At 36.2% G+C, this 71,647-nt stretch overlaps 5 protein-coding genes, 1 non-coding gene and 2 pseudogenes across 7 annotated transcripts; 4 read left to right on the top strand and 4 right to left on the bottom strand.

Annotated features, from left to right (window-relative positions):
• Positions 1-14,943: 14,943 nt before the first annotated feature.
• On the bottom strand, positions 14,944-17,216 carry LOC120158885 (protein SUPPRESSOR OF QUENCHING 1, chloroplastic-like). The gene is made up of 7 exons (XM_039169615.1): positions 16,806-17,216; positions 16,503-16,603; positions 16,318-16,374; positions 16,136-16,230; positions 15,916-16,015; positions 15,477-15,535; positions 14,944-15,232 (listed from the first exon to the last, which is right to left on the bottom strand). The coding sequence occupies exons 1-7, from the start codon at positions 17,149-17,151 to the stop codon at positions 15,100-15,102; spliced, it is 891 nt and encodes a 296-aa protein (XP_039025546.1). The 5' UTR covers positions 17,152-17,216; the 3' UTR covers positions 14,944-15,099.
• A 2,691-nt stretch (positions 17,217-19,907) lies between these two features.
• LOC120158929 (solute carrier family 40 member 3, chloroplastic-like) lies at positions 19,908-24,239 on the top strand. Its single transcript, XM_039169653.1, has 13 exons — positions 19,908-20,410; positions 20,576-20,798; positions 20,872-20,935; positions 21,321-21,445; positions 21,528-21,617; positions 21,705-21,881; positions 21,987-22,061; positions 22,273-22,374; positions 22,462-22,579; positions 22,707-22,853; positions 23,160-23,266; positions 23,342-23,455; positions 23,868-24,239. The coding sequence occupies exons 1-13, from the start codon at positions 20,247-20,249 to the stop codon at positions 24,147-24,149; spliced, it is 1,788 nt and encodes a 595-aa protein (XP_039025584.1). The 5' UTR covers positions 19,908-20,246; the 3' UTR covers positions 24,150-24,239.
• Positions 24,240-24,507: 268 nt separating this feature from the next.
• On the bottom strand, positions 24,508-27,329 carry LOC120158930 (annotated as a pseudogene).
• A 13,023-nt stretch (positions 27,330-40,352) lies between these two features.
• LOC120158928 lies at positions 40,353-49,933 on the top strand (annotated as a pseudogene).
• A 1,617-nt stretch (positions 49,934-51,550) lies between these two features.
• Positions 51,551-54,661, top strand: LOC120158887 (calreticulin-like). Its single transcript, XM_039169616.1, has 13 exons — positions 51,551-51,665; positions 52,567-52,674; positions 52,769-52,961; positions 53,042-53,297; positions 53,377-53,433; positions 53,521-53,568; positions 53,652-53,738; positions 53,810-53,867; positions 53,964-54,031; positions 54,123-54,218; positions 54,298-54,354; positions 54,439-54,543; positions 54,635-54,661. Exons 1-13 carry the CDS (start codon positions 51,566-51,568, stop codon positions 54,644-54,646), a joined length of 1,245 nt encoding a protein of 414 aa, XP_039025547.1. The 5' UTR covers positions 51,551-51,565; the 3' UTR covers positions 54,647-54,661.
• A 3,153-nt stretch (positions 54,662-57,814) lies between these two features.
• On the top strand, positions 57,815-57,887 carry TRNAA-AGC. Its single transcript has one exon. It is a non-coding gene; the product is annotated as a tRNA-Ala (tRNA).
• Positions 57,888-58,075: 188 nt separating this feature from the next.
• On the bottom strand, positions 58,076-58,879 carry LOC120158892 (heavy metal-associated isoprenylated plant protein 28-like). 2 transcript variants are annotated; one of them, XM_039169620.1, is made up of 3 exons: positions 58,850-58,879; positions 58,472-58,547; positions 58,076-58,346 (listed from the first exon to the last, which is right to left on the bottom strand). In XM_039169620.1, exons 1-3 carry the CDS (start codon positions 58,865-58,867, stop codon positions 58,120-58,122), a joined length of 321 nt encoding a protein of 106 aa, XP_039025551.1. In that variant the 5' UTR covers positions 58,868-58,879; the 3' UTR covers positions 58,076-58,119. The 2 variants fall into 2 exon arrangements, with proteins under 2 accessions (XP_039025551.1, XP_039025552.1); XM_039169621.1 differs by lacking the exon at positions 58,850-58,879 and adding an exon at positions 58,632-58,702.
• An 817-nt stretch (positions 58,880-59,696) lies between these two features.
• On the bottom strand, positions 59,697-62,459 carry LOC120158910. The gene is made up of 7 exons (XM_039169642.1): positions 62,357-62,459; positions 62,213-62,268; positions 61,871-62,146; positions 60,984-61,765; positions 60,555-60,834; positions 60,239-60,389; positions 59,697-60,091 (listed from the first exon to the last, which is right to left on the bottom strand). The coding sequence occupies exons 1-7, from the start codon at positions 62,457-62,459 to the stop codon at positions 59,697-59,699; spliced, it is 2,043 nt and encodes a 680-aa protein (XP_039025573.1).
• Between the last annotated feature and the right edge of the window lie 9,188 nt (positions 62,460-71,647).

The following is a 71,647-nucleotide window of genomic DNA, read 5'->3' as shown; positions in this document are numbered from 1 at the left end:
CTGCTTATGCTATGTCTTGCTACTTGATTCCGGATGGGGTTCTGGAGGACATAAAATCACAAGCTAGATCCTTTTGGTGGTCGGGTAAATAGAATTCTAGAGGATGGGCTATGGTGGCATGGGATAGAATTTGCAAGGCTAAGAAATTTGGAGGGATGGGGTTTAGGGATCTTCATATGTTTAATGTGGCGTTACTAGGGAACCAGATTTGGAGATTTATTCAAGATGAGAATTCGTTGGCTTTTAAGGTGATTAAAGCTAAATACTTCCCGAATTCCTCATTTTTTGAGGCAAGGCTGGGGAATAATTTTTCATATGCTTGGGCCAGTCTCATGAAGGCTAAAGATGAACTTAAGGATGGATTTTTTTTTGGAGAGTGGGTATTGATAGTGGAATCAGGATGTTTGAGGAGAATTGGGGTGATGGTTGCGCTATTGAATGGGGAGAAAGATATGTGGATAATGCTGCGCGTCCGGTTCGGGTTGCGGATTTCATGGTTCCCGGGTGTGCCAGGTGGGATGAGGATAAGGTGATTGGAGTGCTTCGGACGGCGGATGCAGAAAAAGTTCTCAAGACGCTTATTGCTCCTGTTAGAGGGGATCGTTTACTGTGGAATCATCATGGTTCAGGTTTCTATTCAGCTAAATCGGGTTACAATTGGTTGATGATTCGTAGTAGTCCGACCTTGGTGGTAGATGGCATTTGGAACAGAATTGCAAGAGCTCGGGTCCTCCCAAAGATTAGAATCTTTGGATGGCGTATTTGTCATGATGCCATCCCTGTGGGAGCTAAATTGGTTCAAGCGAATATTGGAAATGGGGTCTGCCCCGCTGTGTCTTTTGGAGCTGGAAACTATTTTGCATGCCATTAAAGATTGTCCCAAAGTTAGGTCGGTCCTGGTGGTATCGGGACTTTCTCAGGTGATTGTTGACTGGATCGGATCCTCTCCTCTTTCTTGGTTGATCTTTGCTCATTCCAAATTGATTAATGAAGGGTTTGATCTTTTTCTTGCTTTACTGTGGAATATTTGGAATCGAAGAAATGACATGGTGCATAATGGGGAAATGCAAACTGACAGGAATGTTGTTGTTAGTTCTTCGAATTTGATTGAGGAGTTCCGCAAAGTGAAGAAGGTGGATGCCATTGATAGGGATGAGGTTGGATTTAGTCGTTTTAGGGGTTGGATTAAGCCGGGGCAGGATGAAATTAAAGTTAATGTGGATGGGGCTTTTTGCAAGGAGAATAGGAAGGCGGCTATTGGGGTTGTGGCGAGGGATTCCCATGGAATGGTGATTGCGGGTCTTGCGAAGAAGATTAATCCTCCGAGTTCGGCCGAGTCAGCTGAAGTTGCTGCGTTTACTGAAGGTATTAAGTTGGCGATTGAGAATGGGTGGAATAGAGTTATTATTGAAGGTGATGCTATTTCGATTGTCAATAGATTGGCCAACAAGAGAACGGAGAAGATTCAGGATTTATCTACGATTGGATTGCTGCTCAATGAAGCTAGGCTTTTATTGACGAGGGCTCCCACTATTAAAGTTCATTATGTATGTAGGGAAGCTAACCGTGTTGCTCATACCCTCGCGCATTGGGCTTTATCGAACACCAATCCAATTTGATTCTTTTTTGATGAACCTGAATGTATTAAGCAAGATGTAATTGATGATGCTATTGGAATATAATGATATTTCACTTCAAAAAAAAAAAAATATTTATGGAAGACGAGCCAATTAGGCCACGTTGCTGTGTCATCCAGCAATTAATGATATATTTAATTAACGAATTAATTAATTAAGAACCCGTGATCTCATATTAAGACAACACGCAACACAAGGTTAAGTTTTGTCTTTTCGTTTGCTCACTTGATCCTTATCCCTGACAGAACATGGGTTCTGGGTTTATTAAATATCAGAAAATGTTTTATGATAATGCCACTAGTTAGGTTATATATAATATGGAACGCTGACAGCAAATCAATTCATACTAGAAAATACAGCTACAATAAAAGATGGGAATGATTTTTAATTAATCTAATTCGATTTAAGAAATATATTTTTTAATCTAATTTAATTTGAGTTTTGAGATTTTATCCGACTCGAAATTCAAGATAATTTTCGAAACAAAACTCTCATCTAATTTGATCTGTCACAAATAAAAAAAAGTTCAATATTTTCCATCTGTGTTCAAATTAATCCGACCTCATCCTTATAAAGCTTAACATGATTTAACTCGAAATTATTATTATTTTAAATATGATCTCATTAAATCAAACTAGATCATCAAGTCGAATCAAATTTTATTTATTGAAAGATTACTAATTTTAAAAATTTCAGCCCGTGAATTAAATTAATATAAAACAAGGACCGAGTCACAGGTGAAAGCAGCTTAAATTAGTCACAAGTATATGGTCAGAGCATTAATTTTATAATAATTTATGATAATTTATATGGTGACTGACATCCAATCCTCTTTGTTCATCAACAAACCAAAATGATATAATTCGTAACACCATCATTTGACCAATTTAATATAAGTTTGCACAACTATGTCTCTGCCTTGCTCCCCAATCTATCTTTATCTATTTGGGGGTAATTGTACAATTATTCCTGGATTATAGTCTAATCTTAAATTAGTTTATAAACTTCTAAACATTCTAGTTTGACTCTCACACTATACTAATCAAGTCGTCCCATCAACCTAATTTTATTTATTTCGGCGTCAAAAGTCGATGTAATTTTAAGGGGACTATAGTTAAAAACATATGATAAAATTCGAGTCTATCATGTTAAAAGACAAATAATATCGATAAAAAATTTTAAAAAATATTTTTTAACACATCATACTCAAATTGTCAATATAATAACTACACATATATTCACTATTTGCTCAATGAGTTTTACATATACTCTCCATCAAATTAAAGTCATCATTTCAAGGCCAAGTTGATGAAAAGATTATTTTAATGACTCGATAATAAAGTTTTAAAGTTTAAGGATCAATTTATATTTGAACCGCAGTTTGAGGACATATGATGAATTAACTTTTCTTTAACCACAACCAATGATCATACCAGCATTTATTTTTATATGTAACATGGAATCATAATAACGGCAGCTGGGCTGCTGCCACCTCAAAAGAGACCGTAGCATAAATTAAGACTGCTCAAATCAAAGTAGGGAGAGGATTTTGTTGTTGTCTTTTACAATGCTATTTATTACTAAATTCATGTATCAAGTAAAACTATATTGGTATGTGAATACAATGAAGAATTATATACATACATACATATTTATATAAGCATCTTAGGGGCAATTAACTGCAATCAAGTTTGGTATCTGCAGGCTTAAATTCTAGATCTTCCTCTCGGAAGTTTACCTTAAATAAGAGTGATTGGTACAAACACACTTCATCCTCTCTGCAATAATACACCTGCAAGGTCAAGGACCAAACAATTTGATTTTAGTGTAATCCACAAAATACTAATCTTACCAAGATGGTCCAGGGATCTTGGTGGGGGGCAGACATTGAATCACTAAACAACCATTTAGACATTGATAACACATGCACACAGCAGCATGTGTGCCGACACACTCCTAGAACGAAATAAAAGGAGTACCTTGCAATTAATCATCCCTGTAAAAGCTGAAGAAGTGGATCTTCTGAAATGAACTGTTTCAGTCCTGTGGATCCCTCTTTCCATCTGTAGACACTCATTTTCTTATTATTTTTTCCTCCAAAAAAATAGACATAAAAAGAAAATTAACTAGAGTTCATCTCCTAGGAGGACTCTTCCACCACCACATCCTTTAAACTAAAAACAACCTTATCCCATGAAATCCAATATCCACTACAACTCAACTTCCCCAAGAGTCCCATAAAATTTGAACTCTCACCATCATCTCTCATATATCCCTATTTAAACCCATCTTCACACCTTGTAAAGGGGAGGAAAATTCTTGGAGAAGAAAAACCTGCGAAAAGAGAAAAGGAAAAGCTCCATGAATCATGGGGAGTAGAATGCCAAAGCATCAAGCCGGCAAGTAAATCTTCAAATCTCGGGCGAACCAACATTCAACAGCAAATTTTTTTAACTGGAAGAAGGTAACAGAACCGAAACTGTTTTCATTGTATCAGCACAATTTTGGAGTTTGCATGGTTGATGGTGAAAGTGCTTGTAACGAGCGTGGCTTAATTTATTTCCTTGGGTAGGATGATCAAATTCTGTATTGGCTTTTTTTTATGCATTGGAATAATTAAATATGCATATCTTCATTAAACAACAAAAATCATAATTTATGGCTTTGCATTCCCTGGTTCATTGTTTAAAACGTGATTTCCATCTCTTCTTGGCTAGCATGATTGATCTCATTTTCTTGATTTTAGTTTTTATGGTATTAATTGGTAATTAAAACATTAGCCGAAGTTTAATTAGTTTAATTTTACCAATAATCGTAATTTGATTTAGTTAATTAATTGGTAACAAACGTGACTTCTTCTTTGTATAATACGCAGGCTTTAACTTCCATAATTAGTTTAATTAATTTTAATTTTCTTTGAATTCATGATTTGGTGCTTTTTGTATTCCCTGAATTACTTGCATGAAGAAAACGTGACCATTGATTGCCATTAAGCTCCATGTTTTGATGGAGGTTTTAATTATGGTATTAATTTGGTTAATTCAGACGTTAATTGTTTTAATGGGGGTAGACTAACGTGATTAGTTTCCATGTTTGCTAATAAGTTATTAATAATTAGATCAAAATTTTTGGAACATTTTGTTAATTGATTAATTGCTTTGTCAGTTTGGATAATTAGTTTTAAACTCATATTTATTAATTGGTTTTAATTGACTTTAATTTTGACACCTAGACACTCACATTAATTATTCTTATTTGTAGTTGGACTATAGGGAAATAATTTGATGATTCAATAATTATCTCTCTTTTGGCATTGATTAAGAATTTGAATAATAATTTTGATGCATGATGTTGAAATTGAGTATGTTTGAATCAAATATTTTTAACTTTTTTTCAGTAGTAATTCCAACCAATCAGAGGTAAGTAATTCGAATCGAATATTTTAAATTTAAATTTAAATTTTTAATTTTCGCAATCAAAGACAATCGGCAAATTAATTGGTACCGAAAGGGCGGTTCAAGGGTGCTAATCCTTCCTTGACCGTAACTGACTCCCGAACTCGACACGTTTCTGGTACAACGCATATCAGGTAAGATGGTGTCCGATCTACCTAAATATCATTTTAAAATGATCGGTGGCGACTCTAACCCAATTATTTCAAGTCGAAGCCCAATTCCGGGTCCAACCGAAAGACGGTTACGACAGCTTGGCGACTCTGCTGGGGACAGGTAAGTGAGTCAGGCCAGAATTAATTTTTGGTTGTCTTTTTATGCGAAAATTGTAAGTTTAAATTTTAATTTATTTATTCAGTTCCGATTATTTACCTTTGATTATTTTTCAAATAAATAGTTGTACTAACATTTTTTTCAATGATTTCAGATTTTTGAAAAGTTTCTATCTCAGGCTCTATACCCGAGCTTCGAACCCTTTTAAGTGGGGGCGAAAGCGACGCCTTCGTGTGAATTTATTCACCGTATGGGCCTAGCAAGTAACCTTCGAGATTCATATACCTTATGCCTTCGTGTGAATTCATTCTCTGTATGGGCATAAGTGAATGTTTCCTCTCGAGTTTAACTTAGTCCACACAAGCTTATAATGGGCTTAGGACTAAGGGTCTGGCAAGCCCAAGGGGGCACCGACAAGGGGAACTCGAGTACCTTTTTTAGAACCTAAACCGGGAGAGTACAGGGAATTAGAGCCCACCCCGAAACCTCATTCCAAACCCTAGGCTGTTTTATTTCCTGCTTTATTTTCTGTTCAAAGCATGCGAACTAGACAAACATGTGGTTAGGTTTTGTTTGAAATTAGCATGCGGGATAGAGATCATGTCCGGGTAGGAATAGTAAGCATGTGGGGTAGATATCATGTGGGGTAGCATTTTTCATTTTTATTATTGTTTTGATTTACCTCACTAACTCTTTTTATTTATTTTTTTTTTCATTTTGTTCTCATCATTCGCATCATTTAAAACGAGGTGTTGATCCACCAAAAATGTGTTTGTTAAACATAAATAATCTGCATTAACAGACAAAGGGGTTATAATACAAAGAGATAAAAAAAACTCAGAAGTCCAACCGTGGTCAAAGAATACTCAAAGGCAAAGTTGCAGGGGCAATACGAGGAAAAGGTCACTGACCCGGTCGCTCCTTTCGAAAACTACAAGAACAAGATGGTGAAACACTAGCTGAGCTGGATGCCATTACTGACGAATTCAAGAAGCAAGCTTCGGATAGTTTCTCTCGATGGAGGGCTCCAATGACACTTTCGTTAGAAACAAGCTCGGTAGAAAGTGAAAGTCGGAGATGCAGTCCTTCGAGATCTTTTTTGGGGCAAGCATCTCATTATTTGCACATTTTAGCCAAAGGAGCCGGAATGGTTCGACAGGATATTCAACTAGTGAAAAAGACGAATCAACTTGTCAGAAGCTGTACAGGATTTGTACCATCAAAAAGAGTTTTTTGTCTCTTCAGACGTAACAATTTTGTCACCAATTAGGGTTATTCAGAATAACAGGCACATTTTTTGGATCAATGCCTCGGACATTTCATGCATCATATATTTAGACATTTTGCATTTCTTATTTTCTTTGCATTTTGTTATTTTCTTTACATTCACATTAACTAACATAAACATGTCTCATCAAGGGGAACAAATACTGGATACACCGCCTCAAGCATTGGACACACCCCATCCATATAACACTCGTTTGAAGAAGAAGAGGATGGAAGCCAGAATTACATAAATCGAGGAGAATATGTTAAAACTACAGAAAGAGCTAGAAGACAAGATAAACCAGAACAGTCGAAATACTCTGGAAACAATCACAAAGAACCAAGAGTCCTTGGTGGATCAGATCGTTGCCAAGTTAGTTGGCCTGCAACAGACCAGTGCGCTCGGGGTAGGTTCATCGGAAGGGGTAACCATGCCACTTACCCCGCAAGTGGTTGTCTCACCCAGAATCTTACCAGGACTTGAAGATAATTCGGATAGTTATCGCATTCCGAAATTTGAAGAAGAGGTCAAAACAAAGAGGGTAGAAATTACCATTAACCCAGGAGGTAGAACGGGTGGAAAGCCTCCCCTGAAGAAGAAGGAAAGAGAGATCATCAACATTTCAAAGTCGTTTCCAGTCGTACCCTTTTGTAGGCAAAAACCGAAGAAGGAAAAAGAGCATTTTGATCCCATTCCCATGACATATAAGGAGCTCTACCAATAACTGTTTGACGCACATGTGGTGTCACCCTATCCCGAGACACCTCTAAAGCCCCCATACCCCAGGTGGTATGACAAAAATGCGCACTGTGAATATTATGGCAGTGTTCCGGGGCATGCTATCGAAAATTGCCTCCCCTTTAAGAGGGTTATCCAAAGGATACGCAACAGGGGTTGGATTCATTTTAATAATTCAGAATCACTCTACGTTACACAGAACCCCCAACCAAATCATGAAGAGAATAAGGAAAGTGCAGTCACCGAGGAAAAAGGTAAAAAGGCCAAAACCAGAGTTTCCGAAGTGAAGTTACCTCTTGCTTGGGTATGGAGGCAAATGATAAATGAGGGGTTTCTTGCACCACATCTTGGCACATCATATTCCAAAAGTGACAGTTATTGTTGTTATCACAATGAAGATGGACATGATGTACAAGAATGTACAGAATTTAGAGCCTTGATCCAACTAATGATGGACAAGAAAGAGCTGGAATTTTACGATGAAAGCAATGACACTCCTAAAGCAGAAAGAGTCATGGCAAGTGGGGCATCCTGATGAGGCCTCATTCAATTTTGAGACATGTTGTTTGAATTTGTTTTTGATTTTTTTTCCTCATGTTTGGGACTTGTTTTTGAACTTTCTTTGGACATTTGAATAAATTTATGCTACTTTAAAGATTGTAAGCAATGAATCACATTTGCAAACTCACAATTCTTTGAATATCATCTGAATTAAGAAACTCTGTAAATGGTTCAAAGTTACAGATATTTGACGAAGTAACATGATTTAAAAACAAGGACTTTGACCTTACCCAGAATATACTCTCAAACACCATACCCTACTCTTGCAATTAACCAATATAACATTTTCCTTTCATAAGGTGCGGACAACATGGGGCATCGTTTGCATATGACGATTACTATACTTTTTATTTAAGACGGTCAGTGATGATAATGATCTTCACAGATGGAATAGTAGAGCAGGTGAATCTATTTTAGGTCAGTTGCTTGGAAATTGAACTCTAAAAATGAAATTTTTTGACTTTCAACAAAACACCTAGACTATAACAGGTTCTTCTTTACAATCTTAAGAAATTAAATCCGTAAAACTGAGCTATTCCACTAAGGCAATTGGTTCTAGAGGAAACTCGAAATCCCTGGCTTTATGAATAGATTGCATTCAAACCATGACATTGCTCGGACACTTGGCAATTCGGTGTCTGCTCCACTGCTTTTGTCCGGTCGAAGACTTCGTGATGAGATGAACCCTTCAGTTAACTTGATAAAACTGATTATAATGTTAAGTTGTCCCTCTAAAGCAATTGGTTAAACGCCCCGGCTTTATGGATTCAGCTAGCCAGATAATGGCGAATTAAAACAAATTTATTTAAGCAAGAAATTTTCGGTAATGATGGACTAAGGGAGATAAGGAACACCTGTTATAGTCAAATTTCACACGAGCACTCAAGAATTTTATTTTTAGACGATATTTCTGCACTACCTTTGTTAGAAGAGCTTGCAAAACTTGAACAAATGGAAGATTTCAGAGAACCGAAATAAAAGGTCTAGTAATTGATCATGCTAGTTGCCTCATTTTGTCCGCATCCAATTGAAATGCCAAGCCAAAGAAAAGCATGTTACAATAACCGAAAAACGACCCTTTTATGGCCGAAACCTTAGGTCAACCTAAAGTCAACTCATCCTTTCGAACATTTGTCAAAGAGCTGAAAGCATTAAAAGAGCTATTGATTCCTTTGATATTCTTTGAACTCATGCTTATAATTTGATTCAATTGCGGACAATATTTTACAGAATTGTTATCATTTTCCTTCCTAAAACAAGAAAAAGGAGAAACATTTTCAAACAGAACAGTCTCAGATTTGAAAGGTCTATAAAGCTAAAGCCCGAGAAGCAAATGGGGCACGATCGATTCCATGAACCTAATTGGCAGGCAAAATACGGGACTCCAGTCCAAGAGATAAAACATAATTCATTCATGTTGCATGCATCTTAGACATACTTAGGTGCATCACATTCATCATTTTAGCATACATTTTTTTACAGCCATTTGAGTCAGGTTTTAATTCTATTTCAAGATATACTCGATTTGCAAGTGCTTTTAAGGAACGATGGTGGTTTCTTAACTCGGCAGTGAGAAGCTACACCTCAACCGACTTGACATATCTACAGATCTCAGAACCAATTTCAGATAGGTTCGAGAACCAATTCAGATCAAATTCAGTTCAACTCAACTCAACAATGAGCAACATATTTCCAGTTTATGTCTTCAAGCCAGATTTCAATTCCACAACGGAAGACATTCGGCTGTCAGAATTCATCAGTGGGCTTTCCCGTAAAAGGGGAGTCATCAAATGATCATCTTACTTGGTTCAGACTCGCTCAGAGGAACTGCCGGAAGAATCATGACCGGCTTCGACCCGTTAAGGGAAGCCATTTTTTTAAAAACAAATCATTTACAGCATAACTCAAGGCTAGAATGGTTATCTGTCACCAAAGACCTTCGAGTTCGACTACGCTCAGCTCCAAGGCATATCATTTGCAGCATAACTCAAGTCGAGGAGGGTTATCTGCCAACCAAAGACCTTCGAGTTCGACTACGCTCAGCTCCAAGGCACATCATTTGCAGCATAGCTTAAGTCGAGAAGGGCTATCTGCCAAAGACCTTCGAGTTTGATTACACTCAGCTTCGAGGGCACATCATTTACAGCATAACTCAAGGCTAGAAGGGTTATCTGTCACCAAAAGACCTTTGAGTTCGATTACACTCAGCTTCGAGGGCATATCATTTGCAGCATAACTCAAGTCGAGAAGGGTTATCTGCCAACCAAAGACCTTCGAGTTCGACTACGCTCAGCTCCAAGGCACATCATTTGCAGCATAGCTTAAGTCGAGAAGGGCTATCTGCCAAAGACCTTCGAGTTCGATTACACTCATCTTCGAGGGCACATCATTTACAGCATAACTCAAGGCTAGAAGGGTTATCTGTCACCAAAAGACCTTTGAGTTCGATTACACTCAGCTTCGAGGGCACATCATTTGCAGCATAACTTAAGTCGAGAAGGGTTATCTGCTAACCAAAGACCTTTGAGTTCGACTACGCTCAGCTCCAAGGCACATCATTTGTAGCATAGCTTAAGTCGAGAAGGGCTATCTGCCAAAGACCCCCGAGTTCGATTACACTCAGCTTCGAGGGCATATCATTTACAGCATAACTCAAGGCTAGAAGGGTTATCTGTGACCAAAAGACCTTCGAGTTCGACTACACTCAGCTTTAAGGCATATCATTTGTAGCACAACTTAAGTCTAGAAGGGTTGTCTGCCAACAAAAGACCTTTGAGTTCGACTACGCTCAGCTTAACGGCACATCATTTGCAACACAACTTAAGTCTAGAAGGGTTGTCTGCCAACAAAAGACCTTTGAGTTCGACTACGCTCAGCTCAACGGCACATCATTTGCAGCATAACTTAAGTTAAGAAGGGTTATCTGCCAACCAAAGACCTTCGAGTTCGACTACGTTCAGCTCCAAGGCACCTCATTTACAGCATAACTCAAGGCTAGAAGGGTTATCTGTGACCAAAAGACCTTCGAGTTTGACTACACTCAGCTCTAAGGCATATCATTTGCAGCACAACTTAAGTCTAGAAGGGTTGTATGCCAACAAAAGACCTTTGAGTTCGACTACGCTCAGCTCAACGACACATCATTTGCAGCACAACTTAAGTCTAGAAGGGTTGTCTGCCAACAAAAGACCTTTGAGTTTGACTACGCTCAGCTCAACGGCACATCATTTGCAGCATAACTGAAGTCGAGAAGGGTTGTCTGCCAACCAAAGACCTTCGAGTTCGACTACGCTCAGCTCCAAGGCACATCATTTGCAGCATAACTTAAGTCGAGAAGGGTTATCTGCCAACCAAAGACCTTCGAGTTCGACTACGCTCAGCTCCAAGGCATATCATTTGCAGCACAACTTAAGTCTAGAAGGGTTGTCTGTCAACAAAAGACCTTTGAGTTCGACTATGCTCAGCTCAACGACACATCATTTGCAGCATAGCTTAAGTCGAGAAGGGCTATCTGCCAAAGACCCCCGAGTTCAATTACACTCAGCTTCGAGGGCACATCATTTACAGCATAACTCAAGGATAGAAGTGTTATCTGTGACCAAAAGTCCTTTGAGTTCGACTACGCTCAGCTCAACGACACATCATTTCCAGTATAACTTAAGTCGAGAAGGGCTATCTGCCAAAGACCCCCGAGTTTGATTACACTCAGCTTCGAGGGCACATCATTTGCAGCATACCTGAAGTCGAGAAGGGTTGTCTGCCAACCAAAGACCTTCGAGTTTGACTACGCTCAGCTCCAAGGCATATCATTTGTAGCACAACTTAAGTCGAGAAGAGCTATCTACCAAAGACCCCCGAGTTCGATTACACTCAACTTCGAGGTCATATCATTTACAACATAGCTCAAGGCAAGAAGGGCTATTTGTCAATAAAATTGTCGAGTTCGGTTCCATTCAGCTCGATGACACCCCAACCACACTACTGTTCGGCTACAATCAAGGTTTTCAAGTCGAGAAGAAGACATGAGTTAACCGTGCCTTAGTGACAATAAATCGTTTTTCCGGCAGCATAGCTTAAGTCGTGAAAAGCTATCTATCAATGAAGACCTTTCGGGTTCGATTTCAGTCAGCTCAAGGGCCTATCAACCATATGGTGGAGTCAAAGAATGATTTTTCAGTTGAATTCTCAAACCAATGTCTTTCAATCAAGAAGAATACCAAAGCGGATTACAGTTTGGCAATAAGAAGTCACATTCTGATTCAAATTCTGAACTGCAGCTTCAATTTCGTTTCAATATGGACTCAAATTCGCAACGAAAGAGTCATTCACAACGAAAGAGTCATTCACAACTCAATTCGACAGAGAGTTATAGAAACATCAGAGTCAACTCCACCGAACGAAAATTCGTGTCATTTTATCTTTGTCCTATTTTTTCGTTCCACGAAAAAGGACAAAGAGGGGCAGCTGTAGACACTCATTTTCTTATTATTTTTTCCTCCAAAAAAATAGACATAAAAAGAAAATTAACTAGAGTTCATCTCCTAGGAGGACTCTTCCACCACCACATCCTTTAAACTAAAAACAACCTTATCCCATGGAATCCAATATCCCACTACAACTCAACTTCCCCAAGAGTCCCATAAAATTTGAACTTTCACCATCATCTCTCATATATCCCTATTTAAACCCATCTTCACACCTTGTAAAGGGGAGGAAAATTCTTGGAGAAGAAAAACCTGCGAAAAGAGAAAAGGAAAAGCTCCATGAATCATGGGGAGTAGAATGCCAAAGCATCAAGCCGGCAAGTAAATCTTCAAATCTCGGGCGAACCAACATTCAACAGCAAATTTTTTAACTGGAAGAAGGTAACAGAACCGAAACTGTTTTCATTGTATCAGCACAATTTTGGAGTTTGCATGGTTGATGGTTGAATGCTTTCAAATTCGGTGAAAGTGCTTGTAACGAGCGTGGCTTAATTTATTTCCTTGGGTAGGATGATCAAATTCTGTATTGGCTTTTTTTATGCATTGGAATAATTAAAATCTGCATTATCTTCATTAAACAAGACAAGAAAATCATAATTTATGGCTTTGCATTCCCTGGTTCATTTGTTTAAAACGTGATTTCCATCTCTTCTTGGCTAGCATGATTGATCTCATTTTCTTGATTTTAGTTTTTATGGTATTAATTGGTAATTAAAACATTAGCCGAAGTTTAATTAGTTTAATTTTACCAATAATCGTAATTTGATTTAGTTAATTAATTGGTAACAAACGTGACTTCTTCTTTGTATAATACGCAGGCTTTAACTTCCATAATTAGTTTAATTAATTTTAATTTTCTTTGAATTCATGATTTGGTGTTTTTTGTATTCCCTGAATTACTTGCATGAAGAAAACGTGACCATTGATTGCCATTAAGCTCCATGTTTTGATGGAGGTTTTAATTATGGTATTAATTTGGTTAATTCAGACGTTAATTGTTTTAATGGGGGTAGACTAACGTGATTAGTTTCCATGTTTGTTAATAAGTTATTAATAATTAGATCAAAATTTTTGGAACATTTTGTTAATTGATTAATTGCTTTGTCAGTTTGGATAATTAGTTTTAAACTCATATTATTTATTAATTGGTTTTAATTGACTTTAATTTTGACACCTAGACACTCACATTAATTATTCTTATTCGTAGTTGGACTATAGGGAAATAATTTGATGATTCAATAATTATCTCTCTTTTGGCATTGATTAAGAATTTGAATAATAATTTTGATGCATGATGTTGAAATTGAGTATGTTTGAATCAAATATTTTTAACTTTTTTTCAGTAGTAATTCCAACCAATCAGAGGTAAGTAATTCGAATCGAATATTTTAAATTTAAATTTAAATTTTTAATTTTCGCAATCAAAGACAATCGGCAAATTAATTGGTACCGAAAGGGCGGTTCAAGGGTGCTAATCCTTCCTTGACCGTAACCGACTCCCGAACTCGACACGTTTTTGGTACAACGCATATCAGGTAAGATGGTGTCCGATCTACCTAAATATCATTTTAAAATGATCGGTGGCGACTCTAACCCAATTATTTCAAGTCGAAGCCCAATTCCGGGTCCAACCGAAAGACGGTTACGACACCATCCAAGGGATCAATAGACGCAGCATTTCAGGGTTTTACGTCGACGGTGAATTTACTCTGTGCTTCCTGCAATTGGTATTAGGAATGAGAACATCAAGGAATATTCTTAGATGGCAATGCTACTGTTTTAACATGATAAAGTTTGGAGAAAATAAAGGTAAAGAAGGTGTTAGACCCTTCAGCGATTTATGTGTGCATCACTTTGGTGTAGCTATGGCAGAGAGACGGATGAAGAGACCTTGAAGAAACGATACTCTTCTAGTAATGATATGTTGAGATGTAAGCCCCCGCACTGGATGAACCGCCATTAACAACAATGGTCTGTGTGTCGGCCGATGATCGCCCCCTAAGGCATCTAAAAGATTTGAAATTTGGTGTAGGAAGATGAACTCCTTTTGAGTTCTAAAATAAAGGATTTCAGCACTGTTGTTTATATCAGCAATAAAAAAATTTCCTACAAATCAGTAGGAAATAAGAACTCTACACCGAATTCCAGGGTTAGTCATGCCATGGGATCTTCATACGAAGGAGAATGCATCATTTCATGCGATGTCCAGCTCAACCCTCAAACTATATACACATTACTGAAGCTACCTCTGAGAAGTTAAACATCTTTAGAATTCCATACGTTTGTATCGAATTTCATTTAAAAAATGATAACGTTAAAAAGATAAGTTACATACAAGGAAAAGAGCATTACCATTTTCTGCTTAAACGATCCCTGATGATTCAGAAAGCAGCAAAACCATAATAACAGCTCAAATGTTTTTATTAGTACCTTATATGCCAAAATCTACACGCCCCAATAATTTCATCAGACGTGAGCATTTTACGCGACATTTCATCAAATTCAAGATAAAAATTTAGTAATCCAGCTTCTTAGTGCACAAGGATGGACTTTATCAATAGAATTGAAAATTTCCCACTACATAGGATCCCATTACAAGAGTTTATCTTAAAAAATAGAACACTAAAAAGCATCACCGTTTTACAACGTTGATTGTATAAAATGACATTAGAAGCATATTCTCAGGACTACAGACTATAACCACCCGAGCCGCCACTGAGAATATCATCAAGCGAAATACTTCCTATATCATTTCTGATAAATGATGGACCGACAGCTTTTAGAGCCTCTTCTCTCAAAGTAGTAGTCACAGCTATGCATCTGCAGCCAGTGGAGAATGATTAGAATTTACTATGAACTTGCTTCATTTATGTATGATGAGAGAAGCAAATGGTTGAAAAACACAACCTGAAAGACTAATTTAGCATGTTAAGAAAAGGGAAAGTTGATGATTTTGATGATACATATTAATCCTGTATGCAAATCATTTCTTTCACCTAAGTTGAAAATGTTATTAAAAAAGGCATAAGTAAATTGAAACAAACATGCATGTATGATCATTTACCTCATATTTGCTGCATTAGCTGCCTGTATTCCAGCCACAGCATCTTCAATAACAATACACTGGCGAATGATAGATAGATGTCACATTCCTTGGCAGACAAACTAAAATGCCGATTTAAGAAACAAAGAGTTCTAACAACTGAAGCTCTGCAGTATTAATATAGCAAGTATATGAAATTGTCCAACCAAGTAATAAAGCTGTCAAAATTCTACAGTGGTACCGTCCATGAGAGAAATGGGAAGTATGATAAGAGCATGAAACATGGCAACATCGGAAAGGTTTTAATACATTTTGGCACATAAAGAAGAAAAATGCATTCTCTTTCACAGAAATACAAATAAAATTTGCAAAATGTAAAGAGCAGAATCACCATTCTTCTTTGGTAAATGAGTAGGAAGGAAGTTGTTTCAATTTGTAGAAGGGAGGGAATTCGGTATACCTCTTCAGGGGAAACATCTAATATCTTTGACGCAGCTAAGAAAATATCCGGAGCAGGTTTCAGATTCTCGAAAGCATCTGCTGACACAATAGCATCGAACCTGGTACAAAAAGGGTAGAGCCATGATAAGAAAAAACAAAAAGATTTACGCTGCAAAGCTAAAAATTGAAAAATATACAATCAATATATGCGTTGAAACAACTATATTAAGTTGGCTTACATTGAAATTGACAATCCGGCTGCAGCTAAGTTAGCATCAACCTTGACACGATCAGCACTGGATGCAACAGCGACTTTTAAACCTTTGTTTTTACACTGTCAAACAGAATACTCCATCATATGGCCATAAATCCGATGTGACATCATTATCTCATTCTCACATGTGATGATTGGATTAAATACCTGAGTAATGAGCTCAAGAGCACCTGGGAATCCTATTCCAGAATTTGGTTTTGCATACTAGGAGAAGGAAATAACATGTCGTGTGAAATTTTGTTCATCGAAAAACACAGAAAATCAGCATTTTATGATTTTCCATTCATAGCAAGAGACTATAAATCTCAATATAAAAACCAAGGGCTAATTACCTTATCCAGATATATCTCAAAGAATCTCTTTTTTGCTGCCTCAGTGTCAAATTCTTTAACACCTTTCACATTAGCAACGCCCCCTAAAAAGTTTGCTTCACCTAGCATATCAGTAAAGTAGAAAAATGCAAGTAAGATTGCAGATTAACATATTTACAAAGAACGTTTTGAAATACCTTTGCCTTTTTTTTAATAAGCACCACATAATTAATCACCTACCTTCCTCAAATTTTAAGTAAGACTATCCATAACAGGAGAAGCTTAAAGCAATAGCAAGGGATGATTTCAAGCTAAAATTTTTACCCATTCCAGTGAAAGGAGCAAAGTCCTCGGCAGTGCATTGGACACCTATTTCTGCAAAAACATCAACAGCTGCCTTCCTAGAAGGGTTCTCACTATTGCACAACACACCATCCATGTCAAAAAACACTGCCGACACCTTGCCCCATTCTTGTTTAGCAGTTTCTTTCACGTTCGCTTCCTCCACCTTTACACATGCCGTGACCACCATTTTCCTCGTGAAAACTCTGCACAAGGGTCTTGGTTGAAAGATGGAGCTTGCTCTTGAGCTGGGTTTTGGCGATGAAACGAAGAAGAGCTTTGTTGGGTGAGATAGAGCACTTGGAGTTGTTAGCAGTCTCATGGCCATAGGTCAACTCCCTTTTTTTTGTCAAAATTTTTTTTTCCTTTTTTTCGGTCCTTGTAGTGCGCTGAAAATGATATATGGGGTTTAAAAATACAAGTGGTGGAGAAAAAAGACACTGCCTTCTGCTGAATTTTCATTTTAGGCCCTGAATAACTGGTGCTTTATCCACAGGGAGGGAGGGAGGAGGGAGGAGCGATCACTCTTTTCATTTAGGGTAAATTACAAAATTTTATCACTCAATTTTACTCTTACTCTCATTCTTATTGTAGTTACTAAAAAAATTTATTTTAATCATTCAACTTTTGAATTACTTCTATTTTAATCGCTCGATTATGATAAAATAAGTGATGATACAACTTATTATATTATAAGAGGCATAGCAATTTGGGTATACGAGAATCATGAGAAGCATAGTGCGGGCGTAAAAATTATTAGATATATCTAAGTGAATTTTCATTTTTTTATGTGTAAATAAAGAATTGATAATTATTTAAAATTATTTTAAAATTAATAGATATGATTAACTGAGTTTATGAATGACGTGATGAGTCGAGATCATGAAATGATTTTTCATGCAGGAGGGAATATTGGAGCTAAACATCGTAGTGGCCTCACTTTCAAATTGAAATCTTGCCCACCGTTATCCTCCATCACATACAAATTGAATTGATTCTAGACTTTGTTCTCTCAACAAGTTGGAGAATCGTTAAGCTAATAAAGTTACCTAAATCTAAACGAAGGAAATCCCAACATTTTAAAAAGAACACGTCCAATTCAAAGTTCCATTTGCAGGATCTATAACACCATTGGAATTTGGAACCCTAACATCAATTTCAGAGGATGGACCAATCAAAACAACCTCCAGAAAACACGAGTTGATAATGACAAGGAAGAGTTAGAGAAGCAGAGGCGGAGTGTATGGAGAAAATAAAGAACAAGGTAGCCCTAATCCACCACAAAATCATCCTGAAGTTTTGTCAATTTGTTGGAAGATTCCAATAGTGAGAGGCGAAGGAAACAGTGAAAAACAACGTTCTTAGATTGTGTAGTGATTTCTGGTTAAACGGACAATAGCGTGAAGTTTAATGGGAAATTTTGAGACTCATTAACTGTCATCGATGATGATTAGCAGTTGTCGATTACAATGAACATAGACAAGAATATGGATAGATGAAGAGAAAATGAAAAGAAAAAAAGAAGAAGAAAATAGTGAAAATGATTTTTTTGTGTGGAAAATTTGAGTTTTATAAGGATCTAAAATAATATTATTTTAATACAAAATTGACTTATTTTAAAAATAATATCATTTTAGTGTTATTTATCATGTGATAACGTGAAGTGATTAAAATAAAATAACTTTTCTCAATGGTAAAAAAATATTATTATTTATAGAGTGATTGAATATTAGTATTTAAATTGTTTAAATATATTCTTAATTATTAATAATACGAAGATACTTTATCAATTGTTTGGGGACAATAATAGTATCTTTGATTAAGAGATAACTTGATGAAGTTCAATTCAAATAATTAAATCATCAATTTAATAATAATTGAATAAACAATGAAAAATTAATAAAATATATATTAAAAATTTAAACAATCCATTCAACCGTCATATTTCATGAAATAATTCAATAAATTGAGTAAATGGAAAAAAAATTCAAAGGTTTGCTTGGTCAATGTGAGAATTTAAATCTCATTTTCTAGTGTTTGGTTAGAGGAAAACTGGTTCGTTAACGTAAAACATTTTATTGGTCAATAAAATTTCCTTTATGTTTTATGGAAAATGACTTATGATCTGATTTTTCGTAAGACATTTTCCTAACTTTTCACTTCAAAGAATAAATACTCAAAATAATTTTATCTTATAAATTTAATACTAATAAAATATTTTAATATCATTTAATCAAAATATTAATTGTTAAAATATTTAAAATATATTTATTAATATTTCTAATAATATAATATTATATTATTTAATATCGTAATAAAACACTCAATTATATTATAATAATATAAGATATTATATTTTTATTTTAATAATATAATAAATTATTAATAATGAATAATATTATTTATGTATTTAATATTAATCTAATAATCTAATAATATTTTAATAAAGATATTTAAAATATATTATAATTAATATTTTTAAAATATAATACGATACTATCACTTTAATAAATAATTAATATAATTTATAATATTTTTATTTCAATATGTACTAATATTAATATGTTTATTAATAAAATTATAGAAATAACATTTTAATAATACCTAAATAAATTATTTTAATATTTTAAAAATAATAATATTAAGTTTTATGATAAATAATATTATTTATTGTACTTAATATTTATAATAAATAATTTTAAAAATTTATCAACTAGTAAAAAATATTTTACACACCATCTTCTCTTTCAATCAACATAAAATATTTTCTAAAAAATATTTTTTTGAAAATATAATTTATTTAAAAAAATATTTTCTAAAAAATATTTTGCAAAGGCGACGTAGCGTTGATATATTTACGCTGATTGTTATTAGGCAAAGGAAAAATGGAAACTTGGCAAAAAATCAATAAAGAATCTAGCTTTGTAATGGACCCACAATCACAAGCCTGGCGCCACCCAGCAAATCTAATGGCCACACAGCACAATGTTCCCCACCTTTCCCTTACGCCTCTCCGCTGACCGCCGGACTCTTCCACAGAAATTCGTACTCTCATAGGATAAGCCTCCACGTTGTTAACAACTCTGCTTTCCCAAACCCTTCATTGTGCTTCACCAATAACAAAGAACCCAAAGGCTATATACCATTATCAGATTGTTTTCGTTATCTAGAACCTGAACCAGTTCCATTTCACACAAGAAAGCTTCCTCTTTTTATGAATTGTTAAAAGTTCCAAACTTTTGTTTCTTTGCGACTCGTTTGAAGTTAAACCCAGATAGCATTTGCTATCTAACTGAACCCAAATTTGCTACTTAATGTGATTCTCGATTTGTTTCTTCAAAGCTGCATGAGTTTAGAACAAGTCAAAAGTGATTATCGGTGCTTCAAATTCTGGAGTGATAAGAAGTTAAATAAGCAACAGCCATGGCAATGGTGGCGGTCACAAACTCTCGGCTCTCTTTCAATTTGTTTAACTTCTCTGTTTCCAGAAGAGAAGCCTTTATATCGAAACAAGTTGCTTGTGGAATTCGCCATCGCTTCTTTTCTAGCCGATGGTTGAATCTCAGCTCCCCTTCCACTACTAATAGGTAACTGTTTAATTGGGTTCTCTAAATTTGTTTTGGCAATTGTAATTTTGATGCAATGTCTTATTGTTTTAAGGACATGTGGTTCAAGGTTGAATTAGTCTGCAATTTGTTCTAAAAGAACTGTTTAGTGAGGCAGCTAACATCTTTTTTTTTTGGGTGGTTTAGTCATAGTTTTGACAGCTTCAAATCGAGATGTTCAATAATAAATACTGATGTACACTTCAACCATGTGATTGCCGAGGATGAGGGTTTACATTCAAAAAGTAGTGATTGTTCTTGTACAATTACAACTCCAATAGTTCAGCTTAAATCTGATGTTCTTCAGACTGAATCTTTGAACATACTGACAGGGGATACTTATGTAGATAGTCTCTTGACAACAATCCCAGTATGTTCCTCTTCATATATCGGTTTCTTTTCAACTCGAGTTTAATATCCTCTAACATTTTCCTTTTGTTTAGGTATTATCAGAGGAGGAACAGAAAGCTCTTGATGGAACTCCAGCTCACCCAGAGGCATTATATGGTAGGACATTCTATTTTCATTTTATAGGAAAGTGGAATAGCTCTTATACTCCTAAAGACTTAAACGGATTCTGTTTTGTTCTTTAAGCCGTAAGAACTTAGCAGTGTGTTAAGAAGTTTAGTTGTTGTATCCCTCTGCACTCCTTGTGGTTTAGGGATTGGGTTTCTTTCGAGTTGTCATTTAGATCACAATTAACCTATTTTTTCCTTGATCGTATATCTTCAAGTTCTGAAAGTTGCTACACTGTGTCATTTCAACACATTATCTCAAATGAGCCAAATTTGTTTACATCAACTATAATGTCTTGTACTTTTGTATCTTGTTCTATCATTTTACTAAATTGCGGTATTATCGGCTGCTAACTTTAAAGACATTCATGTTTCAGCATTTTATGCAAGTTGCCTGGCTGGGAATGTAGTGGAACAGCTTTGGAATTTTGCTTGGCCTTCTGCTATTGCGCTGCTTCATCGGAGCCTTCTACCAGTGGCTGTCATGGGATTCTTCACTAAGGTATAGATTAGTCCAGCAACATAAATTCATTACATATAACAAGAAATAATGGAATACTTTCTCACGGAAGATTTGTTAATAGCTTGTTATCATCATTGGAGGCCCTTTGGTTGGCAAACTTATGGATCATTCTCCAAGAGTACCTTCATATATCCTTTTGAATGTTGTTCAGGTACTACAAATAACCTTTCCTTTTTTCTAGATTAATGCATACTTGACACTGTCCTAATTTATTTCTAAATTTTTTGGCATCTGCAAGGCTTCCACTCAGTTGTTGTCAGCGGCGATGATAATTCATGCTCATACAGTTTCTTGTACTCCTGCCTCTTCTATTCTTCTACGTCCTTGGTTTGCTGTGCTAGTGTTAGCAGGAGCTATTGAGAGGCTATCTGGAGTGGCACTGGGGGTTGCCATGGAGCGTGACTGGGTTGTGCTGGTAATACTATTCCGTGCATTTTGGTTGTTTTCTTCTCGGAAACCTTTTGTCACTCATCTCTAGGAAAGTGGACCGTGGATTAAACTAGAGTTCTTGTTTTTGCAGTTAGCTGGGATAAATAGACCGATTGCACTGGCTCAAGCAAATGCTGTTCTCAATCGAATTGACCTGCTCTGTGAGGTATTTGATAATCTTAAGATCTTTTATATTTTGTTAACATTGGACCATGGCGTAATCTTTTTTGGTTCAAGCCATTTCTTGGTTTGCTTGTAATCCATAGAGCGTGAATCCTAAATAAAAGCTGGAAATTTTATAAGCTTACAGTTACCTTAGCAATCGAGTTACATAAGAAATTTCTGAACGAGAGAGTCATTATCATCCGTAATTGCAGATAGCTGGCACTTCATTATTTGGAATTCTTCTCTCCAAATATGATCCAGTGAAGTGCTTAAAGTTTGCTGCTGGGCTGATGATGTGGTCATTGCCTGTTATGGTAATTGCTTATACTCTTGTTCTGATTATCTATATTATTTAGAGAAAGGATCTACTTCCTCTTCTAATTTTTAACAACATTCTTCAGATTGCTCTGACATGGTTAACGAACAAACTTTCTACTGGAGTCCTTGACCGTGCTAAGTGTTCACAATCCTGTTGCATGTCGTCTGACGAGGGGCCGCTTCCAGATTCTGATAACTTTGGTAAAACTTGTTCATCTGACTACTATTAAAATCCCAACTTTATTCTTGCTCTATTTAGCGGTTGCATCATTCTCAAAATTTGATTTATATTTGCTATATTAAGTGATTCTGTTTTGTGGATGACCAGTTAATACAGGTTTGGAAGCTATCAAGCATGGATGGAGAGAATACATACAACAGCCAGTCCTTCCGGCAAGCCTAGCTTTTGTGCTCCTCTACTTCAATGTTGTTCTTACTCCGGGAAGTTTAATGACGGCATTTTTAACTCAGCGTGGTATTTTTCTATCTATTTCCATGCAAATATACTGGTTGTTTATAGTTTGGACCCACTCTTGAGAACTTTGGAAAGATAACTAACGGGAAAAATTTACTACAGCGAATGGGTCTTAAAATTATAATTATTCAGAGGACATGCTAATGGAGTTTTTCTAAATTTGATCTTTGAAGTATTGCGTGCACTGTTATGCCTGAAGACGCTCCATATTGTGTGGTTGATTGTAAATTAAAGTCTTTTTTTCCTTCATTTGCTAGATTACTATTAATTTTTTACTCCAAAGTGCTATTTGAGTTTGATTAACAGGTCTAAATCCATCTATTATCGGGGGATTTAGTGGATTATGTGCTTTTATGGGTGTTGCAGCAACCTTCATATCTGCAACTTTGGTCAGGAGATTCGGCATTTTAAAGGTTGGCTCTTGGTTTGGTTTTGTCTGCTGGAATTTTCTATTTTGGGGCTGATTGACCATATTTCCATTCAAACAGGCCGGAGCAGTTGGATTGATTTTTCAGGCTTCACTTCTCACCATAGCTGTAGCTGTTTACCAGAGTGGATCTCTTGCCCACAGGAGTCCCCTTCTTGTTTTCTTGTGTTTGATTGTAAGAACATCTTTAGACTTTCTGCATGGACTACATCGACTTTAGCATAACTGAACTGCCTTGGGAAACTAGGAATCTAGAAAGAGCATAACCCGAACTGCCATGGTGAACTAGAAATCTAAAAAGCATGACTCTAAGAGTGTGTGTCACTGTCATCGTCATTGGAGGTCTAGCGGAAATTTAGATTCAGTGACAGCAGTATATATTAGTTCTCCACTAATAGCACCAGAAAGAGAGACTAATAGATTCCCCAAGGGTCTCTCACAAGTTATCGGTTACTCTATCGAAGGCCAGGAGATATGGCATCATTTTAGGAAATTTTTATAGCAATTTATAAAATCGTCATCTAAAACACAAATATCAGGCTTAACATATGCATGATACCTGAATCATCCTCACCTCATACGTGCAGGTATTATCGAGGTTAGGGCATATGTCGTATGATATTGTTGTGGCCCAGATACTGCAGACTGGAATCCCATCATCCAAAGCAAATCTTATTGGAACAACAGAGATTTCTGTTGCAAGTTTAGCCGAGTCACTGATGTTGGGGGTTGCGATAATCGCAAGTGATGTTTCACATTTTGGTTTTCTAGCAATGCTGTCGTTGTTATCAGTGGTTGGAGCTGCATGGGTATTCTGCAGATGGTTATTGAATCCTACAGAGGAACAAAGAAGACTTTTTCTCTTTTGATCCACAATTTTAGTTATAATGCTAGTGCATAGAGTTTCCATCGTGTGTGGGTATTTTCCTCGGGTTTACATATCTATTCAATTGTCTCCTCACTTCCCCCCTCCCCCTAAAGTTATCTACAGAACGATATATTTCAATCTAAAACATTGTCCATATCCAGTTTACAGACTGAGGTGCCTAATGAATATAGTTTGATCCAACATTGTTCTATGATTTATTATCAGAAGGTGAGCAGCAGTTTCTGATCTTTTAGGTTGATTGATTCAAATTTTGGTTCACGAACATACGACCCATTAGCCATTAATTCATCATTAATGGATAACACCACTAGGCAGTTAAGAAATAAAAACAGTAAAGTAAAAAAAAACATAGCTGTCACATTAATCAAATGATAATCAGCTTCAAATTCAAGTTCCAACCAGACAAACATGCAATAAATAATCTGTTTAGTGTTTCTCTAGATATGATTGCATAGAAGTTTCTGAGAGGGATAAAATGTTTGTTACAGCTACCAAGATCCTACAGCACCCTGCGCAGGGTTTGCGAAAGCATTGAATTCCCAGTAGGTCTTCAATGAATATGGCTGGGAAATTGTCGTACCTTCTTCAGTGATCTTAGCTATCTGCAATCAATGAAACATCAATATTAAAATTTGCCTCAGATTGTCATGTAGAGATCGATCGACAAATAGATTTGATTAAGAGCCAACCGTAGAAATACATCAACCTAAGTTGCATACATAAAAATCGAATATATCCATTGGATGGACCATTGACCAAACAAAAATCCGGAAGAACATGCACATTTTTCTAGAAATTGCTTCAAATAGCATGGATAAAAAATTATTTTATGAAAATGGAGTCAAAACGTTAAAAGAGAAGAGATCAAACCTGAAGCTTGTTAATGGCTGATCTATCACGGTAGAGCAGAACACGCATGCACTTCTCCAGTAGTCTAACACCATCTTCGAAGCTCAAGTTCTCATGCCACTCTTGACGAAGAATTGGTCATGCAAGGTGATTTCCAAATCCAGTTGCAACATGATTATCCTCAAAGTTTACACCAATCATACTGACCTGATGAATCATAGGTATAAAAATGGTCACTTACAATCTTAAAACTGCAAGTAGCTCATTTCTGAACACTAGGATAATAATACTTTGAACCTACAGTTCCAAGATACTTTTGTCCATTTTTAACTCCACCGAGTACAAGGGAGTTCCACAGTGGATTGAATTTGTTACGCCTGTTATACATGACTCGAGTCAAGTAATTGTGCACCTCTTTAGGCCCCAAAGAGTTGCCATCATCCCACATATTGTCATACAAGCTACAATAATCATAATCAAAATCAAAATGCAACAATTTTATGTCAGAATTTTCCCAATAAAACCCAGATGATAGTTCAGGGGAGAAATAAGATAACTCGTGAAAGAATAACCAAAACAAAAGTACTAATAATCTTATTGACTCGGTCAATTCTTACATAAGCTCATCAAGATAACGCAAAATCTCTTGGAAATCACTGATTTCTCCACTTGCACCCAGAAGAGAATGCTTGCCAATAGGCTTCATTCGCTCCACGCTCTTGTACCTCAATGTGGACCCATAAGAACCTGAAAATTAACAGGATTCAAACATAAAACAAGTGCATTCATAGGTGCAGTTAAATCAGGGACCAATCAGTTACTCAATAATTATCAAATGAGAGCATATTAGCTTTAGAGAAACACTAGGGTACTTGAAACAACAGACTTCCAGCAGAAAACAAGAGAACAAGAGGGAAGAGGAAGGAGAATGAAAACCAAAAGGTAGAAAGCATGCATGGAAAATGAACTATAAGCTATCCTTGCTAGTGCATAACTTGTTTTAGGAGAAACCACAATAAATAAGGAATAATTACTTTATTATGGAAGGGCATGACATTGAGAACTACAGAGAACTTTAAATAACTTCCAACTCCATTTCTCTCTACAATAATCTTGCAAAAAAGCAAAATGACTCAACAAGGTCTCTTTAACCCCCATGAGGAGAATTATGTTACTTATTTTGCACAACAGAGTTGACAGCAGACAAGAAATCTAAAATGAAGTCCTAATCATACGAATGACGCTACAATTAAACAAACAAAAGGATCCCACATACAGTACTGATCATTTAGAGCATAACGTCAAACAAGCAATGTATCAAATGCTGTGTATGTTAAATAATATGTCCATATTTTGAAAAGAAATGTTTTCCATCACAAATTACAACCAACGGGTTGAGATTTGAGAAAGAGTTAAAAGTACTACAGCTGTTAAGCTACTTATCAAATAATATATGCTACAATTCTTAAGCTATTTGGAAATAATCAAATACTCTAATCGAAACCATCTTTATTTTTTTAAGAAAAAAACATTACATTAAGCATCAAAGGGTTGAAAAGGATCATTTCATAATTCAATTTCTTATCCCAATCCAAAAAGTTAGGAAAGACTTCGGATCAAGGTTGCTTCTAGTTGATATCTTTTAAATCCTAAATCACCTCAAAAGGGGCCAAAACATCCCCCACCCCCCAACTCGGATGCCTTTTCCAAGAGCATTATCTACTTCAAATAACAAACCTAACTCGAACAGACAAAAATCCAGAAGAAAAACAAATTTCCCATTACAGTGTATGAGCTAACCTCCCATATCAGCAGCCATCAAAATTCCATCTTTATACTTTAAAGCCACAACTGATGTTCCAGTCACATATGGGTACCTATCAATTAAAGAAAACGAGGAGAATTTTCAAATACCTAACATCAAAAGGAAACCCTAGTTCAATTGAAATCAGATAAATAACATACATAGTCCTCTGAGAGTCAGATTCGGGGCCGAGCAAGCTATTTTCAGGTTGTTTTGAAGCCATGAACTGCATTAGGGGGCAAACATCAACAAAGAGGCGCAAAAAATGTACAAAAAAATCTGTGCTATTTTTTGAAGTGGGAAGAGCTAGAGTAAGAAAAAAATGGGTATTTAAATATAATTAACGGAATATCTTACATTCATTCTGATTCAAGGGTATAGATCGATCAATCGAAGAAGAAGAAGAAGAAGAAGAACGACGAAAGAGATGATCTGCTGCTATATAATGATTAAGTTTTCGTTTTCCCTTCTCTCAAGAAACTCGCTTTTACGAAAACAGGCCCCACTCCATTTGTTATCGGGTTAGAAGTTTGGGCCCCAGCCCTCCATAACTAGGACTAGCCCCTATTCACCCGAATTATATATTTTCTTATTAAAAAATAAAATATAACATTATATTAATACTTATATTTTTATAATTAGACATAAAATGTATATTTTAATTACTATTCATATATGCATTCATTCATTCTATCTACCTATCTATTCATCTATTTCGTTAGATTAATGAAAAATAAATGATTGATATTATTTTATTATTTTTTGTATAAACGTATTCTCATTTTTTTATTAATTTCAACCATCTATTTTAACTCATACAACGATCTTAAAAAATATAAAATTATGAAATTTTACAAAATGTTTATGGATTCAATCCATACCCTTCGTATATTACTAGTTAAATTTTAATTTGAAAAATAAAAATATTGTCAGATAAAATATTAAAATTATGACACTAAAAATATTTGTTTTATTTTATTTTGAAAATATAACAAATTGAAATTTCTATTAAATTATTATTATAGTATGTTTCAAGAGCATGCACTCAATTTGAACAAAATTAACTTAAAATGAAATATTGATTAAAGAAACAAAAAAAATTAAGAATCAAATAATAAAATAATCAAGTTACTTAGTTAAATATAAAAATGGCATTATTTTAATTTTAATTTTTTAATTATTCGAACTCCACAATTCAAACTCAAAATTTCAACTGAAAATTGAAGTAGACTAAAACAATTTAAAATATTTTTTTCAAATTTTACTCACCTAATGGAAAGCTACTATAGTTTCTTAATGATCTTATAGGGTTTGTGAAAGTGACGAATTCAGGAAACCCTTTTTAAATAAAAAAAAATATTTTTCTCAAATTTTGTTTATATAATAAAAAGCTTTCATAATGACATGTGGCAATGGCGAATGTATGAAACCCTATGAGGATAATTGTACATCTATTATTTTTAAAAATATTAAATGTATTTTAATTTCTGAAAGGGAAGAGAATTTTTTTTGTATATTCATTTAAAAATTAAGGTCAAGTACATAAATGATCTCTGACTATATGATAATACTTTATTAAGTTTATTGTCTATTAAAAATTATAAAATGTTCTTTCGATTATAGAGTGTTGCTTTGTTGGATCGCTAAAATATTAAAAGTTACAAAATGGTCATTAAATTATTCATCGTGTTCCAACTTATTCTTTTTATATTAAAAAATTAACTATAGTCTAAGTTGGACATTAAAATGATGAGTGAAATATGATAGACGTTTGAGATTCTATGATTAGATTTTCTCATATCACATTGAGCAAATTAACGTTCAGCTCAGCCACCATCAGATTTTTAACGAAAAAGATGAGTTTGAATAATCGAATGATCATTTTATAACTTTTAATAGTCGAGGAATTCAACAGAGCAAAACTCTATAGTCGGGTGACAATTTTATAACTTTTAATAGTCAGAGGATTTAATAAAACATCAATCTATAACCGGGAAACCATTTATATACTTTATCCTACAAAATTAATTAATATTATCAACACTTTGAATCTCAATCTTGAACACTTTTAGATCTACCATTGATTTTGTGGTTGAGCATCATTGCCTAAATTCGTAAAACTTTGCACTCACTCAACTAGAACATTATACAATCTTTTACATGGTTCAGGTTCTCAGAAGCAACCCGTCTTCCCTTTCAAAGTATTAAATTTTCATATAATTTAAATATTTTTTATTAATAATTTGTTTACGTCCCTAATATATACTTATCAAAACCTTGTTCATTACCTTTGCTTACTTCGTTGCTAATCATCCCTACTCTATTGTTTTGCAAAGCAGAACAAGTGCTGATTGAGTATGCACTGCCGAAATGGCAGCTTACGTGGACAGCTTACGATCAATGTTGGTCAAGGGATGAATTGATAAATTTTAAAGTATAGGGACTTAATTTGCTGTAAGAAAATTTTGAGCATTTAATTATTTCCCCCAAAATTTTAGGACTTTTGACACCCTTAAGCCTTTTGATGATTATTATTATATTCAATTTCAGTTTTTTAAATGTCCAAACTTTTTATGTTATAGTTTAACTATTTATCCATTCCTTAATCATAAATATTTTATTCAAAATTTGTAACTCCATAAGAAAATTTAAATTTCATATAAGTTGATTTTAACCAATTCAAATTTCACAAAAAGTTAGTAATATTTTTAATTTTTATTTTAAACAGAATTTTAAATTAATATTTTTAATTAAATACATGGAAATTGTATACAATTATATCAAATGAATAAAACTGCAAATATTAGGCTACCTAATGGCTCGTCTATTTGACTATCCATTGGTCTTCAACACGACTAGTTCTTTGCCTGTATTTTACTGTTCATAATTTTTTTTTGAAGTAAATGCGGAATTAATTTTTTAATGGCTTTCCATGTTCATCGTAATATGTTATTTATTAGAGAAAATAACTTCAGTGACCAAAAATGCCTTATAATATATGATTTTAACCAATTTTTTTAGATTTGCCAAAATGACCAACTAAATCGCAATGCGATCGATAATTCGCAACGCGATCTCCGGTATCGCAAATCAGTTTCCAGATTCGCAACGCGATTCTGACTATCGCATTGCGATTTTCCAAATTCGCGTTGCGATTTACATAGCGTCATTCGTGTTAACGCGTATTTTTTTTTCAAATTCTAAACACGAATATATTAATATATCGGAACACTGAACCGTCCACAGTATATCCGTAATCGCAACTCATAACCTAAAACCCTAAATCACAACTCAGTCTCATCTCCATCTCTCACTCTCTAAGGCGACATCCATCCCATCTCCGACGAAATCAGTCCCCACGACGATAACAGTCTCCATCTCCGGCGAAATCATTCACGGTCAGAAATGGAAAATCAACCAAATCAACCACCGAGGGTTAGTTTTTTTTAATTATTTTTATTTTGAAATTTTTGCATTATTATTAAGTTTTTCATATTGAAATTGATGATAAGTTTACTGGTGTTTTCAATAATAGATTAACCATTTCACTTAGATTGCTTATTATATTCATTCGATTGATGTCAATACTGCTAAACTGTTTAGTCTTTAACCCTGTGAAGTTAGTATTTGTCTTTGTTTTGTCTTTTGGTTGAAGTAATGCAATCCATTCAAGTTTCTTTCAATTTTAGTATTTGAAACCGAGAATGACTATCGCAACGAGAGAATCGCAATGCGATTTTCATTTCGCGTTGCGATTCTTGCGTTGCGATAGTCAAATTTGCGTTGCGATAGTCATTTTCGTGTTGCGATTTTCATTTTCATGTTGCGATTTACAGTTTCAGAAACTATTCTTCTTCTGCAAATTGAAACTTGAATGAATTGCATTACTTCAACCAAAAAACAAATACTAAATTCACAGTGTTGCAAATTTAAGTTTGAAGAATAAACTACTACTCTTTATGTTTATTGTTCATATCTTCACAATGTAGTTTTTGGTATATCTAAATTGGTATGTTTATTGTTTTTGCAGAACTTTTATTCGGCTCAATTGACCTTAAGAAATAAAGTAAGCATGGCTAAAACAATTGCGTCGAAGCTTTCACCTGCACAAAGAAAAATATTTGAGGATACTTGCTTCGGGCCATGGCTGAAAGTACAACATCCGGGTGGAGATGCTATGTTGACCCATCTGTTTCCTTAAACCATGACTAGCGATCTACCAGAGACTATACAATGTCGTGATGAAGAGATATGGTTTGATTTTCCACCGGCTTATACGTGTTTTGGGCGGGAGGAGTTTTGCTTAATCACCGGTCTACGCTTCGGACACGATGATGTAGATCGGTACACTAGACATATTACCCGTCTATCATGGTTTTCTCAGGTTTTTCCTGAGCAGTCAACGGAGAAGTCGAATTTACACGTGGAAGACTTGACGAGATTATTGAATAAGAAAGATGGTTTTACTCGGATGGATGACGTCGATGTTGTCCGAGTATGCCTTCTAATACTTTTGCAAGCCGACTTTTTAGGTAGAGAGGCCCGACAACCTATTCCTAATGATCTAATTAAATTGGTAGAGGACCTAAATGCATGGAACATATTTCCGTGGGGTTCGTATCTATGGAGAGCTACATGGAATAAGTTGTCGACTGCCTTTAATGATCGGAAAAGTTAGCGTGGCAATGGTTCCAAATACACTTTGTCAGGCTTTATTTGGGCCTTTAAGGTAATAATTTTTATATAATGTTTCCAAAATTATAATTAATTCTTTAACAATTACTAATGTTTGTTATTATATTGTTTGTAGATTTGGATATTTGAGGCCTTTCCTGCCATGCGACATATGCATTAAAAACTTCTAATGATATTCCTAGGGCTATTTCCTGGAAGAGGAAACGGTCCTTGCAGCAATGGGAAGATTTACTACCGTATACTACAATAAATAATGTAAGTTAACATAAATAATACCATATGTTTATAAACAAGTTATTACTAGTACACATTTAACTTTGTTTGAGCTTTTATATTGTTAGGAGGCCAACACTCCATTACAGAGGCTGACACCCACGGAAGCTGAGCTTGCCACTGATTGGTGACAAGCTAGTAAGCTTTTTTTTGATGGCACGAATGATGAGCAGCCACCACTTCGAGAGCCATCACTTTACCCAGAGCCATCACCTGTTCGACCCGAATATATACCTCCACAACGAGAGTCATCACCTATTCTGTCACATCATCGAGCCTCTTCTCCACCATCACCTCATGATAGGCGACCGGCAAAGATGCCACGACGTTTATCTTCCTGTTCTCCACCTCCACCTCCACCTCCACGGGATGAGTTAGGGGAGTTACGTAATGAGGTCAATGCCTTGCGTGAGGAGGTCGGTACTTTACGTGATGACAATGGTGCATGGCGTGTTGAGGTATCTACTTTACGTGGTGAGGTAGTAGCTCTACGTGAGATTGTAGCATCGTTGCAGAACGAGGTTCATACTCTACGAACGAGGTAAGTTTAATATTTTTCATATTTAACTTGATGATAAATTTACTCGTAATTTCACTTAGATTGCTTAGTAAATTCATTCGGTTGTTGCCAATATTGTTTAACTGTTTATTCTTTAACCCTGTGAAGTTAGTATTTGTTTTTGGTTGTCTTTTGGTTGAAGTAATGCAATCCATTCAAGTTTCAATTTGTAGAAGAAGAATAGTTTACTATCGCAATGCGAAAATGACTATCGCAACGCGAAAATGACTATCGCAACGAGAGAATCACAATGCGAAAATGACTATCGCAATGCGAATTTGACTATCGCAACGAAAGAATCGCAATGCGAAATGAAAATCGCATTGCGATTCTCTCGTTGCGATAGTCAAATTCGCATTGCGATAGTCATTTTCGCATTGCGATAGTCATTTTCGCGTTGTGATTTTAAGTTTCAGATTCTATTCTTCTTCTGCAAATTGAAACTTGAATGAATTGCATTACTTCAACCAAAAGACAAATACTAACTTCACAGTGTTGAAAATTTAAGTTTCAAGAATAAACTACTACTCTTTATGTTGTCATTGAACCTGCACTAAACCTATATGTTGTCCTTTTAAATGTTTATATAAGTGCTTACTTCTGGAATGTTATCTGATGCATTTTGTGAACAATGATATAATAATGACTTGGGTGAATACCATGCAAGTTTTAAATATATTTGTCTTTGTTCTCACTGTTTAATATCATGTCTGTTTATTTATTGATTTATGTATTAATTTATTTTTAGCGGCCCGTTAAGGTGGATGTTCTACGTCGGGTTTTTCTTGCAAGATGGAGTTCACGAATCAGACGGCATGCACGTGCCATTACGTCTCTGTTCACCCCAATATTACGAAGAATCCGTAAGAAAAAGCCCGACTCACCTGTCATCGTTCAAGAGGCCTCCCCTATCGTTCAAGAGGCCCCTATCATCCCTCAAGAGTCCCCTCCCACCGTTCAAGAGGCTACTGTTATCGTTGAAGAGGTCCCTCCCAACATTCTAGAGCCCGATTCACACGGAGTAATATATCGAATTATTGAGAAGCCCCCTCACGTGCCGGACATGATGGATGACTGTTGGCTTTCGTATAAGTTACCGGCCAGTACCATTCCGAACAATGAAGTGGAGAGGAAACAACTACCAGAAACAATTCTGGATAATACCCTTTGGGCTAAGACCACAGTTGATTTTTATCTACATGAGCGGAGCCAAGGGTGTTACGCTGACATATACAAACTCAACGATGATATGCATTTGTTGATTGAACGGTCTTGGTGGGGTGTATTATTAGGGGTTGAAGACAACGTCTATTTCGATGGGGGGGTAAGTCTTATATTTCTTATATTTCAGTTTGATTAATTTTTTTTAAAATTTATGTAATTCACTAATATATGTCTTTTTTTGTAAAACAGCATATTGATGCATGGGTGACACGTCTTCTAATTGTAAGGAAATTGAAGAAAAATATTAAAAAAACGTGATATACAATTATGCCGACGTCTTTTCACGTAGTTCACTTGAAGAATCAACGACAGGAATCATATGTGTTGGCTAATGGACAAGCTAAACTTTATCCTGCATGGTGGGAGGTCGATAAGGTTAGTATATTTGTTTAAATATTTTAAGGGTGTTCATAAATAAGTGCGTAATTTGAATTATTACATTTCGATACAGGTGTTTATCCCTGTTTTGGACCGTACTCATTGGCTTCTCATCGAGCTTCAGCTCCCATCCCTAAAGACAATAGTATATGACAGCATGATAAATTACATATCATTGTCTGATTTGAGAGATATGATTAAGGGATGGAGCTCTCATTTGGCTAAATTCTTGGATGCAATTGATTATTGGACTAAGTCTGGAAATAAGAAGCCAAAGAAGTTCAATGTTACAGTTATCAGAGACGAGACCGCGCCACAACAAACGAAGGAAGCTAGAGGGGATTATGGTCCTCTCGTATGCATGTGCTTGGAGCGTTTGACGACAGGAAGTACACATTTTCTACCTCCCACTGATAGAGATAGAGGTGCAGTAGGCTTGTGGTTTCAGCATTTTATGGCTAAAGCGATATATGCGAGACGCTGCCTACCTGCATCCGCGTTATGAAAGTGTCCATAAACAATTTGTAAGTCAAATGCAAGTATTGTTAAACATATTTACTCTTTTTGGTTTGAAAATGTTTGGTTAAGTAGTTAGAATTCAATAATTTGCTGTTTGTAGGTTTTAGATGTGTAGAAAGTGTTGTTGATTCAATGTTTGGTTTCTGCAGGTTAATCCTGAAGTGAGCTGCGTGAAATGGATTTATGGGTGCAAAAGTTGATTTCATTATTATTTTTTGATTGTTTAATTGATTTGTAAAAGATGATTTGTAAATGTTGATTTGTTTAATTGATGTGTACATAATATTTGTGCTTGTTTAATTGATTGAAATGTAATAGTTGATTTGTTGATTTCAATCTGCATTATGTTGAATGCAAAACAGACTATCACAACGCAGAAATGACTATCGCAACGAGAGAATCGTAATGCGAAATGAAAATCGCAACGAGTGAATCGCAATGCGAAAATAAAAATCGCAACGCGAAACTAATTTCGCGTTGCGATTTTCATTTTCGATTTGTTTAATTGATGTGTACATAATATTTGTTCTTGTTTAATTGATTGAAATGTAATAGTTGATTTTTTGATTTCAATCTGCATTATGTTGAATGCAAAACAGAATATCGCAACGCGAAAATGACTATCACAACGAGAGATTCGCAATGCGAAATTAAAATCGCAATGAGTGAATCGCAATGCGAAAATGAAAATCGCAACGCGAAACTAATTTCGCGTTGTGATTTTCATTTTCGCATTGCGATTCACTCGTTGCGATTTTCATTTCGCATTACGATTCTCTCGTTGCGATAGTCATTTCCGCGCTGCGATAGTCAATTCCGCATTGCGATAGTCAATTCCGCATTGCGATAGTTATTTCCGTGTTGGGATAGTCATATTCGCGTTACGATAGTCAAATGAATGTCTAATAAGTGATAACAACTGAACATATCATAGCAATGTTCAAACTCAAGTTACTAATACATGCCTAACTGAAAATGTTAAAAGTTCACACATAATATACACATAATACAACATTTGCATTTAAAAATCACCTAAGTTAACAGTCCCAAAAGGTGAAGCCGGTTGTGATTGAGATTTTGATAAGGATCCATATTTTGGTAGAGGAAAAGATAATTGTGATGGCACTGGTGATCCACGTGTCAACCTTGTATGACCACTTTCCTTGCACCGACTACATGTCGATCTCTTATTCTCTTCACCCTTAGATGGTATACGATCGTGACTTTTTGGTCTCCCAGGTAGCCTTCTGTCCATGGCTGGTGGCAAAACTGTTTGTAAGTCATCTGGTATGTCCCACTCAGAAAGATGTGGAATAGGGTAGACAATCTCGCCATAAGTCTGTCGATATACTTCTGTAGTGTAGCAATCCATAGCTTATGCGCTTGAATCATCTTGGTTTAGATGAAGAGAAACTTTTATAACATGGCCACACGGATAACCAGATGTTTGCCATTTCATACAACTACACGTCTTTGCATTTAGATCGACAAGCCCATTTAAGTTATTATCCAGTACTTCAAACAAAGTGTTTGAACATGGTTCAACTCTCCATGACGTTGACTTCACAACACGTTTCGTTATCTTTTTTTCTGTCCATGGTGTAACACGATGTTCCAATGTTCCTGTAAATTTAAATAAATAATACTTAGTAAAATATATGATAAGTTACGAATTTAAAGAAATAATACCTGCATGGTTTCTTTTCTTGTAGTACCACTGTTGAATAGAGGCTCGAAAAAACTCCATTAACATAGTAATGGGTAATTTCCGGGAATGACGACTTAGAGCGTTGATTGATTCTGCACTATTAGACGTCATGAAACCATATCTTGCTCCAAGTTGATGTACTATTGACCATCTTTCAAACCCGACATCTTCTAGTGTTTGAGCACACTGAGGCAAAACACGTCTTAAACAGTTTATATGCTTATTAAAATCCACTTCCCGATAAGCTTTTACAGCCTTCCAGTATGTCCATTTGTGATTTTTTATACCAACAGACCTTTATTTTAGATTTCTATACAAATGAACACCACAAAGTCCATGAAAAGCATCTGGGAAACACCTTCTAACAGCGTTGTCAATTGAGTTTGCCCTATCAGATATGATTGTCAGATTGCTAATAGGACCTATGCAATCCCTAAGATGCCCCATAAACCATGTCCATGAATCAGAGGTTTCAGATTTGCCAACCCCGTAAGCTATTGGCAGTATCCCATTGTTAGCATCCATGGCTACTAATAAGTTTACTCCAAGGTATCGACCTTTTAAATGTGCTCCGTCAACTATAATAACTGGGCGCATGCAATTAATAAACGAACGAATCTACAAATCATATACACAAGAAATATAATCATTTAAATGTGAAATGCATGTAACTAACAAAAATGAGTCAACAAAATTATATTGATTTACTAACCGCAGCATCAATGGCGATAAACAGCAACTCAAAGCATCCATCTCTATCTGTTTTGATATGAGTTACCGACCCAGGATTTTTCAGCTTTAAATTGTGACAATAAGCCGACAGTTGGGCAAACGATGCTTCTGGAGACCCCCTCAACAATTCCAAGGCATAACATTTGGCTCTCCAAGCTTGAGAATATGAGATACTAATCTTGAACCAAGCATTCATGTCAGTCATAATTTCATGTCCCCGATATACCCTACCATTCAAAAACATTAACTCAGCTAGAAAACCACCCAACACCTTTTTGTTTGCCTGTCTATGGTGAGGAAAAACTTGGGTTCTTGAACATGTATGTTTATCAATAAAAGTCCTAACTTGAAACATTTCGCAATCTTTTATCCTCTTTGCAATCATACGCCACATACAGTTTTTGTCAACATACACCTTGTTTCAAAACGATCTTTGCTTGATTTGTTAACTTTTAGTTGATATCCATCTTCCACACATTTCATATACAAAGCTATCTTCAAGTCTTCTTTTGTATCAAAACAATCATCTTTCTTGATACGAATAATTTTTGTGTAACAATCAACTGCTATCTTTACCAACTATTCTTCCGGTATCTGAAGTAATTCTGGCATATTCCAGTTATACTCCCGTGGTATTTTCTTCGGGGACTTTTCTTTGGGGATTTCTTCTTCTTCTTTTTCTTCTTCAGTGTTATATGAATTACAGAATGGATGTTCAACATGTTCATTTACAGTCGTAACTTCCTCCTCATTATCATCAACAACATCTTCCTCGACAACGGCTGTTTCATCATCAAAATTCGGGTATTGATCAATATCAAAATCATTACACGCAGGGTATGTTTCTTCTTCTGAAAAATCATCAAAATCCAAGTATTGACCAAGATCAAAGTCCGGGTATTGACCAAGATCAAATTTCGAATACTGACTACTACTCACAATTTTTTCTGTTGGCTTATCATCGTCTAACTGGTCAATACGAAAACCGAAATTTGGTGCTGAAAGTTTATTGGGATTTGGATTAGGGAAAGGTTGTGGGTTTTGAGATTGTGTTTGGTATTGGAAATGTGGTGAAACAATATTTGCTTGGTGATGAAATTGTGGTGGAACCATTAAATTTTGAGCACCATAAACTAGGGTTGAAAAACTTAGTTGATTACTACCCGCTACTGACCCAACTTCACTACTTCTAGGTTCAACAACATACAATGTAACATCATCACTTGAAACACTAATGTAAGCAATGAATCGTTCAACATCTTCATTGTCGGTTAACAAATAAACTTTACTATTTCTCTGATAAGATAGCCTAAATCCACTTAGGGGCTCTAAATTCAATTTATTTGCAACACGTAACATTAGAGTTTCATAAGTTCACTTTTTTAATGACAGTTTTAGTTGAAGATTCATGGGTAAAGGCATATATTGTAAAACACCATAAACATTCTCCCATGACCCTCCAAAACACAAATATATCCAAACATGATCAACATTAGATGATTTCATAATTGTAAATTAATTTACTAAACAAACGAGCTGCGAAACTAAAACCTGTTGCCGGATGGGGAAGGATGTCGTTGGATATAGGAACGGATGTCACCGGAGAGAGTGATAGATAGAGATGGAATGAGTTGCGATTTAGGGATTTAGGTTATGAGTTGCTGCTGCTGCGTAGTTATATATCCAAAATATTTGTGTTGCGAAATTAAAACCTGTTGCGAATTCAGAAATCGAGTTGCGAATTTGAAATTCAGTATTGCGATAGTAAGAATCTCGTTGTGATTTACGTAATCGCATTGCGATTTAGGAAAATCGTAATGCGAATTTGGGAAATCTCAATGCGATAGTCAGAATCGCGTTGCGAATCTGGAAACTGATTTGCAATACCGGAGATCGCGTTGCGAATTATCGATCGCATTGCGATTTAGTTGGTCATTTTGGCAAATCCAAAAAAAAGTTGGTTAAAATCGTATATTATAAGGCATTTTTGGTCACTGAGGTTATTTTCTCTATTTATTATGCTCAGATTGGAGAGTTACAGTTTAAATTTTCAAAGGCTTAATATAAAAATTAAAAATAAGTGTTTAAATTATACTTAAAATTAATTTGATTAAATAACACAAATGATCCCCGACTATAGGGTATTACTTTATTAAGTCTCTTGATTATTAAAAGTTACAAAATGATCCTTCAACTATAGAGTATTTCGTTGCTGAGTCCATTGACTATTAAAAGTTACAAAATGATCACCCGACTATTCATTGTATACCAAACTCGTCCTTTTCCGTTAAAGAATTGATTGACATTCTGAGCTTGACGTTAACCTTCTGACTGTGATATAATAAAATCTGAATCAGAATCTCAAACAAGTATCATATCTCAGCCATCATGTTAACGTCCAACTTAGACATATGCCAATTTTTTAACGAAAAATCACGGATTTGGAACATAATAAATAGTCGAGTGACCATTTTGTTACTTTTAATAATCGAGAGACTTAACAAAGTAACATTCTATAGTCGAAGGACTATTTTATAGTTTTTAATAGTCGAAGGACTTAAAAAAGTAGTAACCTATAGTAGGGGGCCATTTGTGTACTTTACCCAGTTAATTTTTTGTGTTTAAAGATTTTTTGTTAAAAATATGCTTAATATTTTCTCTGTTATCGTTTTAGATGCATAACATTAAAAAATCGTTAAGTGACACGTGTTACATTTATATATATATTTTTAAATAAAATATTATTTTATTTAAAAAAATATGAACATGACACATATCACTTATCGATTTCTTTAACAATAAGTACATAAAAGTGTAACGAAAAAACACTAGACACCTATTTTTAATAAAAAAGTTCTTTAAACACAAAAAATCAATTTAGAATATAGTTTAGACAGTTATTTTTATTTATACATAATATTTGTTTTTATTTATATTATTTATTTATATAAATGGGAAGGAAATCTAATATTATAATAGGACTTTTTAATATCAATTTCTATATTCAGTCAATAATTAACAAAAAAAAATAATTGTATACGAATGGAATGTACAAGTTATATACAATAGGGATGAAGAGTCATAATTAGGAATGATAATTTTAACTTGAATCTGACGAGTTTCAATTTGATTTAACAAGATCATTTTTCGAATCAGTTTCGGATTGAATTGATTTAAGTGTTATAAAAGGTGATGTCGTATCAAGTTCAAGTTTAAAGTAAAATTCTTCAACCCAACTGGTTTCCGAATAATAATATAATTTTTTTATATAGTTAGAGACAATTCTTATAATATCTCTATTTTTTTAATTAGACACATGCTTTGTTGAATAATTTTTTTATTATTTATATCCGGTGATGTGAGTTTTTATCCCAAAATCCGAACCTAATTTTGGATTGAGCGAGACATTCCTAAACTCGGGCAAGGTCATGTTCGGATGTAAATGGGTGCCTTGAGTGAGAATCTTACCCAGTTTTTGATACCTTTAGCTGCCTTAGTAGGCATTGGTTTTGTTTTACTTCAATGGTTTTTGGTCTCCAAGGTGAATGTCTCATCATACAATCAGAGCAATGGATATAAAGCAAAGCTGATTAAAGCTGATGAGGAAGAAGAGGGTACTAACAATCTCGAGGTTTCGATCAAGTGTGTAGAGATTCAACAAGCCATTTCTGTTGGTAAGCTCTGTTTCTTTTCTATTGATCTGTCCGTGGCTGAATTCTTACCAATTTGTAACATGTTCCCAAGTGCAACCTCTTTCTTTTATACCGAGTACAAGTACCTCTGTATCTTCATGAGCGTCTTTGTCGTCATCATCTTCCTCTTCCTTGGTTCGGTTAAGGGATTCAACCCCGAAAGTAAAGCATACAAATATAACCAGGGAAGTACTTGCAAATCGGCCTTGGCGAATGCCGCCTTTAGCATGATCGCATTCTTGAACGAGGCTCTTACTTCGATTCTCTCGGGTTTTCTAGGTATGAAAATCATAACTTATGCTAATGCTAGGACCACTCTAGAGGCAAGGAGAGGTGTTGGGAAGGCATTTATAATAGCTTTTCACTCGGGAGCGGTAATGGGTTTCCTTCTTGCTGTCAATGGCCTTTTGGTTCTTTATGTATCCATCAATTTGTTTAAACTGTACTATGGTGATGACTGGGAGGGACTTTATGAATCTATTACTAGTTATGGTCTTGGAGGTTCTGTTGGGAAATAAACGAGAACGAGTAATTTCCCTATAACCATATTAGTGAGAATGCTAAATAAAAGCGGAAAAATAATACCCGAAATTGATAACAGAGTTCAACCAATTATGCCTACAACTCCGGACTGCTGCAGATTGTCCACTCTTTGTGAGTACTATAAATGAGTGCGGATATGTGTGCAAGTATACACAATCGAACAAGTAATAAAGTGATAAGTTGAGTATAGTCTCCACAGGGAATCGGGGAAATCAAATAGGTTTGTCATGGCACTTTACTTTGTCACCTAAGTAAAGTTAGTTATGGTATGTACAAATGATAATGTTGTGGCAAAATGAGACGGATGTTGTGGATATGGAATAGTGGTATGGTAGCAAATGGATATGTTGCGACAAATTAAATTGACACATGCAAACAAATGGAAATGTCAAGGCAAAATAAAAATGCAATTACTAGATTTAATATATATAGGACTTTAGCTTTCTCACACGACAAGCTGCTATGGGAATGAGTGGTAGGAGTCACTAGGAAAATCTAAGTCTATTTCTCTGAATGATATTTCTTCTATGCCTAACCTGCCCGACAGAGTCTACAGAGGTGCCCTATGCCATCTCTAGTAAAGGACTCGATAGATTAAAGATTCCCTGGCAAATCCGATTGGCGTAAACCCTTGTAGTGATCCTATTGGTTCAGATAACATGATATGTCTCGGTAATACCTTTTTGTGGCAGCATTAACATCTAACCTATCGTTTTTGTACAACTCATTTTAGTCTAATGAAATCCTAGCCTTATCTCTAAGGTGGATTAGGCCTAGTTACTGCCTAGAACCCCTTGTTTTTGTAGTTCTTCCCTATTTTCTCTCGAAGACTAAAGATTAATTACCAAGGCATTCTCTCAAACCCTCAAGCTCTCCTAAGGAAAGGCTATTCTCGTAGCTCCTACAACCTTAAGGCATTAAGTTTCACAAACAAAACAGAATAAAGCATAAAAAATCAAGCATTCGTTGCAATAAAAACTTAAACATCCAAGCGTACTCCCACCAAATAGGATTAGTTTATGGTGGGGTTCGAAATAAACAAGCACAAAGCAAGTTTCATTCATTCCTTACAACCCAACAACAAAATATGAAAGCAAGAACTAAAGGGAGGAGAAAAAGCCTTCAACGTGCACTGCCAAATGCCTTCCTCAGCCACCAAGAACTGCTCCTAGCGAACTAGCTCCTCTCTGATGCTTAGAACTCCACTCCCTTCGGCTTGTCAAGGAGAAATGCCACGACAAGTATGATTGATGGAGAAAGATGAGACCTTCTCTCTCTAACTTTTTAAGCTCAAATCTGGGTGGAACCAAAGTCTTCTTCCATATGGCTTCATCCTCTATTTATAGGGGAAAACAAATCCTAGGACTTGATATTAACTTTCCTAAGAAACCCCAAAAACCATGGTTAAGTATTTAAGAGTCGAGCAAGATAGGCTATGATGCAGCCTTGGTAGCTAGCTGATAGACTGGTAAAATCCCGTTGCAGGCGCCCAAGGACAGACAAGATCTGCAGGGTCAGGCGGTGTCATCTACAGAACCGGCGGTAGCAGCGCCGATCCCTTCAGGCAGATCTTCGAGGTGGATTTCTCAGGAGGAGCTCTCGGGGAGTCTGATACAGCTGGCTTCAAAAATATCATCTCACAATGTGAGCACTTTCGAAATGCTGGTTGAACTCGACAAATTCATTTTGCTCAGCCATATACTTATGTCACGACATTTTCTTTCTTCTTTTCCTTGCTTGTAAAACCTACACATCATCAGACAAGTACCTTTCCCATAAAGCAGCACCGCAGTAAAAATAAAATGCCGCGACAAACTGAATTCCACCATATGCAACTAAATGCTTCTAAATGCATCTACATGGTCTTAAATAAGCTATTAAACACTCAATAACTTAAGTAAAAAGGTCCTAAAATGTGACCTTTTACAGAGTTATCACAGATCTTTTACTGAAGAGAGAAAATTTACAGGTGTTTACAAAACACTCACTACTCACAAGAAAGCTCTTTAGTATTGGGAGAAAGAAATGATTTGGGATGATTTTGAAGCTAAATGAGCTAGGGTATTTATAGTTGAAGCTTAAGGACTAATCTTTCAAATACCTTAAAGTACAATGACTAAATTTTGATTTTACCATTGTTTAAAAAAATCAGCATTTTCTTCTGCCAACTTGCACCACCGAAAAATGCAGCTAAATTTGATAATTTCTGCTGAAATCCCACCGAAAGTGCTGGCCACTTTTGTTGACAATTTAAAAATCTCCCACTTGAATTCTGATTTTAATATGTCTTCACACTTCGATCAATACAGCAGCATTTCTGGTCTTGTTACTCTAGCATGCCAACTGAAGCTGAACACAACTTCAGTTTGTCCATTGTCACCGTCTTTGTCAATATGTCTGCCGGATTTTGAGCTCCACTAATCTTTTCAAGTTTCAAAATCCCATCTTCCAGAAGAGACCGGATAAAATGATATCTCAATTGTATATGCTTCGTCCTAGAATGAAAAGACAGATTCTTTGCTAGATAGATAGTACTTTGACTGTCGCAATACAAGACATTGTTTTTTTGCCTAACTCTTACAAGAAACTTTGGAGCCAAACCATCTCTTTGCTGGCTTCCGTAACAGCAACATATTCGTCTTCAGTTGTGGAGAGAGCAACCATCTTCTGTAGTTGAGAAACCCAACTCACTGCAGTACCTCCTAAAGTATAGACATACCCTATAGTGCTCCTTCTGATGTCAAAATTTTTGGCTAAGTCAGAATCTACATAGCCTGTCAGTATCGTATCTCCACATTTGAAACAAAATGCTTTGTTTGTGGTATCCCACATATATCTGATGATCCATTTGACTGCTTCCCAGTGTACCTTGCCCGAATTATTCATGTACCTGCTAACAGCTCCCACTGCATGAGCAATATCTAGTCTGGTACAAACCACGACATACATCAGACTTCCAATTGCCGAGGCATATGAAACCTTCACCATGTGTGCACGATTTTCATTAGTTTTTGGTGACTGTTCTTTGGAGAGTCTAAAATGAACACCTAAAGGTGTACTTACTGGTTTAGCATCTTGCATGTTGAACCTGGAGAGTACTTTGTCGATGTACTTAGCCTGTGATAACATCAAAGTCCCCGACTTTGTGTCTCTCTTAATCCTCATCCCAAGAATCTGCTTTGTAGCACCCAGATCTTTCATTGCAAACTGCTTCGACAATTTTTACTTCAAATTTATAATTTCTTGTATGTCTGAACCTGCAACGAGCATGCCATCAACATACAACAATAAAATAATGAAGTTGTTGTCGAACTTCTTGATGTAGCAACAATGATCTGCTTGGCATCTGGTAAAACCACTGCTACTCATGAAACTATTGAACTTCTTGTACCACTGTCTAGGAGCTTGTTTTAAACCATATAAGTTCTTCTTCAACCTGCATACTAGGTTTTTCTTGCCTGTCTTTATGAAGCCTTCTGGCTGATTCATATAGATCTCTTCTTCCAAATCACCATGAAGGAAAGCTGTCTTTACATCTAATTTCTCAAGATGTAGATTCTCTGCAGCTACAATTTTCAACACCAGTCTGATTGTAGACAGTTTCACGACTGGAGAGAAAATTTCATTGTAGTCAATACCTTCTTTTTGGTGAAAACCTTTGACAACCAATCTTGCTTTGTAGCGTTTTCTCCCATCGTGCTCTTCTTTGATCCTGTAAAACCACTTGTTGTGGAACGCTTTCTTGCCTGGTGGTAATTCAGCTAATTCCAACGTCTGATTTGACATAAGTGAGTCCATCTCATCTTTCATGAAAGACTCCCACTTGACTGAATCCTCCACCTACATTGCTTCATCATAGCACTCTGGTTCACCATTGTCAGTCAGCAACAAGTAGTGCAAAGAAGGCGAATAACACTGGGTTGGTTTAGGAATTCTGGATGAGCGTCTCAAATCTGATGTGCATGGTTCTTCTTGAATTGCTTCAGGACTGATCTGAACATCAATTTCATATATCTCATCGAACTCAGTAAATTCCTTTGTTTCAGCTTCGATATTGGAGCTACTTGATTCTATGGTTGACTTGTCTTTATACATCACATTTTCATTGAAAATAACATCTTTGCTTCTGATGATCTTTCGATTTTCGTAGTCCTAAAATCGGTAACCGAACTCATCACCACCATAACCAATAAAGACACATTTGTTGGACTTAGCATCAAGTTTATTTCTTTCAGCAGAATTTATGTGTACATAAGAAATACAACCAAACACTCTTAAGTGTAAAAGGTTTATTTCTTTCTTACTCCAAAATTCTTCTGGTATTTCACCATCCAAGGGAACTGAGGGCCCACGGTTGATCAGGTAAGCTGCAGTGTTGATAGCTTCAGCCCATAGAAATTTGGGCAAGCCGACATGTATCCTCATGCTTCTGGCACGTTCATTCAGAGTTCTGTTCATGCGCTCTGCTACACCATTCTACTGTGGTGTCATGGGAACTGTTGTCTCCATCTTGACCCCATTGTTTGCGCAGAAATCTCTGAATCTACTATTTTTGTACTCTCCTCCATTGTCAGACCTCAACCGCTTGACTTTTAAACCAGTTTCATTTTCCACCATGGCCTTCCATTTTCTGAAAGTATCAAAGACTTCTGATTTTTTCTTCAGAAAATAAACCCACGCCTTCCTTGTTGAATCATCGATGAAGGTGACATAATATAGTGAGCCTGCAAGAGATGGAATTAGAGATGGTCCCCATACATCAGTATGAACCAACTCTAACTTTTCTACCTTGGGTGTCTTGCCAATCTTTACAAAACTGACTTTCTTTTGTTTGCCAAAGATGTAATCCTCGCATAGTCCGACATCTACATTTTTTAGATCCAGCAGCTTCCCTTTTGACAAAAGTGTCTTCATCCCTTTCTCGCTCATATGACCAAGCCTTTGGTGCCATAGGTTTGATTTTCCATCAGCATATGCTATTACAATGATATTCTCTAAATTAGAGGTTACATAAAGAGTATCAGTCTTCTTACCACGAGCAATGACGAGTGCTCCTTTGGTAATCTTCCATTCACAACCTGAAAAGGTTGTACTATATTCTTCTCCATCAAGCTGTCCAACAGAAATCAAATTTATTTTGAGGCCTGGAATATGTCTCACACCTTTCAGCTTTCAGGTGGTCTGGTTTGGCAACTTTAGTCGGATGTCTTCTTTTCCGACGATCTTCAAGGTTTCATCATTAGCTAGATGAACCTTCCCAAAATCACCACTGACATAGTTCTCCATGATTTCTTGCTATGGGGTGGAGTGGAAAGATGCCTCTAAATCTAAGATCCATGATTTAATCGGACTGTTGACGCTTAGAATCATGGCATCACCTGTCTTCTCTGTCATGTTGGTAGATTTATGTGTACTGATATCTTTCTTCAGTGCTCAAAAATCTCTTTTAAAGTGACCCTTCTTGCCACAATTATAACATGTAAAATTTTTCTTTTCCGTTCTTGATTTTCCCCTTCTGGATTTTGATCTGCCACGATTTGAATTTCTTTATGAAGTTCTCCCTCTAGACTCTGTGTGTAAGGCTGAGGAGTTTGATGCTTCACCCGATTTTCTCCGTCGAATTTCTTCACTCAATACCAGATCTCGAACATCGTCGAATTTTAATTTGTTGTTTCCCGACAAGCTGCTGACTGCTGTAACTGTAGCATTCCAACTGTCTGGTAGAGATGATAAGAGAATTAAAGCTCGAACTTCATCATCGAATTCAATTTCCACGGAACTCAACTGGGTTGTGATTGTGTTAAGTTCATTTAGGTGTTGAGCCACTGATGCCCCTTCTGTTATCCGCAAATTGAATAATTGCCTCATCAAGTGAACTTTGTTTGAGGCTGATGACTTCTCATACATACTGGAGAGAGCCGTCATAAGACCCACTGTGGTGTTTTCCTTTGCTATGTTAAAAGCAACATTTCGGGATAACGTCAGTCGGATAACTCCGAGGGCTTGTCTGTCGATAAGAGCCCAGTCTTCATTCTTCATGTCCTCTGGTTGCTTTCATGAGAGAGGTTGATATAGATTTTTCTAGTACAAAAAATCTTCAATCTTTATCTTCCAAAAGCCAAAGTCCGCACCATCGAACTTTTCAATTTTCACATTCCCTTCGTTTGCAGCTATCGCTCCCACTCGAATCTAGCTTCGTTTGGATTGTTTCTGACAATTCTTGCGAACCACCGTGTATTAGAATATTTCCGTCGATAAATTCGTATCACCGATAAAAAAATTTACTATTCACGAAATTTACTATTCACGTGAATAGCAATGAATAGTAACCTCACAAAAATTGACAAAATTCACAACCAAAAGCTCTGATACCAGTTGTTGGGAAATAAACGAGAACGAGTAATTCCCTTATAACCATATTAGTGAAAATGTGAAATAAAAGCGGAAAAATAATATCCGAAATTGATAACGGAGTTCAACCAATTATGCCTACGTCTCCGGACTACTGCAGATCTTTTACTGAAGAGAGAAAATTTATAGGTGTTTACAATACAATCACTACTCACAAGAAAGCTCTTTAGTATTGAGAGAAATAAATGATTTAGGATGATTTTGAAACTAAATGAGCTAGGGTATTTAGAGTTGAAGCTTAAGGACTAATCTTATAAATACCCTAAAGTACAATAACTAAATTTTGATTTTACCATTGTTTAAAAAAATCAGTATTTTCTCCTGCCAACTTACACCACCGAAAAATGCAGTTAAATTTGATAATTTCTGTTGAAATCCCACCGAAAGTGTTGGCCACTTTTGTTGACAAGTCAACAGGTTCTTCTATGGCCCTCTTTGGAAGAGTTGGGGGAGGAATATATACAAAAGCAGCCGACTTGTCGGTAAAGTCGAGAGAAATATCCCCGAGGACGTTCCACGAAATCCTGCTGTAAGTTCCCACAGTTCCTTTTTTCACTTTGCTGAACCTATTAGCCTGGGATACGTTCTGTTTGTTGTTTAGCTTTGGAAAATTGCTTTAGTCCTACGAATTGTCTAAGATAGTGTGGCACTTATACAGGTTATTGCCGATAATGTGGGTGATATGTCGGAGATATTGTCGGGATGGGCTCCGATCTGTTTGGATCGTACGCTGAATCAACATGTGCAGCTCTTTTTGTTGCATCAATATCATCCTTCGGTAGCAATCATGACTTTACTGCAATGTCTTACCCCTTGATCACTAGTTCAATGGGAATTGTGGTTTCCTTGATAACTACAATCTTTGCAACTGATGTGTTTGAGATTAAGAAAGTAAGCGAAATTGAACCGTCTTTGAAACGGCAACTCCTTATCTCCACTGTCCTGATGACTGTTGGGATTGCCGTTGTCAGCTTCTTGGCATTGCCATCGGAATTCACTCTTCGATTTTTGAACTGAAAAGCCGGGGAAGAACTGGTATGCAACCTTGTTAACTGTTTTCAATTGAAGGTTCCTGACTGCCTTTTACTTTAAGTCTTAATCGATTTATGCGTAATTCAAGCACCTTTTCTTATGTGTTGCTATCGGTTTGTGGGCTGGACTTGTTATTGGATACATTACAGAATACTATACTAGCAATGCTTACAGGTAAGGACATTAAGATTCCGTATGCCTTTGCTTAATCGGAGTTGTCATTTGCTATCTATGATGCTTACCGCCCTCTTCAAATGCCAGCAGTCCGGTGCAGGATGTGGCGGATTCATGCAGGACAGGTGCTACGACAAATGTTATTTTCGGGTTGGCTCTGGGGTACAACTCTGTCATCATTCCCATATTTGCCATTGCCACTTCTATTTATATGAGCTTTAGACTGGCCGCCATGTACGGAATCGCCATGGCCGCTTTGGGAATTCTCAGTACTATAGCTACTGGTCTTGCGATTGATGCTTATGGTCCCATAAGTGACAATGCTGGTGGCATTGCTGAAATGGCTGGCATGAGCCACTCGATACGCGAAAGAACCGATGCTTTAGACGCTGCAGGAAACACCACTGCCGCTATCGGCAAGGTGAGCGGATTATGTTTATTTCGTAATCTTTTTTGGTTCTCTTCAAATTCATTGATCGTACTTAAGAATTCCATACATGTTTCTCTCATTGCATTTCAGGGATTTGCAATCGGTTCGGCCGCGCTTGTATTTCTCGCTCTATTTGGTGCCTACGTTAGCCGAGCAGGCATCGAGTCGGTCGACGTATTGACACCAAGGGTCTTCATTGGCCTAATAGTTGGAGCCATGCTACCCTACTGGTTTTCAGCCGTGACAATGAAGAGCGTCGGCGGTTCTCAAAATGGTCGAAGAGGTTTGTCGGCAATTCAATTCGATTCAGGGACTAATGGAAGGCACATCTAAACCGGACTATGCAAACTGTGTCAAGATCTCAACCGACGCCTCACTCAGGGAAATGATACCACCCAGTGCACTCGTCATGCTCACTCCGCTTATCGTCGGTGTCCTAGGCGGCTCACTCGTATCCGGCGTCCAAGTTGCCATCTCGGCTTCCAACACAGGAGGAGCATGGGATAATGCCAAGAAATATATTGAGGCAGGTGCAAGCGAGCATGTCAAGTCATTGGGTCCAAAGGGTTCGGATTGTCACAAAGCTGCAGTGATAGGTGATACAATAGTAGATCCACTCAAGGACACTTCTGGACCATCATTCAACATCCACATTAAGCTCATGACGGTTGAGTCATGGGTGTTTGCTCCTTTCTTCGCCGCGCATGGAGGCTTGCTTTTCAAAGTGCTCTAAAGGAAAATAACTTTTAATACCATGAAATAAATTTAAATCCGTTTAGTATTTTTGGGTAATGCATCTTCTCTTTTTTCATCAAAAATTTGGTCATCGGATTTGTTGTATCTTTAAAAATAACTACTCCATGAATTCCATTGACAAGAGACTTGATCAAACTTTGCTTAATCTAATGATTATGGGTTTTAGTAATTTTGTTTATCAACCCATAGTTAAAGGACAATAACCCAACATTTATCCTGCTAAAGAACTCGGTATACTAACAAAATAATGTCTAGCAAGGCTTAAATATATTAAAGATAATGTATTGTTTTAAAATTTACTCTTATTTTTTTAAAATTGAGTCAATATATTATTTTTGTATTTGAAAATCTTGATATTTTCTTCAATTTTTATTTTATGTTATTGTTAATTATTGATAGAGATGATAATTTAACTCGAGTTCGGTAGATATTGACCCGACTTGATCTGATAGAGTTGATTTTTTTATATATAAAAAAAAGAGTTCTCATTGGGTCGAAATTTATAGAGAGTGAGGTCATGTTAGGTATGAGTTTATGGTGAAAAATCTCTAATCCGATTCGAGAATTGTTTCCTATAAATTTAGGGATAATTACTATAAGATTTCTCTCTTTATAGTTTTTTTAATTAGGTCCCTATTTTATTGAATAAAAGTATTTTTATATTTATTTTGGGTTGAGCTGGATTCAGGTAGAGAAAATATGCTTTCTGAGTTGGGTCAAGTTAAGTGGAGAAGATATACTTCTGGAGTCAGGTCAAATTGAGATGGAAGAAGTATATTTATTGAGTCAGATCGTATTAATCAAAAACTCAACCCAACCTGACCCGTTATCATCTCTAATTAATGACCTAAAATTTGTACTGTTTAATTAAGGATAATTTTTTTATTTCTTTAATATTAGGTAAAATTGATATAAAAAATTCCTCTTAAATTATTAAAAAGATATTATTAAGTCTCATTTTTTTAAAAAAAAAGTTAAACTTCTTTTTTTGTATATAAAATTTTTAAATTAAATCCTTCAAAATTCTAATTTAAATATTCAAAAAAATAATCTGAAATAACTTAAATATCAAACATGAATAACTCAATCTAAAACAACCTAACCAAAAAATCTAATCCAAAATCAATTTTATTTGTTCAATTCACAGAAATAATAGTAATGGTAGTTAGGAGATGATAATGTTGAAATCGAACGGCTAATAAAAGACTAGTCTTCAATTACTAATTAATAGACTTAAATAATAATCTGCTGCCACGCCTTCAAAGTCCAAAATCTAACGTCTAGGTGGAGGCCTCTATGGACCACTGCCTGCCTGCCACGTTTTACACAATTTCCAAAATAACTGAACAAGGCGAAATCCTCCTACGCGTCACGTTAGATTCCATGCCAATAAATTTTCGCCAGGTCAACTTAATGACACTTGTGAATGACATGTCATCAAACGATTGGCTACGCTGATTAACTTCGGTCCACATCATATTAACCAAGAATAAACCATTTTAGATGAGCCGTGAAAAACCCGTGGAAGTTTTCAAAACGAGTGTAGTATAAATGGTACCTAAACCCCATCACACTATCCGTATGCACTTCTACTTTCTCGCTTCGTGGAATTCAGCTATGGCGATTCACAGACGAATCCCTAGTTTTATCTCTCTGATCATCGTCTCTTTCTTCGTTACTGCCTCTGCTGAAGTTTTCTTCGAAGAACGCTTCAATGGTATAATATCCTTCTTCCGCATTTTCCTCCACTACCGATTACGAAATCTACATGCATTGTTTTGTAAATTCGTAATTTCTTAGATCGGCTTGGTTTGTCCTTTGAATATGTTTTTCTTAAGATTTTTAAGATTTCATTTTGATCTAACATGAACGGAACGGTGGATTTTACATGCTAAGTTGGCGATCTGGTTGTTTTCGATGGTTTTCACTCGATGCCTACTTACGTAAAAAGAATGTAATAAGCTCGAATAGAGATCTGCACTTAATCTGTTTTCATATAAGAAAACATATTACTAGTAATGTATTTGAATTCTTTAAGAAATGCTAGTGAATCAGCGTCCCTTGTTTCGATTGATCTGCACATAAATCTGTTTTCATTTAAGTTTCTAATTTTTGAAAGATAATTTCTATTAGAAATGTATATAATTCCATTATGGAATGGCTGTGGATTAGCGTCTTGTGTTTCTGTTGTTATGGGCATAATCTGTATATATATATATATATATATATATATATATATATACATTAGGAATGCATTTGAATTCTTTTAAGAAATGACAGTGAATTAGTGTCTTGTTTCAATTGATCTGTAACTGTAGAGAATAATAGAATAGAAGGGTTATTAATATCATTATTCTGCGTTAATTAATTTATTTATTGTTTTTTGATATAGGATACTGGAATGACAACAGTAATCCTTAGCAAAAAATAATTATTTAGTATTAGCGCTCTATGTCTAGTTCCATTCCTAGGATTCTGCCTTCGGCTTTTCTATTAACAAATGAAATAGAAGCTGCTTCTGCTTTAATCGCACGATCCACTGTTTTCAAACAGTGGAATTTTTACTTCCCCCCCCCCTCTTTTTGGGGCTGATTTTGCACATTGTTGTGGAACTGAAGATGGATGGGAAAGCCGATGGGTAAAATCTGACTGGAAGAAAGATGATAACTTGGCCGGGGAATGGAATTACACAGCTGGAAAATGGAATGGCGATCCTAATGACAAAGGTAACCTTCTAGAATATTTGTACCTCGGAATTGATGAAGGTAGCGTTTAACTCCTCTGTTTCAAGCTTTACTAATGGCGTCATATTTTGTACAGGTATACAAACAAGTGAAGAACACAGGTTCTACGCTATTTCGGCTAAGTTCCCTGCAGTTAACAACAAGGGCAAGACTCTAGTATTCCAATTTTCTGTCAAGCATGAGCAGAAGATTGATTGTGGTGGTGGTTATATGAAACTGATTAGTGGTGACATTGACCAGAAGCAATTCGGTGGTGAAACCCCATACAGGTTTTGTTTTCTTACCCTGTGATCTCTAAAATATGTTTATTTATAGATTTACTGATTTTTGTTATTTTGGTTGGGTGTAGCATTATGTTTGGGCCTGATGTCTGTGGAAGCATCAAGAGAACTCATGCTATTCTTCACTACAACGGGACAAACCACTTGATCAAAAAGGAAGTTCCCTGTGAGACTGACCAACTAACTCATGTTTACACATTTATTCTCCGTCCAGACGCCACCTTTAGCATTCTTATTGATAACGTTGAGAAACGAAAAGGTAGCTTGTACACGGAGTGGGAACTTCTCCCACCAAAGAGAATCAAGGATCCCAATGCCAAGAAGGTAATTAGTCACAAATATTATCTTTTTTGTTTTGTTTTGTTTTGTTGTATGAATGTCGGATACAATTGCATGATGGCAGCCTGAAGATTGGGATGACAGGCAATACATCGCTGATCCTGAAGACAAGAAGCCAGAGGTAAAAACCTTCTCATTTAACCCTTCCTTTGATTTTCTTATGCTACATATATAAGCAAGCTAATCTCTAGTGTTTGATTTACCATAGGGCTACGATGGCATTCCAAAAGAGATAACTGATCCTGATGCCAAGAAGGTAGTCATATAATTCTTTTTTAATGTCATTATAAAATGGCCTTGATTGTAATGAGAGTTAATGGTTAAAATTATTTACACCAGCCTGAAGATTGGGATGATGAAGAAGATGGTGAATGGACAGCCCCAACGATTCCCAACCCAGAGTACAAGGGTTCATGGAAGCCAAAGGTTTGTGAAATCCTTGTCTAATTTGCAGCATTTATTATGACTTTATGTAACAATTCTTTCACTTTCTGCAGAAAATCAAGAACCCCAACTACCAGGGCAAGTGGAAGGCACCAAAGATCGATAACCCAGGTTCATTTTTATTTCTTTGGTAGTGTGTTACTTCTTTTTCTTATGAACAACATAATTTTGAGGTGATTCATCACTGTGTTTTTATATGGTCCACAGATTTCAAGGACGATCCTGACCTCTATGTTTATCCCAACTTGAAGCACGTTGGTATCGAATTGTGGCAGGTATTCTTTTGCCACTTTTTCCTCTACTACCACCCTATCATCATCCCATGCCCATTTTAGACCGTAACAAGATAAATTTTTGTTTTGTCAGGTGAAATCTGGAACACTGTTTGACAATATCTTACTTGCTGACGATGTAGAGTATGCTAAAAAGCTAGCCGAAGAAACATGGGGCAAGCACAAGGCTGTATGTTCATCTATGTATTTTGAAGTGTTCATTTTCACTTTTAAATTCTTTTGTCTGTTGATTTGGTTGGCTTTTGCAGGCCGAGAAGGCTGCATTTGAGGAGACAGAGAAAAAGGACGACCCTGTAGTTTCAGATGTAAGCTTTATAACATGCCGTCTTAAAGATATAATTTCTTTGTTTGCTCGATAATTGTTTTCATTGTGTTATCGGATTGTCCAGGCCGAAGACAACGACGATGATAGCGATAGTGTTGGAAGCGAGTCCGATTCCGAAAGCAAATCAGACACAAGCAAAGACAGTAGTGAGAAAGAGAAGGATGCGCATGTAAGAAGTTGTTTTCCTTTCGGTCTTTAGCAATCAATTTTGATAATCTATATGTGCCTAATTGATCAAACTATTGTCCCTTTGCATGCAGGATGAGCTTTAAGACGAATATCAGTGCAGTTCCTTGCCCTCGATTTCGCATTAGAATTAGAGGCTGCATTGGATTGCTGCCTTATAATCTGGTTTTTAACTTTTGCCAGTCTTTTTTTTTTTAGTTTTATTTACGGTTAGATGTATTCGGTTTGAACAATTCAAGCTCATCTAAGGATGTATATCATATCTATTTAAATAATTTTGAGTTAAAACTAGAACTGGGTATATGGGTTAAGGCCCGCGGGCTACCTGTTTAACACGTGACCTGCGCGGGTTTCGGGCCTAGAAAATTTAAGATTGTTTAAATTGTGGGCTTTTTAGTCCGGACCGTTAAACCCACGGGTTTAATGGGTATAACCGCGGGCTACCCACGAAACCCGTTAAAGCCCGCTTAATTTAAAATTCATAAAATTTTAGAGAAAATAAACTTAAAGAATTTTATAGAAAAAGAAAATAAATTACCTATAAATATGATGTTACTTATAACTATTGTAGTTCTTAAATTTATTAGGATGTTTGTCATAATTTTACCGTTGCTTGATATTTTTTTCATTTAAATATACATCATTATCATTTTGGTATTTAAAGATTTTTTTTATTTAATTTTGATCTTTATTTTTTTTCATGAAGTATGTTATCCATTTTGTTCTTTAATTATAAAAAATCACGTGATATTCTAATAATATATCACATGATACGTAATATTTAGATTAAAAATAAGAAAAAAAAAGTTAAAGAAGAAATAGAAAACATATTTTTCAACTTTTAAAGACTTTTACAAAATAAATATATTTTAACAAATTAATGACTTATATTTTTATCAATTTTAGAATAATTGTATCTTTCAAATTTACTCTTATACCGTAAGTATTTTATTTTATATTTTCATATTATGTTTTAGTCTTTCTTTAAAGTATTCATAAAATACAATTATTAGGATCACTTGACAACTTTCTTGTTAGATTTGTATAATGTTTGGCTTTGTTGAATTTTTATGTTTGAATTTATGCTTTCAGACACTTATGTGTCTTCATATTACAGCCTTGAATAATCGTGTTTTATAAAAATATAATGTGGTTATTGTTTTATTTGTTTTTTAATTTGGTGATATAAATGAATATTGTTTTCTCAATTTGATTTTAAGTAATTATATCATTATATATGTATATATATATTAATGATTAAAAAAATTAAAAAATATTGTTTTATAATCATTTTATGCTATTTAAAATAAAATTTAAATATTATTTATTATTTTAACGGTGCTACCTTCATTTTCAAGTTGCTCAATCATTTTTAAAGGTGTAGTAAGTTAAAACATTATTTTTTTATTACATTTAAAGTATTTAAAATTATTTTTATTTAACGGGCCATGGGTAAACCCGTTTAGCCTGCGGGTTAAATGGACGGACCACGGACCTTAAAATATAAAATTATTTATGAATACGGACTTTTTAGCCCGCTCCATTTAAGCTCACACCGTTAAAATCCACAGGCTAAACGGAACCTCTAGTTAAAACCCGTCAATCAATTGTCCAACAATATTTCGAGACGCGTAACTTTAAATATATATATAAAACAAAATTTTTACTTGGTTGGAAATAAAAAATTTTCGTTGTACTTGTACAAAATAATTATGTTTTTCAGGTTTCATTTGAATTTTTAAAATCCAATATTCAAAAAGTACTATTATAATTATTTATAAATATATTAAGTATAATAATAGTTTTTATTCTAAACTCGGATCTGATTTGACTCAAGCCATTTTGAAAAACTTGACTCCAGCTACCCTAAAAAAACTTGGCTCAAATCCAAAATTTTAAAATAAAAAATTACATAATCAAATTAGATCGAATTGAAATTCATTGGATCCGAGAAAAATGTCCATTTCTAAAAATAACACACCATTAGTATGAATAAATTTATAATCTACGTATTGTTTTCGGATGGAGCCAGGATCAAATATAAGGAGGGACAATGCGATATGAATTAAGGGACAAAGAATGCCATCTAAATTGTGGGTCTTTCTTGAATTTTCTCCTAAAGGGACAAAGAACATGGGGAGTAGGGATGGATTAAGAGAAAGAGGTGGAGATAGTTGTCCTACGTAAATTTAAAATTATCATATATTTTAATTTTTTATTAGATATTTGTTTTCGTCCTCTGAAATTTTAAAAGTTTATCTCGTAATATAAAATTCTATGTACGTCCGTTTTGAAAAGTTCCTTTATAACACCTTTAATTGTGAAGGAAGCTATTTTGATTAGGATCTTATCATTCTTGCATTCTGTGATTGCAAGTGCAACATATTTTATTTGATTTATGTTCTGTTGGTGTCATGTTCTGGAGGAGAGCATGAATACAGAATTTGTTTGTAGGTGAATGCAATTATTTACTTAATAGACTCATATGACAAGGAGATATTTCCCGAGTCGTAGAGAGAGTTGGATGCTTTCCTCTCTGATAAAGCCTTGACTAACATCCCATTTCTCATCTAGCAACAAGGTTGATGTCCCATGTGCTGTCTCAGAGGATGAGATCTGCTACCTCCTGGGGCTCACCGACTTCATCACAGGAGAAGGTAAGGTCAATTTGGGAGACTTGAATGTTCGACCCGTGTTAATGTGTAGCACTGTTCAAAAAATAGGCTACAAAGGTGATTTCAGGTGGTTTTCTCGGTACATTACATAGGTAGAGGTACAACAAATTTAGCTTGCATTGTTTAACACCAATATATAACGTTAAATATGATTTAAAAAAATAGTTAGTTGTTCAAAACTTAACCATGATAATAAATGAGTTATTAAATAAGTGGTTTATCCTATAAACAAAAATCTTAATTTATCTTATGTGAATTTTTTTTCTTTTTTAAAAGACTTATAAGCTACTTAAATATCAATATATACAAGAATTAATTCAATGCATGTGATTTTAAAACTTAATTTTTTTCCTTTAATTTTTTAATTCTATCAAATAATGAATAAAAAAATTACATTTTTATTCAAATTTTCTATCCAAATTTTTTTTTTAACTTTTCATCTTTTTGACCTTTTTAATTTCTATCATTTCACTTCCTCGTCTCCCCCGGAATCCTTGATACCAAGCCAGGCCAACATGGGAATAATAAAAGTTTATCTATAAAAGAATATTAAATAAAACATCGTGATTCAAGTTGAGTGGGGATGTAGCTCAGATGGTAGAGCGCTCGCTTAGCATGCGAGAGGTACGGGGATCGATACCCCGCATCTCCACATATGCTTTTATGGACTTTCTATTGCTCTCATCGAACTGTATATGTTCAGCCTCTCTAGACACTGCATTAATTGAGTCTTATAATTGCGGATGGCAAACTGAGATCCAAGAAATATAGTAAATTTTTATTTATCAAACTTTTGGCAAACGGCAAAGACAATCAAATTACAGCTGTGGCTTACAATTCAAGGCATAGGAAAAGAAGGCGTTGTGATGAACACAGACTACTCTTCAAACTTTACGGTAACCCCATCGAGGAATAATGCAGCTAAAGCCTTTAGGAAGCCTGGGACTAAAGTTCTCATCCCTTCCATGTGCTGCTGCTGCTGATGATGATGGCCGCCATGCCTCGGCTCTTCTCCCCGTCTTGTGAATGGCCTTCACCACCGCTTTGCAATCCACATATCCCAACACTGTGATCTTATTTGATACCCTGTCTATTTCCACGCATTTTACTCCTACATAAATAAAACCACCAAAAGCAAACCCTTTTAAGTCATTTTTTATCCTGATTTTTCTTTCAACTCTACTTGTATTTCTGTTCAGCCATCTATCTATATATAGAAAAGGAGTTCATGGATACCATTGATGTTGAGCAAGGATTTCCTGACAGCTTTCTCGCAAGCTTTGCAGTGTAAACGTACCTTGAATTCAACCACCTGCAACATCAAAAACCAGATTAGCTACTTGCACAAATAAGAAGAGAACTTTGGGGAAGTTAAGAGAGGAAAGGGGAAAAAAACCTCCATGGTGTTTATCATTCTTTACACAAGGCTCAGCTGGAACACATATATAATGTTCTTTTTTTAGAATAAAAAAGGAAGGGCTGGCCATGGCAGGCTTGCCAAATCATATGATGGCTCACTTGCTTTCATCATGGATAAGTATTGCACAAGTAAACATGTTTTTTAGAATAAGAAGAGAACTTTGGGGAAGTTAAGAGAGGAAAGGGAAAAAAAACCTCCATGGTGTTTATCATTCTTTACACAAGGCTCAGCTGGAACACATATATAATGTTCTTTTTTTAGAATAAAAAAGGAAGGGCTGGCCATGGCAGGCTTGCCAAATCATATGATGGCTCACTTGCTTTCATCATGGATAAGTATTGCACAAGTAAACATGTTTTTTGTGTACTCAATGTGGTCCGTGATTGCCTCCACAAAGTAGTGTTTGATAAACTAAAATAGGTTTAAACTAAAGCAAGGATGACAAAAGTTTTGAAAAGTTTCTTTTTTTACTATTAAAGTTTAAAAAGTTGTGTTATGGTCACTAATATTATAGATGTAAATAGCTGTAACAAAAGTAATATATTTTAACTGGTGTCATTAATATATTATTAGAAAATAAATGTAATTAATTTTAACCGCAATTTAATCTAAATATTATTTTTGTCAACAATACAATAAGTATCCATAATAACTGTAATCATGGAATTTTGGACTCCAGAACATGTTTTCTACATTCCACCTTCCATTGCCATAAATATGTATATATATATAATATATAGAGAGAGACGTATATGCTAGGTAGACGGTGAACTACAACAAGGAGAAAAGGGGTATCTTAAGATTAAGAGGGCCTTAAAGCAATAAATCAAAAACTAATTCATCAACTAAGCAAGTTAATATAGTTTTCTCAACCTCTAAACCCTCTTCAAACGCTTCCATATCAAAATCAAGCCACCTCTCATGCTTTGTGTTCATGTTCTTGCCTACAAGGTCGTCCACCACCAATATGTTCCCCATGTTTCTCCAATCCTATATCTCTTTGTATAACTCTTCTGCTAACCATCCTTTGTTTTGGATCAATTATCCCCACTTAGCCCATCCTTTGCAGCTTCCGACAAAAACTTGGTCGTACCGTGACTCCAGGGATTCACTCACGCAATCGAGTAAAAGTTTTAGTTCGAGCTTGCTGTGATCTACACTGTGTCCTTCGGTTCCATTCCAATGCTCGAGCTCACCGAAAGCATTCAGGGTCACGATATTATCGGTCTGACCCAATGTATATTCTATGAACTTTAGCTCAGAGTCTTTTAGCACCATTTTCACATAATCAAGATCGGAATTGGCTGACTCTTTCAAATCTGTTGATTTTGATGTCGTAGTTGGAAGCTTTCCATCCGTTTCTCCCACGATCTGGGAAGACTCGATTACAGGCGACGAGCTTAACACTTCTTCATCAGGAGCCAAATGCATTGTGCCTGCAGATGTAGATTGCATGTAGTCAATGCAGCAACTCGATTACCGAGTTTACATATTAATCATATTGTTTCTAGCTGAATATAAAATATAATGAAATTGGTCAAGTGGAAGAAACTTGAATCTCAAGAAATAAGAGTACAGCTTACCGCTGGTACCACTATCTCTGCTATCAGCAGAACACTCGCTCATGGCAGCAAGTTTGAGAGTTGAAAGTGGGCTAGGATGTTGCAAATCTAATTCTTCGGCAGTCTCGCTGCTGCTTTCACTAGCATTTCGATCTTCAATTTCTTCTGAAAGCTGGCAACATTAGATAAACTTAACAAACACATGCCATTATATAAGTAAATGGTAGCAGTGACTGAGTAAACCAAAACTCCCACTTCCTTCTCCGATCAAGCCCCGGATTGTTGATTGAAGAACGGTTTAAGTCAGTGGGAGCTATGTGATGTCTTTTAGATCCACCTGTAGTCTTTCATGATGTCCTGTTGATGTAGTAGTGGTCAATGTACCCAGTGGGAGCTCTGAAGTTTTCTGACTTGATGCAGGACTACTTGAGGTCTCCTCTAAAATGATATTGCAATTAGATGACTCAACTCTATATGTCAATTCCTCAAGCTTTTTCCCAACAATAACACTCAGATCATCACCGCCGATTATAGAGTCCGAAACAGAAAATCCTGAGCTTTTCGAGACCAGTGGATCATTATCACCAGAAGGATCACTACCAAGTTGCAGCTGGTTTCTGCAACATGACTTGAGGAAGGTACATTGGGCATGGATATTTTGATGGGGGATGTAAATGTAAAAGAAACAACATCCATGCTTGTCTTCATTTTCTCTGCATCTTGATTCGAGTTCCCATCAGTTGTAGTAGCATTACATTTGATGGACCTTTCACCGCCATTCATCGATGAAATTTTGGAAACTGGTTTTCCGGACAGAAGATCCTCATTTACAAGCTGTTTCTTTCTAGACGAATTCTTTTGTCTAGACATGAGAAGTTCCTTTGAAGGACCAGATGCGGAGGATCTCATGTTCCTGGATTGAGATTCGGAGTTGACTGTCACCTTGCTTATAGTCCTACTCAACCTGACCCTACCATTTACGGACCTAGCCTTTCTACCTTGCTGGTCCAGAGTCGAAGTCTTTGATGTCCATTTGTCTCTATTAGATAAGCAGTTCTGCTTCTGATTATTCTGCCTCAGGACATTGTTAGTCGTATTCGCAGTTCCGTTCTCCACATTATTTCGTGCATCTGCTGATCCCCTAGAAGAATGTTTTGGATTTGCAGGACTCTCGTTATCACTTGAAAACGACTCCTCTTTCCTCCTAACATTAACCCTTGATTGTTCTGCAAGTGAGACTGGTTTCCCCTTATTCCTCAAACTGTTAGAACTACCTTTTTCTGAATCCGATTTAATGTGACTCTTGCCCTTATGTTGTTCTTTCGAAGACTTTGCTACGCTCTGACTAGGCTGGTCAGGTCTTTGAGGTCTGGATACCTTATGTGCAGCTTCAATTTTCCCTTTCAAATCCCGGATTTTCAAAGGAACTGAAGAAGACCCGAACGGCAGCAGTTTACAATCGGATGTTTTCCGAGGACCAACCTCGATAATCTTTGCAGCTGCCTCCAAAATATAAGCTGCGTTCTTGGTTGGGATGAACCCCGGACTCTTGACAGGAGACAAGAGCTCATGGTGAGTTATTGGAATTGGTTTTGCCGATTTCAGAGGCAATATTTCAGTCTGAAATCTCTCAATCAGTCCTCAGTTCTGCACCTTACAAAACCTCGGTTCAATCGGACTTGAAGATGACCTATCAAGCTTGTTTGAGGTGCCAGTGTGGCCCATAGGTTGACAGCTCCGAGACGCCGAATATGTAGTAGAAGATAGCTCCGAGACGTTCGGTGTAGGCAACGAGTGCAACCCCATGAGCCTAGCAACAAGTCCAGGTGCTCTAGATCCACATCCTTCATCACTAGTCACCGAAGAAGCAGAACTAAAATCAGGACAGCATGTAGTACCTGAAGCGCCATTGTAGGCATCCCCATCCATCTGGTAAAGATTACAGAAGTAAACAGTAGAGTCTGAAACTCAAAATCCAAATCCATCACTAATTACCGTATAAGGCTGCGATTTCAGTCGATTCTCCACTGGTTTTCCTCTCTCTGATTCTCCTACAGTTCGAAACATAAACAAGTTTGTGCATGAACCAGGAATATATTAGAGACAGTCTCGAATATACACGTACACGTACACGTACACGTGAGGTTTCAGCATTGTTTGGGAACAATTTCTTTCGAGATTTGCCATTCCAATCAAACAAATGAAGAAGTCCTCCCCTCAAATGTTTCTTTCCGACCTCCATTATCGCATCATCAAACATGAATTTTTACTTTCATTTGCTCAATGCACCATCTTTCAAGCAAGAAATTGAAGAAAGTAGAGTTTTTTTTTTCTGGCAAAAAGTACATGAATCAGGTAATCAGATCTCAATGATCCAACATGTAAGAAAAACCATCACCTTGAATTCTTCAAAAGCTGCCAAAATTCATGATCCAAGCACCAAGATCCTTCTTTTGACACATGAGAACAGGTAAATCAAACTGGGTGTTCATCAAATTGAACAAAGAAGTTCAATCTTACTACAACTCAAAAATCCGAGCACCATTTTTGGTTTCTTCCATGTATGGCAAGGATCTCTTTTTCCTTTTATTGCAACTAAAATAATAGTAATAAAAGAATGGATTTGGTTTCTAAGTAAGAAATGGACAGAAAAGAAAGATCCTAGCCTGGAGAAAAAGATATTTTAGTGACAATAGCAGAGATACATAGAGACAGATTATGTTGACATTTGATAAGATACAGAAATCCGATTATAAAAGAAACAGTTAAAAAAGAGTAAGGAATGCCTGTCTGGTCTGAGTTTGAGCAATAAATATTGCAGAAACGATATTATAATACAAAACCTAACTCAAATTGTGAATCAAATCAATTAATTACCCTTGTCTTGTTATTTTCTTCGGTAACTCTTTCACCGATGGGCCATGCCACATGGAGCAGCTTTACCATGAGTTTCCACTTTTCCTCGCTGCTTGCAAGACGTGGCACACGACCAACAAACAGTTTTAAGTTTTTGTTTTCCTCACTGCATGTGAAATGTACGTATATCATTTTGAAAAGAGAAAATAACCTAAGTGACCAAAAATTCCATATAATATACGATTTTAATCAATTTTTTCCGGATTTGCCAAAATGACCAACAAAATCGCAATGCGATCGATAATTCGCAACGCGATCTCCATTATCGCAAATTCGCGTTGCATTTTCGTAATGCGATAGTTGAAAATCGCGTTGCGATGGTCTACAGTATCGTTGCGATTTTCCCAATTCGCAATGCGAATAAGTAAATCGCAACGCGAATTGGGAAAATCGCAATGCGAATAAGTAAATCGCAACGCGAATTGGGAAAATCGCAACGCGATACTTACTATCGCAATGCGATAATAAAAAATCGCAACGAGATACTTACTTTCGCAACGCGATACTGACTTTCGCAACGCGATTTACATAGCGCCATTCGTATTAACGCGTATTTTTTTTCAAATTCCAAACACGTATTTTTTCTTAATAAATCGGAAAATGAACCGTCCACAGTAATCGCAACTCATAACCTCAAACCCAAAAACACAACACTCAGTGCCATCTCCATCTCTCACTCTCTACGGCGAAATCCGTCCCCATCTCCGAAGATTTCCGTCCCCATCGCCGGCGAAATCCCTCACAACCATTCACAGTCAAAAATCCCTCACAATCATTCAGAAATGGAAAATCAACCTCCGAGGGTTAGTTTTTTTTATTTTTATTTTGAAATTTTTGCATTATTTTAGGTTTTTCATATTGAGATTGATGATAAGTTTACTGGTAATTTCAATAATAGATTAACCATTTCACTTAGATTTCTTATTAAATTCATTTGATTGCTGCCAATACTGCTAAACTGTTTAGCCTGTGAAGTTAGTATTTGTCTTTGCTTTGTCTTTTGGTTGAAGTAATGCAGAAGAAGAATAGTTTCGAGAATGAAAATCGCAACGCGGAAATAACTATCGCAACGAGATAATCGCAACGCGAAATAAAAATCGCAACGCGAAACCAAAATCGCATTGCGATTTTCATTTCGCGTTGCGATTTTTATTTCGCGGTTGCGATTTTCATTTCGCGTTGCGATTGTCTGGTCGCGATAGTCATTTCGCGTTGCGATTCTCTCGTTGCGATAGTCATTTCCGCGTTGCGATTCTCATTATCTCGTTGCGATTTTCATTTCAACCAAAAGACAAAACAGTGTTGCAAATTTTAGTTTCAAGAATAAACTACTATTTATGTTTATTGTTTTGTTTTTGGTATATCTTGACAGTGTAATTTTTGGTATATCTAACTTGGCATGTTTATTGTTTTTTTGTAGAAATTTTTTTCGGCTTCATTGACATTAAGGAATAAAGTTATCCTAGCCACTACAATTGCTTCGAAGCTTTCACCTGCACAAAGAAAATTGTTTGAAGAAACCTGCTTCGGGCCATGGCTGAGAGTACAGCATCCGGGTAGAGATGCTAGTTTGACCCATTTGTGGCTTCAGACCATGACTAGCGATCTACCCGACAGTATACAACGTGGTGAGGAAGAGATATGGTTTCATTTTCCACCGGCGTATACTTGTTTTGGGCGGAAGGAGTTCTGCTTAATCACTGGTCTACGATTCGGACACGATGATGTAGGCCGGTACACTCGTCATATCACCCGCCCATCATGGTTATCCAGGGTTTTTCCTGATGAGTCAATAGAGAAGCCGAACTTACACGTCGACGACATGAAGAAATTGTTTAATAAGAAAGATGGTTTTACTCGGATGAATAACGTCGATGTTGTCCGAGTATGCCTTCTACTACTTTTGTATGCCGGCTTTCTAGGCAGAGAGGCCAGACAACCTATTCCTCAGGAGCTAATATTATTGGTAGAGGACCTAAATGCATGGAATCTGTTTCCGTGGGGTTCGTATATATGGAAAGCTACCTGGACTAAGTTGTCGTCTGCCTTTGATGACCGCAAAAGTTTGCGGGGCGATGGGTCGAAATACACTTTGTCAGGCTTTGTTTGGGCCTTTAAGGTAAGAATTTCTATATAATGTTTTCAAATTATAATTAATTATTTAACAATTACTAATGTTTGTTATTATATTGTTTGTAGATTTGGATATTCGAGGCTTTCCCCAGCATGCGGACATATGCATTAAAATCCTCAGATGATATTCCTAGGGCTATTTCCTAGAAGAGGAAACGTATGTTGGATTGGGAAGACTTAATACCATATGCGACAATAAATAATGTAAGTTAACACAAATACTATCATATATAAACAAGTTATTAATAGTAGACGTTTAACTTTGTTTTAGTTTTTATATTTTAGGAGGCCAACACTCCATTAATGAGACTGACACCCACGGAGGCTGAGCTTGCCACTGATTGGTGGCAAGCTAGTCAGCGTTTTTTTGATGGCACGAATGATGAGCAACCTCCACTTCTTCCACTTCGAGAGCCATCACCTCACCCAGAGCCATCACCTGATCGACCCGACTATACACCTCTACAACGAGAGCCATCACCTATCCCGTCACATCATCGAGTCTCTTCTCCACCATCACCTCATGATAGGCGACCGAAAAAGATGCCACGACTTCTATCTCCCTGTTCTCCACCTCCACGGGATGAGTCAAGGGAGTTACGTGATGAGGTCAATGCCTTGCGTGAGGAGATCGGTACTCTACGCGATAACGATGGTGCATGGCGTGTGGAGGTGTCTACTTTACGTGGTGAGGTTGCCGCTCTATGTGAGATGGTAGTATCATTGCAGAATGAGGTTCATACTCTACGCAACGAGGTAAGTTTAAGATTTTCCATATTTAACTTGATGATAAATTTACTCGTAATTTCACTTAAATTAACCATTTCACTTAGATTGATTAGTAAATTTATTCGGTTGCTGCCAAAACTGCTAAACTTTTTACTTTAACACTGTGAAGTTAGTATTTGTCTTTGTTTTGTCTTTTGGTTGAAAGTTTGAAATATATTTATCTTTGTTTTCAATGTTTAAATATCATGTCTATTTATTTACTGATATTTGTATTTTTATTTAGCGGACCGATAAGGTGGATGCTTTACGTCGGGTTTTTCTTGTACGAAAGAGTTCACGCATCAGACGGCGTGCACGTGCTATTAAGTCTCCGTATACCCCAATAGTGCGAAGACACCGCAAGAAGAAGCCCGACTCGCCTATCATCCCTCAAGAGTCCACTCCTATCGTTGAAGAGGCCCCTATCATTCCTCGAGAGTCCCCTCCCACCGTTCAAGAGGCCACTGTCATCATTGAAGAGGTCCCTCCCACCATTCAAGAGCCCGATTCACATGGCGTCATATGTAGGATTCTTGAGAAACCCTCTGACGTGCCGGACATGATGGATTCAAGTTGGCTCTCGTATGAGTTACCGGCCAGTACCATACCGGTATCTGAAGAGGAGAGGAAACAACTACCGGACACAATTCTAGATAACACCCTTTGGGCTAAGACCGCAATTGATTTTTATCTACATGAGCGAAGCCAGGGGTGTTTCACTGACATATGCAAGCTCAATGATGATATCAATTTGTTGCTTGATCGGTCTTGGTGGGGCGTATTATTAGGGGTCGAAGACAATGGCTATTTCGATGGAGGGGTAAGTCTTAAATGTATCTTATATTTTCATTTGATTAATTTGTTTAAAAATTAATGTAATTCACTAATATATGTATTTTTTTGTAAAACAGCATATCGATGCGTGGGTGTCACGTCTACTAATAATTAGGAAACTTAAGGAAAATAAAAAAACACGGTATACAATAATGCCGACGGCTTTTAACGCAGTTCACTTGAAGAATCAACGAGATGAATCATTTGCGTTGGGCAATGGACAAGCTAAACTTTATCCTGCATGGTGGGAGGTCGATAAGGTTAGTGTTTATTTTAGATTGAGTTTAAAGGTATTCATAAATAAGTGCGCAAATGAATGAATTATTACTTATGATTGCAGGTGTTTATCCCTGTTTTGGAACGTAACAATTGGCTTCTCGTCGAGCTTCAGATCCCATCCCTTAAGGCAATAGTATATGACAGCATGATAAATTACATATCATTGGCTGATTTAAGAGATATTATTAAGGGATGGAGCTCTTATTTGGCTAAATACTTGGATGCGATAAATTATTGGACTCGTTCTGGAAACAAGAAGCCAAAGAAGCTCAATATTACAGTTAGCAGAGACGAGACCGCACCACAACAAACGAAAGGACCCAGAGGGGATTGTGGTCCTCTCGTATGCTTGGCGTTGGACCGTTTGATCACAGGAAGTATAAAGTATCTACCTCCCACCGATATAGATAGAGCTGCAGTAGGCTTGTGGTTTCGACATTATATGGCTAGATCGATATATACGAGACGCTGCCTACCTGCATCCGCGTTATAAAAATGTCCATAAACAATTGGTATGTTTATAGGCTTGTGGTTTGAAAATGTTTGGTTAAGTACCTAGAATTCAATAATTTGCTGTTTGTAGGTTTTAGATGTGTAGAAAGTGTTGTTTGAGCAAATGTTTGGTTTATGCAGGTTAATCTCAGAAGTGAGCTGCGTGAAAATGATGTATGGCTGCAAAAGTTGATTCAATAGTATAAGTGTTATTTTCTCTAATAATTATTGCTTATTTTTTTATTGTTTAATTGATTTGTAAAAAGTGATTTGTAAAAGTTGATTTGTTTAATTGATGTTAACATAATTCTTATTTGTGCTTGTTTAATTGATTGAAATGTAATGGTTGATTTGTTGATTTCAATCTGCATTATGTTGAAGGCAAAAAGTACTATCGCAATGCGAAATGAAAATCGCAACGAGAGAATCGCAACGCGAAAATGAAAATCGCAACGCGAAATTAAATTCGCGTTGCGATTTTCATTTCGCATTGCGATTCCCTCGTTGCGATTTTCATTTCGCATTGCGAAATTAGCATTGCGATTTTCATTTCGTATTGCGATTCTCTCGTTGCGATTTTCATTTCGCATTGCGATAGTAATTTCCGCGTTGCGATGGACATTAAGATGATTGCCTATTAAGTGATAACAACTGGAACAGATCATAGCAATTTTCAAACTCAAGTTACTAATACATGCCTAACTGAAAATGTTAAAAGTTCACACATAAAATCTACATAATACAACGTTTGCATTTAAAAATCACCTAAGTTAACAGTCCCAAAAGGTGAAGCCAGTTGTGATTGGGATTTTAAAGATGATTGCGATTTTAATTGCCTTTTTCTTGACACCATATGAGCTTTGGATTTTGATGATGATCCATATTTGGTAGAGGAAAAGATGATTGTGATGGCACTGTTGACCACATGTCAACCTTGTATGACACTTTCCTTGCACCGACTACATGTCGATCTCTTCTTCTCTTCACCTTAGACGGTATACGATCGTGACTTTTTGGTCGGCCATGTAGCCTTCTGTCCATGGCTGGTGGCAAAACTGTTTGTAAGTCTGTATGTCCCACTCAGAAGGATGTGAAAGGGTAGACAATCTCGGCATAAGTCTGTCGATATACTTCTGTAGTGTAGCAATCCATAGCGTATGTGCTTGAATCATCTTGGTTTAGATGAAGAGCAACTTTTATAACATGGCCACATGGATAACCAGATGTTTTCCATTTCATACAACTACACGTCCTTGCATTTAGATCGACAAGCCCATTTAAGTTATTATCCAGTACTTCAAACAAAGTGTTTGAACATGGTTCAACTCTCCATGACGTTGACTTCACAACACGTTTCGTTATCTTTTTTTCAGTCCATGGTGTAACACGATGTTCCAATGTTCCTATAAATTTAAATAAATAATACTTAGTAAAATATATGATAAGTTACGAATTCAAAGAAATATACCTGCATGGTTTCTTTTCTTGTAGTACCACTGTTGAATAGAGGCTCGAAAAAACTCCATTACATAGTAATGGGTAATTTCCGGGAATGACGACTTAGAGCGTTAATGATTCTGCACTATTAGACGTCATGAAACCATATCTTGCTCCAAGTTGATGTATTCTTGACCATCTTTCAAACCCGACATCTTCTAGTGTTTGAGCACACTGAGGCAAAACACGTCTTAAACAGTTTATATGCTTATTGAAATCCACTTCCCGATAAGCCTTTACAGCCTTCCAGTATGTCCATTTGTGCTTTTTATACCAGCAGACCTTGATTTTAGATTTCTATACAAATGAACACCACAAAGTCCATGAAAAGCATCTGGGAAACACCTTCTAACAGCGTTGTCAATTGAGTTTGCCCTATCGGATATGATTGTCAGATTGCTAATAGGACCTATGCAATCCCTAAGATGCCCCATAAACAATGTCCATGAATCAGAGGTTTCAGATTTGCCAACCCCGTAAGCTATTGGCAATATCCCATTGTTAGCATCCATGGCTACTGCTAATAAGTTTACTCCAAGGTATCGCCTTTCAAATGTGCTCCGTCAACTATAATAACTGGGCGCATGCAAGTAATAACGAACGATCTACAAAATAATATACACAAGAAATATAATCATTTAAATGTGAAATGCATGTAACTAACAGAAATGAGTCAACAGAATTATATTGATTTACTAACCGCAGCACCAATGGCGATAAATATCAACTCAAAGCGTCCATCTCTATCTGTTTTGATATGAGTTACCGACCCAGGATTTTTAAGCTTTAAATTGTGACAATAAGCCGGCAGTTGGGCAAACGATGCTTCTGGCGACCCCCTCAACAATTCCAAGGCATAACATTTGGCTCTCCAAGCTTGAGAATATGATATACTAATCTTGAACCGAGCATTCATGTCAGTCATAATTTCATGTCCCCGATATACCCTGCCATTCAAAAACATTAACTCAGCCAAAAACCACCCAACACCTTTTTGTTTGCCTGTCTATGGTGAGGAAAAACTTGGGTTCTTGAACATGTATGTTTATCATAAAAGTCCTAACTTGAACATTGCGCAATCTTTTATCCTCTTTGCAATCATACGCCACGTACATTTTTGTCAATCGTACACCTTGTTTAGAAACGATCTTTGCTTGATTTGTTAACTTTTAGTTGATAGCCATCTTCCACACATTTCGTATACAAAGCTATCTTCAAGTCTTCCTTTGTATCAAAACAATCATCTTTCTTGATACGAATAACTTTTGTGTAACAATCAACTGCTTTCTTTGCCAACTCTTCTTCCGGTAACTAAAGTAATTCTGGCATATTCCAGTTATACTCCCGTGGCATTTTCTTTTCTTCGGGGACTTTTTCTTCTTCTTTTTCTTCTTCAGGATTATATGAATTACAGAATGGATGTCAAATGTTCATTCACAGTCGTACTTCCTCTCATTATCATCAACAACTCCTCGGCAACGAGTGTTTCATCATCAAAATTCGGGTATTGACCATATCAAAATCATTACACGCAAGGTCTGTTTCTTCTTCTGAAACATCATCAAAATCCGTGTATTGACCAATATCAAAGTCCGGGTATTGACCAAGATCAAATTTCGAATACTGACTAGTACTCACAATTTTTTCTCTTGGCTCATCATCGTCTAATTGGTTAATACGAAAACCGGAATTTGGTGCTGAAAGTTGATTTGGATTTGGAATAGAGAAAGGCTGTGGGTTTTTTGACCCACTTAGTTGATTACTACCGCTACTGCCCAACAATACTACTTCTAGGTTCAACAACATACAATGTAACATCATCACTGAAACATTAATGTAAGCAATGAATCGTTCAACATCTTCATTGTCGGTTAACAAATAAACTTTACCATTTCTCTGATAAGATAGCCTAAATCCTTAGGGGCTCTAAATTCAATTTCTTTGAAACACGTAACATTAGGGTTTCATAAGTTAACTTCTTTAATGACAGTTTTAGTTGAAGATTCATGGGTAAAGGCATATATTGTAAAACACCATGAACATTCTCCCATGACCTCCAAACACAAATCTATCCAAACATGATCAACATTAGATGATTTCATGGTTGTAACTAAACAAACGAGATGCGAAACTAAGACCTGTTGCCGGATGGGGAAGGATGTCGTTGGATATTGGAACGAATGTCGCCGGAGAGAGTGATAGATGGAGATGGAATGAGTTGCGATTTAGGGATTTTAGGTTATGAGTTGTTGCTGCTATATATATACACTCAAAATTTGGCTTGCGAAACTAAAACCTGTTGCGAACTTTGAAACTCGCATTGCGATTCTGTATTATCTCGTTGCGAAAGTCAGAATCGCGTTGCGAAAGGCAATCATTTGACCATCGCAATGCAAAATGCAAATCGCAACGATAGAATCGCAATGCGAAATGAAAAGGCAACGAGGATTAACATGCATAAACTTTTAACAATTATTATTGAATTCTAGGTACTTAACCAAATATTTTCAA

The sequence above is a fragment of the Hibiscus syriacus genome, unplaced genomic scaffold (assembly GCF_006381635.1).
Source record: "Hibiscus syriacus cultivar Baekdansim isolate YM2019G1 unplaced genomic scaffold, ASM638163v2 tig00111332_pilon, whole genome shotgun sequence".
In the NCBI taxonomy this organism is placed as follows: Eukaryota; Viridiplantae; Streptophyta; class Magnoliopsida; order Malvales; family Malvaceae; genus Hibiscus; species Hibiscus syriacus.
The sequence above is the reverse complement of the archived record's forward strand: the minus strand, read 5'-3'. Positions and strand labels throughout refer to the sequence as shown.

What these genes read in the sequence shown, in the direction of transcription:
- LOC120158885 (XM_039169615.1), bottom strand. Translation starts at nt 17,151, where the DNA reads ATGGCCATGAGACTGCTAACAACTCCAAGTGCTCTATCTCACCCAACA. An exon ending in CTCTTGAGCTCATTACTCAG is followed by an intron (nt 16,231 to 16,317) that starts GTATTTAATCCA and finishes TCTGTTTGACAG; the next exon opens with TGTAAAAACAAAGGTTTAAA. An exon ending in TAGATGTTTCCCCTGAAGAG is followed by an intron (nt 15,536 to 15,915) that starts GTATACCGAATT and finishes ATCATTCGCCAG; the next exon opens with TGTATTGTTATTGAAGATGC.
- LOC120158892 (XM_039169620.1), bottom strand. An exon ending in ATCCTTGCTCAACATCAATG is followed by an intron (nt 58,347 to 58,471) that starts GTATCCATGAAC and finishes TTATTTATGTAG; the next exon opens with GAGTAAAATGCGTGGAAATA.
- LOC120158910 (XM_039169642.1), bottom strand. Translation starts at nt 62,459, where the DNA reads ATGGAGGTCGGAAAGAAACATTTGAGGGGAGGACTTCTTCATTTGTTT. An exon ending in TTGAACCGAGGTTTTGTAAG is followed by an intron (nt 61,766 to 61,870) that starts GTGCAGAACTGA and finishes TCTCCTGTCAAG; the next exon opens with AGTCCGGGGTTCATCCCAAC. An exon ending in GACATCATGAAAGACTACAG is followed by an intron (nt 60,390 to 60,554) that starts GTGGATCTAAAA and finishes TAATGTTGCCAG; the next exon opens with CTTTCAGAAGAAATTGAAGA.
- LOC120158887 (XM_039169616.1), top strand. Translation starts at nt 51,566, where the DNA reads ATGGCGATTCACAGACGAATCCCTAGTTTTATCTCTCTGATCATCGTC. An exon ending in TTGGTATCGAATTGTGGCAG is followed by an intron (nt 54,032 to 54,122) that starts GTATTCTTTTGC and finishes TTGTTTTGTCAG; the next exon opens with GTGAAATCTGGAACACTGTT. An exon ending in CATGGGGCAAGCACAAGGCT is followed by an intron (nt 54,219 to 54,297) that starts GTATGTTCATCT and finishes TGGCTTTTGCAG; the next exon opens with GCCGAGAAGGCTGCATTTGA.
- LOC120158929 (XM_039169653.1), top strand. Translation starts at nt 20,247, where the DNA reads ATGGCAATGGTGGCGGTCACAAACTCTCGGCTCTCTTTCAATTTGTTT. An exon ending in TCCCCTTCCACTACTAATAG is followed by an intron (nt 20,411 to 20,575) that starts GTAACTGTTTAA and finishes TGGGTGGTTTAG; the next exon opens with TCATAGTTTTGACAGCTTCA. An exon ending in GGAGATTCGGCATTTTAAAG is followed by an intron (nt 23,267 to 23,341) that starts GTTGGCTCTTGG and finishes CCATTCAAACAG; the next exon opens with GCCGGAGCAGTTGGATTGAT.